General features: G+C 33.1%; 1 protein-coding gene across 1 annotated transcript; it reads left to right on the top strand.

Annotated features, from left to right (window-relative positions):
- Nucleotides 1-13,640: 13,640 nt before the first annotated feature.
- LOC142338061 (uncharacterized) lies at nt 13,641-52,074 on the top strand. Its single transcript, XM_075387694.1, has 5 exons — nt 13,641-13,692; nt 17,037-17,124; nt 44,338-44,521; nt 49,845-49,991; nt 51,848-52,074. The coding sequence occupies exons 1-5, from the start codon at nt 13,641-13,643 to the stop codon at nt 52,019-52,021; spliced, it is 645 nt and encodes a 214-aa protein (XP_075243809.1). The 3' UTR covers nt 52,022-52,074.
- The last annotated feature ends 20,015 nt before the right edge of the window (nt 52,075-72,089 follow it).

Here is a 72,089-nt window from a genome sequence, read left to right as displayed (position 1 = left end):
GTGAGAGGAGTTTGAGATAAGGGGTCAAAAAAATCCCCAGTGGGCCAATTGGCCCACTGGGGATTTTTTTATGTTTTTTTGCAAATAATTTTTTCCAAAAAAATCGGCAATTTAACAAGTGAAACTGAGTTTTGTTGCAAAAATTTGCAATTTGGAAGTAACTAGAGGTTAGCAGGTCTTCTATCACGGCCATCTGCATTCCAGGAACATCAAAGTGTTTGACATAAAAGAGCGATATAGAGCAAACAGTTCTTCAAAAAAGGACTGCATTGCAAAATTTTTCAAAAATTTTTTTGAAAAGAGTAACTTTATAAATCGCCAAAAACTTGAAAGGCTAACGTAACAAGAAAGTTGAAACTCACAAAAACAGACTGTTGCATTTTTAGCCACAACTTTGAAAACAACACAAAAAACGTTGTGTTTTTTCAGTAGGAACAATCCACGGCAAAACCAATTACAGAACTTCTAAATTTGGTCCACGGAAGCCGCGGATTTAGCATACCCCGCAAACAACGAAAACGTGTTTCAAGTTCAAAACAAAAGCCATAAAGTGATAGATCAACGTAATTGTAGCTCAAAAATCAAAAAAGCCCCGAAAAAAAACAATTCATAGGACCATTTTCAAATTGATCGAAAATATTTCAAATTTTTTGTTGCAAATTTTGGTTTTTTAAAACTTTTTCTCACAATTTGCAATCGGCATAACTGAAACTGGCTTCTGGCTTAATTTTGGTTCTAAAAATTCATATGCACAGTATTGGATTATATTATCTAATCGGTTTTGAGAAAAAAGCGTTCCGAATTTCGGCCCGGGAAGTTTCTTTTAGTTTGGCCACTTCAGTGTTTCTTCGGAACCAATGAGAATTTCCATTTAAAACAACTCAATTGCAAGTTGAGTTGTTGGCCACATGTCACAGACAAATGCGGCTATTACAAAAATACCAGTAACAGTTTTTTCTTAAGAAGTTGTGTTGATGTCGATTTCGAAGTCAGACCGTGCGCCAGAAAAATTGCGGTCATTTCGAAGCCTTAGTTATTTAACTTTTTTAGAAAACGTCTTTCGATTGCTGTTGTCACACAGTGGAGTGCATTTTAAAAGAAACAGACACACTAGTTCTAGAAAGGGGAAAATTGAATCAATTTTTCTGCTAGGAAGTCCTGAAGAATGTCATTTTTGAATGGTCACGGACACTGACTTAATTCGTTCTAAGCCTAGTCTCTTGCAACGGTCAGGTATTTATTTATACAGGGATGAGGCTAGAGTATAACAAAACTTAAAAAAACGTTTTTGGTAATATTTACAGCTTTTGATTGCATCAGAGCAGTTTTTCTGAATTAGGGTATAGAAAATCATTCCAATATCGCTCCGCTTTCTAAGACCCTAAACTTAACTAAATGGTCCATGAGTGCCATTCTTATAATCGCAGCACATGCGTCTATAATTTTCGTTGAAAAAAAATAGGAGCCATTGGTGCCACTTTTAGATAATTTTTCGGATTTACTACAAATTTGTGAATCAAAAATATGTCGTTTTGCTCTTGTGTAATCAATCCTAAAATTTGATGATTCATCAAGGCCGAATTTGGTTAAAACAATTATATCCGCGCAAACTACAACGTAGGGGATTTGCAACGATATGTGTTTCTTTTCGTGAGTTATTCATTATACATCCAAAATCTTTACTTTTTACAAAAGTTTTTAGACTTCAGCACGAGAAATGACAATTTTGATAAAAACTGATATTTACCGCCCTCTTTAGATCCCAATTAGGTATTGGTTCAAGAAAGCGATTCTTCTCTTCAAAATGAACTATATATCAATTCATTCGAGCGATAGTTCGTAGAAAAACTTTACATCATATACAAATCGAACTTTCAACTAGGTGACAACTGTTTCCAGGAGGCATAAACGCACCTAAACGGTCAAAATGTAACCGTTTTTTATCCTTGCGCAATTGTCTACATAAGAAGCCTTCGAAACGTTATATAAAGCTATTGTACCATTCTTAAAAGTGGGCAGACACAGCCACTATTTACCAAGCCATAATTGACTCGATTTTTCTTTTATGATTGATGCCATTTCAGGTACCCTTGAAGCCATCAGTTAATTTGAGTAATATATATGACTGCAAAGTTTTTTAAATAACAAAAAAATTATTTATGTATAAAGCAATATATGAGCCAATGATTGTTACTTTTTGTGCGAAACAAGTACTAGAGGCATCTTGTCATTTTTGGACCTAGGCGTTCAAAGAGTCTTTTCATGATCAAAGCGGCCAAAAACTGCCTTTTATGTTATCTTCGCCCAATTTTATATAAAATAACAATTAAACTTTTACACACACCTAATATGTCTGTCTTAAAATGGGTCAGATTTACCCCTCAGGGTGACAGAATAGATAGAAAACTTGAAAATATTTCGCTTCTTCAGGTATTTTTGCTTCCTAGATCAAACGTTTAGAAGAAAAAAGCACAAAAAAGCGCACGTCTTACGTAACCTCCTTTGTTAGGGGAGTTCAAAAATATTATTTTAATACACATTGGGTGTCTATTTATACCCAACAACTAGACAGAATACATAGAATACTTGAAAATAATTCGTTTCTCCAGGGATTTTTGCTTCACAGAGCAAAAGTTTAGAAGAAGAAAGTAAAAATTTATTGTCTTTATAAAATCTCCTATTTTGGGCGAGTTCAAAAATATAAATTTTATATTCATTGGACGCCTATTTATACCCCACATGATGACAGAATACATAGAATCCTTGAAATTCGTGTCTCCAGGTATTTTTTCTTCCTAGAGCAATGTTTTTCCGTAATATGCCTGGATTTTTTTATTAGCGCAAAAAGTCGTACGTGAGAGGGGTTTGGGATAAGGGGTCAAAAAAATCCCCAGTGGGCAAATTGGCGCACTGGGGATTTTTTTAATGTTTTTGTGCAAATGATTTTTGCCAAAAAAAATAGGAAATTTAACAAGTGAAACTGAAATTCACGTGGAAGTCATTTCCTTGCTTCACAATTGCTGTCGAATGCCTCGATTTAAATGGAGGAAAGACATGTTTGTTAGAGCTGTTTGTCAAAGTTATGCCAGTTATGTTTACCAATTGACCTGCACTGCAACCCTAATTTGGGCAATTTTTTTTCGCGTTTGTTAAATTTCTGTTCGAATTATTGCATTTTTATCATTTAATTTTTGAAAGGCTTGAAAATGAGAAGTGTTTTTTTTGTCGTAGTTTCACAACACTTTTGAGCCCATTTTTTTATTCGGCCACCATCCCCAGAACACTTACCCAAATTCCAAGGAGTAGTAGGAGTGGAGTAGGAAAATGGGCACCGGGCCAATTCCGAAATTGGTCAAAAAATCCATTTCCGAATTTGGGCAACCCTCTTCTGAATTTGGGAGGCGGAAGTTTTTCCTAAAATGGTCTTCTTAATTTGGGAGGCGGTTTTTCAGGGCCGTTCTGAAAATGGGCGAAGAAATTGCCCAAATTCAGAAATGGCTACTACTACTACTACTACGGCATTTCTGAATTTGGACCACCAAATCCACGGATTTAGCATACCCCCGCGAACAATGAAAACGCGTTCCGGGTCCAAAACACATGCCATAACGTGATAGGTCAACGTATTTGTAGCTCAAAAATCGAAAAAAGCCCCGAAAAAACAGTTCATAGGACCATTTTTAAGTTGATCGAAAATTTTTCAAAATTTCTTTTTTTTTGCAAATTTTGGTATTTTTTAGACTTTTTCTCACAATTTTTCCAAAAAAATTGCATTCTGAATAAAGTACGGCTCACGCACAATCCGTAGCAAATTGATTGATGGTTTTAAATTGAATATTCGAGGATTTATGAACCGAGCGGAGTAGGGTACCAAAAGCGGCCAAACACCACAAAAACTGCGAAATCCAGAAAATGCATTTTCTCCGCAAATACACGTTCTTTTGCAAAAATTTTTTGATATGTGTCCTGTCGGAGTACTTTAAAGCATATTTGGTATTTGCAAGATAGTGCGTAGTCTTTTTAGAAACGACCGTTTTTTCAGCTTCTGATTCAGGTTTGTACTAGTAGACCTCACCTGCAAAACCCAAGGATCCAAAAATAAGTGATTTGGCAAAAATCATCATAGAAACCTGAAATTTTGCATGTGCCTTCCCTTTAGTACAACAAACTCATATGCAAAGTTTTGAAACAAATGATCTTATTGATTTTGAGAAAAAAGGGTTGAAAAAAAAGCGTTCTTAATTTGGGAGGCGGAAGTTTCCCTTAGTCTGGCCACTTCAGCATTTCTCCTGAACTCATGAGAATTTGCCACTAAAACAACTCATTTGAAAGTCGAGATTTTAGGCACATGCCGGAGCCATAAAAAAAATGCCAGTGACAGTTTTTTTTTTTAAGAAGTTGTGTTGATGTCAATTTCGAAATCAGACCGTTCATCAGAAAACTTGAGGCCATTTCAAAGCAATAGTTATTTAACTTTTAAAAAAAGCTGCCTTTGATTGCTGCTGTAATGCAGTGATGGTCTCCTTAAAAAAACAGACCTACAAGTTCTAGAAGGGGGCAAATTGAAACAATTTTTCTGCAAGGAAGTCCTAGAATTTTTCATTTTTGAATGATCACTGACACTGACTTAATTCGTTCTACGCCTCGTTTTTTTGCAGCGATCAGGTATTTATTTTTACCGGGATGAGGCTAAAGTAAAAAAAATCTGTAAAAAACGTTTTTGGTGATATTTAGAGCTTTTGATTGCATCAGCGAAATTTTTCTGAATTTGGGTATGGAAAATTATTCCAATTCCAATCCGCTTATATAAAAATACTCTAGGTACTCTAAACGTACCTAAATGGTCCAAAAGCGCAATTTTTATAATCTTAGAAGATTTGTCTGCAAATGGCATTGAAAAAAAAACATGAACCAATGGTTCTGCTTTTATATAAGTATTCGCATTTACTGCACATCTATAAATCAAAAATATTTCAATTTGCTTTTCTCTAATCAATCCTGTACTTGAGATCTTCTACGCAAAAATTGGACACAAACAAATATGTCCACGTCAACTACAATGTAGGAGCTTTGCAACGATATGTGTTTCATTTGGTTAGTTATTCAATTAACATCCAATATCTTTACTTTTTACAAAAATTTTTAGAAATCAGCACGAAAAATGACAGTTTTGAAAGAAAGTGATACTTACAGCCCTCTTACGATCCCAATTAGCTAATGGCTGCAACAAAGGGATTCTTGTCTTCAAAGTGGACTATATATCAATTCACTTGAGTGATTATTCGTTGAGAAATTTTACATCATATACAAATCGAAATTTCAACTCGCTGACCAGTGCTTCTAGGAGACATAAACGCACCTAAACGGTCAAAAAGTGCCCGTTTCTTTTTCCTTGCGCAATTGTCTACACAAGAGCTTTTCAAAACTTTATATAGGGTCATTGTACCAGTCTTAAAAGTGGGCGGACTCAGCCACTATTTACCAAGTCATAAAAGCTTCGATTTTTCTTTTATCTTTGAAGCCACTTTAGGTACCCTTGAAGCAATCGTTTACAAAAAAACATACGACTGCAAAGCCTATCTAAAATGCATTAAAATGAGCTATAAAGAACGCAAATTGAGCTAATATTTGTTACGTTCTGAGTAAAACAAACAAACATCGAATCTTGCCTATTTTGGGCCTAAGCCTTCAAAGGGTCGTTTCATGGTCAAAGCGGTCAAAAAACGCATGTTATATTATCATCGCGCAATTTTGTAAACAAGATCTTTTCGAAACGTTATATAGAGCTATTGTACTATTTAAAAAAATGGGTAGACTTAACCAATATTTACCAAGTCATAAACGACTCGATTTTTCTTTTATGTTTGATGCCAATTTAGGTACCCTTGAGGCTTTTATTCATAAAAGTAAAAAAAATGGCTGCAAGTCCTATTTAATGAGCTTTAATATGAGCTATATATGAAGCAATGTAAAACAATATTCGTTACCTTTTCAAAAAAAAACCATCACTAGTTCTATCTTGCCTTTTTTGGACCTAAGCGTTCAAAGAGGCGTTTCATGTTCAAAGCGGCCAAAAAATGCCTGTTTTATTATCTTCGCCCAATTTTCAATACAAAAAATTTCAAAAATTTATATACTGCAATAATGTCGATCTTAAAATTGGTCAAAAATACCCTCAGGATGACAGAATAGATAGAAAACTTGAAAATATTTCGTTTCTCCAGGTATTTTTGCTTCCTAGAGCAAAAGTTTAGAGAAAGAAAGTGCAAATTTATTGTTTTAATATAATCTCCCACATTGAAGAAGTTCAAAAATACAATTTTTAACTCATTGGACGCCTATTTATACACCACAGGATGACAGAATACATAGAATCCTTGAAATTCGTTTCTCCAGGTATTTTTCTCCCTAAAGCAATGTTTTTCCGCAAAAAGCCTGGAATTTTTTATTAGCGCAAAATGACGCACGCAAAAGAGGTTTGTGATGAGGGGTCAAAAAAAATCCCCAGTGGGCCAAATGGCCCACTGGGGATTTTTTTTATGTTTTTTGCAAATAATTTTTTTCTAAAAATAGGCAATTTATCAATTGAAACTGAGTTTCGGTGCAAAAATTTGACACTTGAAGGAAATTGGTGGTTAGCAAATATTTTTGCAAGGCAATTTGTTTTCCTGGAAAGCCAAAATGTTTGAGATAAAACAGTGATATCGTGCAAACAGTTCTTCAAAAAAGGAACTCATTGAAAAATTTTTCGAAAACTTTTGTGAAAAGAGTGTTTTTACAAATCGCCAAATGCATGAAACGCTAATGTAACAAAACACTTGAAACTCACAAATAACAGACTAATCCAATTGCAGCCGGAACTTCCAAAAAAACGCAAAAAATGTTGTTTTTTAGTTGTTTTTTTAATAGGAACAATATTTTTTTTCACGGCTCTCCACGTCAAAACGAAATACGGCTGTCTTTCCGTAATACGCCTGGAATTTTTTATTAGCGCAAAATGACGCACGCAAAAGAGGTTTGGGATGAGGGGTCAAAAAAAAATCCCCAGTGGGCCAAATGGCCCACTGGGGATTTTTTTTATGTTTTTTGCAAATAATTTTTTTCTAAAAATAGGCAATTTATCAATTGAAACTGAGTTTCGGTGCAAAAATTTGACACTTGAAGGAAATTGGTGGTTAGCAAATATTTTTGCAAGGCAATTTGTTTTCCTGGAAAGCCAAAATGTTTGAGATAAAACAGTGATATCGTGCAAACAGTTCTTCAAAAAAGGATCTCATTGAAAAATTTTTCGAAAACTTTTGTGAAAAGAGTGTTTTTACAAATCTCCAAATGCATGAAACGCTATTGTAACAAAACACTTGAAACTCACAAATAACAGACTAAACCAATTGCAGCCGGAACTTCCAAAAAAACGCAAAAAATGTTGTTTTTTAGTTGTTTTTTTAATAGGAACAATATTTTTTTTCACGGCTCTCCACGTCAAAACGAAATACGGCTGTCTTTCCGTAATACGCCTGGAATTTTTTATTAGCGCAAAATGACGCACGCAAAAGAGGTTTGGGATGAGGGGTCAAAAAAAAATCCCCAGTGGGCCAAATGGCCCACTGGGGATTTTTTTTATGTTTTTTGCAAATAATTTTTTTTCTAAAAGTAGGCAATTTATCAAGTGAAACTGAGTTTCGGTGCAAAAATTTGACATTTGGAGGAAACTGGCGGTTAGCACATCTTCTCTCAAGGCCATTTCTTTTCCTGGAAAGCCAAAATGTTTGAGATAAAACAGTGATATCGTGCAAACAGTTCTTCAAAAAAGGATCTCATTGAAAAATTTTTCGAAAACTTTTGTGAAAAGAGTAAGTTTACAAATCGCCAAATGCATGAAACGCTAATGTAACAAAACACTTGAAACTCACAAATAACAGACTAGTCCAATTGCAGCCAGAACTTCCAAAACAACGCAAAAAACATTGTTTTTTTTTAATAGGAACAATATTTTTTTTCACGGCTCTCCACGTCAGAACGAAATACGGCTGTCTTTCCGTAATACGCCTGGAATTTTTTATTAGCGCAAAATGACGCACGCAAAAGAGGTTTGGGATGAGGGGTCAACAAAAAATCCCCAGTGGGCCAAATGGCCCACTGGGGATTTTTTTAATGTTTTTTGCAAATCATTTTTTTCTAAAAGTAGGCAATTTATCAAGTGAAACTGAGTTTCGGTGCAAAAATTTGACACTTGAAGGAAACTGGCGTTAGGACATCTTCTCTCGAGGCCATTTCTTTTCCTGGAAAGCCAAAATGTTTGAGATAAAACAGTGATATCGTGCAAACAGTTCTTCAAAAAAGGATCTCATTGAAAAATTTTTCGAAAACTTTTGTGAAAAGAGTGTTTTTACAAATCGCCAAATGCATGAAACGCTAATGTAACAAAACACTTGAAACTCACAAATAACAGACTAATCCAATTTTAGCCGGAACTTCCAAAAAAACGCAAAAAACGTTGTTTTTTAGTTGTTTTTTTAATAGGAACAATATTTTTTTTCACGGCTCTCCACGTCAAAACGAAATACGGCTGTCTTTCCGTAATACGCCTGGAATTTTTTATTAGCGCAAAATGACGCACGCAAAAGAGGTTTGGGATGAGGGGTCAAAAAAAATCCCCAGTGGGCCAAATGGCCCACTGGGGATTTTTTTTAATGTTTTTTGCAAATCATTTTTTTCTAAAAGTAGGCAATTTATCAAGTGAAACTGAGTTTCGGTGCAAAAATTTGACACTTGAAGGAAATTGGTGGTTAGCAAATATTTTTGCAAGGCAATTTGTTTTCCTGGAAAGCCAAAATGTTTGAGATAAAACAGTGATATCGTGCAAACAGTTCTTCAAAAAAGGATCTCATTGAAAAATTTTTCGAAAACTTTTGTGAAAAGAGTGTTTTTACAAATCTCCAAATGCATGAAACGCTATTGTAACAAAACACTTGAAATTCACAAATAACAGACTAATCCAATTGCAGCCGGAACTTCCAAAACAACGCAAAAAACGTTGTTTTATTTGAATAGGAACAATGTTTTTTCACGGCTCTCCACGTCAAAACGAAATACGGCTGTCTTTCCGTAATACGCCTGGAATTTTTTATTAGCGCAAAATGACGCACGCAAAAGAGGTTTGGGATGAGGGGTCAAAAAAAAATCCCCAGTGGGCCAAATGGCCCACTGGGGATTTTTTTTATGTTTTTTGCAAATAATTTTTTTTCTAAAAGTAGGCAATTTATCAAGTGAAACTGAGTTTCGGTGCAAAAATTTGACATTTGGAGGAAACTGGCGGTTAGCAAATATTTTCGCAAGTCTGTTTGTTTTCCTGGAAAGCCAAAATGTTTGAGATAAAACAGTGACATAGTGCAAACAGTTCTTCAAAAAAGGATCTCAAGGAAAAGTTTTTCGAAAACTTTTGTGAAAAGAGTAACTTTACAAATCGCCAAATGCATGAAACGCTAATATAACGAAACACCTCATACTCACAAATACCAGACAAATCCAATTGCAGCCGGAACTTCCAAAACAACGCAAAAAACGTTGTTTTATTTGAATAGGAACAACGTTTTTTTCACGGCTCTCCACATCAAAACGAAATACGGCTGTCTTTCCGTAATACGCCTGGAATTTTTTATTAGCGCAAAATGACGCACGCAAAAGAGGTTTGGGATGAGGGGTCAAAAAAAAATCCCCAGTGGGCCAAATGGCCCACTGGGGATTTTTTTAATGTTTTTTGCAAATCATTTTTTTCTAAAAGTAGGCAATTTATCAAGTGAAACTGAGTTTCGGTGCAAAAATTTGACATTTGGAGGAAACTGGCGGTTAGGACATCTTCTCTCGAGGCCATTTCTTTTCCTGGAAAGCCAAAATGTTTGAGATAAAACAGTGATATCGTGCAAACAGTTCTTCAAAAAAGGATCTCATTGAAAAATTTTTCGAAAACTTTTGTGAAAAGAGTAACTTTACAAATCGCCAAATGCATGAAACGCTAATGTAACAAAACACTTGAAACTCACAAATACCAGACAAATCCAATTGCAGCCGGAACTTCCAAAACAACGCAAAAAACGTTGTTTTATTTGAATAGGAACAATGTTTTTTCACGGCTCTCCACGTCAAAACGAAATACGGCTGTCTTTCCGTAATACGCCTGGAATTTTTTATTAGCGCAAAATGACGCACGCAAAAGAGGTTTGTGATGAGGGGTCAAAAAAAATCCCCAGTGGGCCAAATGGCCCACTGGGGATTTTTTTTATGTTTTTTGCAAATAATTTTTTTCTAAAAATAGGCAATTTATCAAGTGAAACTGAGTTTCGGTGCAAAAATTTGACATTTGGAGGAAACTGGCGGTTAGCACATCTTCTCTCAAGGCCATTTCTTTTCCTGGAAAGCCAAAATGTTTGAGATAAAACAGTGATATAGTGCAAACAGTTCTTCAAAAAAGGATCTCATCGAAAAATTTTTCGAAAACTTTTGTGAAAAGAGTAACTTTACAAATCGCCAAATGCATGAAACGCTAATGTAATAAAACACTTGAAACTCACAAATACCAGACAAATCCAATTGCAGCCGGAACTTCCAAAACAACGCAAAAAACGTTGTTTTATTTGAATAGGAACAACGTTTTTTTCACGGCTCTCCACGTCAAAACGAAATACGGCTGTCTTTCCGTAATACGCCTGGAATTTTTTATTAGCGCAAAATGACGCACGCAAAAGAGGTTTGGGATGAGGGGTCAAAAAAAAATCCCCAGTGGGCCAAATGGCCCACTGGGGATTTTTTTAATGTTTTTTGCAAATCATTTTTTTCTAAAAGTAGGCAATTTATCAAGTGAAACTGAGTTTCGGTGCAAAAATTTGACATTTGGAGGAAACTGGCGGTTAGGACATCTTCTCTCGAGGCCATTTCTTTTCCTGGAAAGCCAAAATGTTTGAGATAAAACAGTGATATCGTGCAAACAGTTCTTCAAAAAAGGATCTCATTGAAAAATTTTTCGAAAACTTTTGTGAAAAGAGTAACTTTACAAATCGCCAAATGCATGAAACGCTAATGTAACAAAACACTTGAAACTCACAAATACCAGACAAATCCAATTGCAGCCGGAACTTCCAAAACAACGCAAAAAACGTTGTTTTATTTGAATAGGAACAATGTTTTTTCACGGCTCTCCACGTCAAAACGAAATACGGCTGTCTTTCCGTAATACGCCTGGAATTTTTTATTAGCGCAAAATGACGCACGCAAAAGAAGTTTGTGATGAGGGGTCAAAAAAAATCCCCAGTGGGCCAAATGGCCCACTGGGGATTTTTTTTATGTTTTTTGCAAATAATTTTTTTCTAAAAATAGGCAATTTATCAAGTGAAACTGAGTTTCGGTGCAAAAATTTGACATTTGGAGGAAACTGGCGGTTAGCACATCTTCTCTCGAGGCCATTTCTTTTCCTGGAAAGCCAAAATGTTTGAGATAAAACAGTGATATAGTGCAAACAGTTCTTCAAAACAGGATCTCATCGAAAAATTTTTCGAAAACTTTTGTGAAAAGAGTAACTTTACAAATCGCCAAATGCATGAAACGCTAATGTAATAAAACACTTGAAACTCACAAATACCAGACAAATCCAATTGCAGCCGGAACTTCCAAAACAACGCAAAAAACGTTGTTTTATTTGAATAGGAACAATGTTTTTTCACGGCTCTCCACGTCAAAACGAAATACGGCTGTCTTTCCGTAATACGCCTGGAATTTTTTATTAGCGCAAAATGACGCACGCAAAAGAGGTTTGTGATGAGGGGTCAAAAAAAATCCCCAGTGGGCCATTTGGCCCACTGGGGATTTTTTTTATGTTTTTTGCAAATAATTTTTTTCTAAAAATAGGCAATTTATCAATTGAAACTGAGTTTCGGTGCAAAAATTTGACATTTGGAGGAAACTGGCGGTTAGCAAATATTTTCGCAAGTCTGTTTGTTTTCCTGGAAAGCCAAAATGTTTGAGATAAAACAGTGACATAGTGCAAACAGTTCTTCAAAAAAGGATCTCAAGGAAAAGTTTTTCGAAAACTTTTGTGAAAAGAGTAACTTTACAAATCGCCAAATGCATGAAACGCTAATATAACGAAACACCTCATACTCACAAATACCAGACAAATCCAATTGCAGCCGGAACTTCCAAAACAACGCAAAAAACGTTGTTTTATTTGAATAGGAACAACGTTTTTTTCACGGCTCTCCACGTCAAAACGAAATACGGCTGTCTTTCCGTAATACGCCTGGAATTTTTTATTAGCGCAAAATGACGCACGCAAAAGAGGTTTGGGATGAGGGGTCAAAAAAAAATCCCCAGTGGGCCAAATGGCCCACTGGGGATTTTTTTAATGTTTTTTGCAAATCATTTTTTTCTAAAAGTAGGCAATTTATCAAGTGAAACTGAGTTTCGGTGCAAAAATTTGACATTTGGAGGAAACTGGCGGTTAGCAAATATTTTCGCTTCGATTTAAATAGAGGAAAGACATGTTTGTTATAGCTGTTTGTCAAAGTTATGCCTGTTATGTTTAACAATTGACCTGCACTGCCACATAAACTTGGGCGAATTTTTTTTCGTGTTTGGTGTTTGTTAAATTTCTGGTCGAATTTTTGCATTTTAATCATTAAACTTTTGAAAGTCTTGATAATGAGAAGTGTCTTTCTTTTGTCGTAGTTTCACAACCCTTTTTAGCCCAATTTCTGATTCGGCCATCATCCCCATAACACTTACCCAAATTCCAAGGAGTAGTAGGAGTGGAGTAGGAGAATGGGCACCGGGCCAATTCCGAAATTGTTCAAAAAATCCATTTCTGAATTTGGGCAACCCTCTTCTGAATTTGGGAGGCGGAAGTTTTTCGTAAGATGGTCTTCTTAATTTGGGTAAAATGTTTTTCACGGCTATTCTGAAAATGGTCGAAGAAATTGCCCAAATTCAGAAAAGGCTACTACTACTACTACTACTACTACTACTACTACTACTACTACTACTACTACTACTACTACTACTACTACTACTACTACTACTACTACTACTACTACTACTACTACTACTACTACTACTACTACTACTACTACTACTACTACTACTACTACTACTACTACTACTACTACTACTACTACTACTACTACTACTACTACTACTACTACTACTACTACTACTACTACTACTACTAATACACAACTAATTCTGACTCGCACATCAAACTCCGCCTCCGCCTCCAGCTCCGAACTCCGCTTCCACCTCCGAACTCCGCTTCCACCTCTGCCTCTGACCCCCGCCTCCACCTCCTACTCCCGCCTCCACCTCCGAACTCCACTTCCACCGCACAGATGCGCCAATATATGGTATAGTTGGAGCTAGAATAGCTTTTGAGGGTATCGCCATTTTAAAAGTTTCAAGCATGATATCAGCTATTCGAAATTTTCAAAACTTGCTATGTTCGATGTATGTACAGTCTGATGATGTGAAACGTTCTGTGCAGTGTACACCAATGATGTAAATTAGGCTGCGAAGAAAAGGGACAGAGTGGGATCCTTCTTAATAGACTCTGGGCAGACTGGCAGAAGCATTTACACTTGTATCTTGCTGGTTCAGTAATGGTTACTATTGAAAGTCAATGGTTCAGCAATGAAACGCACTGCGAGCAAGGTCCGGGCAGCACATTTAAAAGAAAGCAACCAAAAACTTGGGAGGTGACCGTTTTCACATAGAAATTATTAGCAAAAAATAAGCTGCAAAATTTATTTAATCTATACTCCAAACTTTGACTTCTATCAAAAGCACAACAAAAATGAACTGACCATGATTGTCGCAACTCACCAAAGAGAAATAAAACCAGAAAAAAAATTAAACAAAGAATAAATTTTTAATTTGTGGTCACTTATTTTCCAAAAATTTTCCGATGAAATATTTGGTTTATAAAAAAGAGGCATTTATTTCTACCGAGGGCAAACAATAAATCAAATGAAATGTATAACAATGAAATACGTTAACCGTCTTAGTATAGAATTAGTATTAGTATAGTGAGCATAAAACTATTGAAGCTAAGTATTGAAGCTTCAAAATTTATCCCCAAACCTTGGTATATCTCAAAAATACAACCCCAATGCACTGATTACCACTGCGGTAGCTTACAAAAGCGACATACAACTAAAACATTGTGAATTAAAAATTAAAGTTTGTGAATTTTTGTCGCTTCTTTTTCATAGATTTTTTGCTTTTCTTCCATCGAATTATTCGATATTTAAAAATTTTTTATATTTGTTTTTCCGAATATTAACTGGGGAAAACATTTTTTTTCTGTTTGGGTCTCCTCATTTGAAATGCGTAATCTGCTCCCTGTTCAAAACTTGGTTCAAAAACTGTTTTCGAGTTTAAAAAACAGGAAGAAACTTTAATTTTTGAAAATTTTATCAACAATGAGCGTTTTTTATTGTTCCCCGCATCATATAGTAAAACTGTTTCATCTCCCTTTTTTGTTTCTCGTTGCCGAGTTTCTGTGGCAGTTCATTGACAAGATCATGTTGGTAACACTTGTGAAACCTTTTCGACAGTTTGCAAGAGAGTAACTTTTTAGTAAATTAGCTACACGTTTCATTCTTTAGAGAGCCGTCTAATTGAGACTTCTGTGGAACTCGTCGACAAATAGAATACATATTTTTTCCAGAACTGTAATTACTGAGGTGAAATTCAACATGCAAGCACTAAATAGGGATTGAGTATTATGTTTGGCGTAATTTGTGGTCCAAAATGCTAAGCTTGGTAAGGTGCAAACCATAAATGTTAAACCAGCAGAAAACTAGTGCTAGATATTGATATGGGTGGCAACTTTATAACTTGAGTTGCTCAAAATAAGGAGCTCGGAAGCCACAAATATGTGGACTGCCTTCTTAGACTCTTGCAACTTCACCAGGAAGCTCATTAAAACCCAGCCTTAGGCCGCGGATAAAAGCCAGTCGGAGGCCGCGTTTATATTGGTCCTGACCAATATAAACAAACACACAAGGGGCCCAAGTATAGACCTCGACTTAAGAAAAAACCATGCTCGACCAAAAAGTGGTACAAAAAGACCATGTTCGATTCAAATAGTCCGTGAAAAGAATTTGGCTCGACTTTAGATCTAATCTCGACTTTAGCTTGACCTAAATTTTTGCTGTTAAAGTCAAACTCCACCCAAATTTGATGCTGGATTTTAACTCGACGCGAATTTGATGTTGGATTTTAGCTTCACCCACATTCGATGGTGGTTACTAAGAGTAAAAATTTTCGAGTAAAAATTTCAAATTCCAGAAAAATTTGTAACGTGCAACGATTTTCGAATTTATTTTGGGCCACTTTCCCGACGTGCTATCATTTGTCCAGCAGACCGATTGAAAACGGTCAACATAATGTGGAAAATCAGCGCTTTTGATCGGCTTTGAGCATTTTTGACCGGTAATTGTAGGAAATGATCATTTTTGATCGTTTTGGATCGTTATTGATCGGCCAATTTAGGAAATGCCTTTTTTGATCGTTCCTTTAGGATGCTACCCGTTTTTGAATTTTCTTAGGAGATTGTCGTTTTTGATGGTTGGTTTAGGAAACTACCTTCTTTGCACTTCTTTGCGCCTCAGCAAGCTCCGCGTTCAAAATCACCAATGTGGAGTATATATACGGCTGTAAAATTTTGCAAAAACAAGAAGAAAAAATAGCCGTGAATAATTCGAGGTCTGTGAAAAAAACTCACCGCTATGAATCACAAATCTTACAAAAAATCAACAGTAAATTTACCAAATGTTTTTGTACAAGAAAATTATGTATAGAATTATGAAAAAATATCGGTACAGGATATTTTTTATCGTATCAAGGAGTTGTTCACATCCGGTGTCCAGAAATAGTGACAAAACCGACCCAAGAAGCGCCGTTTTTTGTTGATTTCGACGGTTTTTATGTAAGAACTGTCAATTGTCGTCATTTTGTCGGTATCGCGCCGACAGTTTATGTAAGAAGCACTCATTATCGTTTTTTGTTGATATTTTATTTAAGAAGTGTCGCATATTGTATCAACCCTTTGCAATGTAAATATTATCAAATTCCTGTGGAATAAAAAAAATGCTATAAAAGTTATCGGTAAAAAAAGTTTTCTCTTGGAATTCTTCTCTTTTGGGCGAGATGCTATTGAAATGAGATATTTTATCTGTACTTCTTGCGTTTACCTTGGTTTTACCAACTTTATGCAGTTTGATTCATCTGAAAAATCCGCTGGAATGAAAAATGAAATTAAAGTTGCGATTATGTAAAACAAAGTCTCCTCTGGGAATTCTTTAAATGAGATTTCTTTTGGCACTTTTTGCACTTTCCTAGATTGTGCCATCTCTCTCTCTCTCTCTCTCTCTCTCTCTCTCTCTCTCTCTTTCTCTGGCTTTGATGTATGTATCTGCGTTTTTGTTTTTCTTTATTTAGAGATAGATTTTGGGCCTGATTTATGCCTAATGCTCTGCTCAAATCTCCTATAATTGTTTGTTTTCAACTCAAACGTAGCCGATTCCCAGCCCGATTGAGAAAAGGAGGAGGCAAACACACCCAGAACTTACTGGAAGATGTCAAAAAGTTGGTTTTCCAAATTGAATTGAGAAAATTTTTCGACAGTACATTATAGCTATTTCACCAGTTTTCTTGCTCAAATCGTAAAAAGACAGATATGGACTTGATTCGACCTATGAACAGACCCTGGGTTGACCCAAGAAAAGACCGTGCTCGACTTCAACTGGCTATGAAATGACTTAGCTGGATCCATGAAAAACTTTACCTGAACTTTAACAAAGTGCTGGACTGTGTATTTAAAGTAACTAAAGACCACCCCCCACCTTCACTAGACTCATAAAGTCTTTTCATAAGTCGAGGCCTAAACCGGGGGGTATCTTGCTTTCAGAAGTCTGTCCTGTGAAGGACATACTTATCATTTCAGAAAACATGTTGAGATGCTGAGTTGCTCATATTTTTTTTCTTTTCAGCATCGCTGTTGTTTGCTGAGACAGCAGGAATACCCTCACATAGACAGAGACGCTACTTTAAAGTCAAGAACATCTTCTTCCTTAATGGGTAAAAAATAGTTTTGTTTCAACAGTGTATACTTAAGCCTCGAAATCCCGGGTCGAGGTTGTCGCCGAAAATTATGTAAGAAATTCGCTGACAGCGGCGGAAAAAATTTTTTTCAAATGATAAATCTTAAATAATTATCCGCTTAATGGGTTAAAATTTAAACGCATTTTTACAAAAATTTTGAACTTGTCAACACATTAAGCAAATAATTATGTAATTCAGAAGGTAAAAATTTTTTCAGCGACTGTCAACGTATTTCTTGGATAATGCTCAATATTTTCAGCCCATATCTTACACAATTTCAACAGTTATCTTACGCGTTTTCAAAGTTTGGCTTGCACAATTTGGAAAACTGCAAATTTGGACTTTTTCTATTTTCTGCTCCTGTACATACACAAGCAGCAAGGGGGCAAGACTAAAGAGCATTGTACTACAGCAGTTCAAATTAAAAAAACAGCTGGAAAACTGCCAAAAGACTCAAGTGTTTATTCAGCTCATAAGATAAAGCAGTAACCGCAACAGGAGTATATTGCCACAAAACTTGATTGAACGAAACCAAGTAGCTTAAGAATAATAGTCTTCTTTCCGTTAGCCCTGATGAAAAATGTTACGCATTTCAGTTGTTCTCTTTCAAAAATGTGAATTATCGTTTGAAAAAACGACGCTGATAATTTATTTATTAGTGGCCCTTCAGAATTGCAAAAGATGAAAGAGCGTACTTGCTGACTATGTTATAAGCAATAATGAGCAATAAACTTGCACGTGAAACGTTTATATAAAGACTGTTCTGCAAGTGCTGAAAATTTCACTTCTCTTCAATTGCTAAAATTATGTAACATTTGTGCTGAAATTTTGAAGTAATGACTTTGTGTGAGGATTTTGTCGAGAGATGTGCTGCCTTTTTTTAAAATATGTATTGAATTTATGTAAGGAATGTGCTGAAAGCGCTAAAATTTTCTGTTTTTCCGAAGTTCTGAATTTGTGTCAGAATTTTGCTGAAATTCTGAGGTGTTGAAATTATGTGAGAAATAAGCTGAAGAATGTGCTGGAATTTTGTAAGATATGTGTTGACAAGTGCTGAAAACATTTTTATCTAGCACATTCAGCGCCTAAAACTAAACTATCAACATTTCCAGCATATTCATTACATAATTTCAGAACATTCATTGCATTTCGTACAAAAGTTTTCTGCTTAAACGCGCTCACATATGGACCCGGGTCCTGGAAAAATGGAAAAATGGAAAACAGGCGAGGCGGTGTTACAAATCTTCCAAACGTTCAGAAAGTTAACTGGAAACGTTCTCATTCTTAAAATGATATCCAGAAAAATCACCTCCCGAAACTAGAGCTACTAGATTAGTAGTATTAGCTTTCCATCTAGACGGAGGATTCGGCGACACAGGGGTGCACACTCAATTTGATAGAAAAATGCAAGCCATATTTCAAGCCGCCGAAGAAACTAGGAATGAGCAATTAAAGCTACCGTTCTTGAAGTCAATGCCGGACCTGTTTAGATCAAATTTAACAGATCAACGAGCAGCAACACTTGTGAATAGCTTTGTACCACAGCTAATAAGCAGATGACAATCTGACATATAAGCAGAAGAATGAGCAGCCTGAGAATTGAGTTATTTGGAAATAAATAAGGTAGAAGTTTAGATTAGAGATGAAGTCAGTGACACAATGTCCGAGAGTTTCCCTAATGCACTACCTAACATGAACTAGACTCATGACTGATTGGATAGAACCCAGCAAACATTTATAGAACCCATCACAGCAGCTTATATGGATACAAAGCCTCAAACCACAGCATTTAAAGTTATTGCTTATGCTCCCAAACCAAAATTTTAACAGATAGCAGCAGTTCCAACATTTTTAGCCCCGAATTTTCGACAAGAGTAACAGCATTCAAAAATTTTTTACCTGACTGAAGAAGTAACCTTACGGGACGCGTCAGTCAGTTGAACCAGTCTCAAATCTGAATGGCAAACAACCGATATTTAGCCGAAAGTTTTGCTAAAAATGTGTATACCAAAACGACCGTTCGTTACAATCATCATAACAATGAAGAAATTATGATAAGGTAACCTCATTTTTCTTCCAATCCCTAATCCAAGCCCAAGGTCAAGTTTGCAAAAATTGATTTACGAACTTGGTAAAATAATGTATTACATTTGGCTTGCAATTTTGACATTAATTGCAAATTCTCACATTATTTTGCAAACAATTTTATAATTTCGGCATTATTTGCAACTTTTTTACAAAATTGACCTCGGTTTTTCATTTGAAATTTGGCCCAAAAAATCTTTAAAAAACGTCCTAAATTTAAGCTTAAGGCCTCTTCACTCTTCAAAAAAATGAAAGCGTCGCAAATATCAATGTACACATATTTTGTGCATAGACATAATTTCAGAGAAAACAATAATAATAATAATAGTAATAATAATAGTAATAATAATAATAATAATAATAATAATAATAATAATAATAATAATAATAATATTAATAATAATAATATTAATAATAATAATATTATTAATAATAATAATAATAATAATAATAATAACAATAATAATAATAATAATAATAATAATAATAATAACAATAATAATAATAATAATAATAATAATAATAATAATAAAAATAATAATATTAATATTAATAATAATAATAATAATAATAATAATAATAATAATATTAATAATAATAATAATAATAATAATAATAATAATAATAATAATAATAATAATAATAATAATAATAATAATAATAATAATAATAATAATAATAATAATAATAATAATAATAATAATAATAATAATAATAATAATAATAATAATAATAATAATAATAATAATAGTAATAGCAAGCATCACCAAAAGCAGTCCGCTTCTTCCTTTCTATCTTCAATTTTTTTTGAAACTTTTCATAAATTAGATACTTTTTCTTGAAATTCTTGTCAAAGCCGAGGCCCTTGTCGAAAGTTAGAACCTCGCTGCTGACATCTGAAAGTGTCCTCGTCGAACAGGCATCTAGTCGAATTGGCTGTAACGGCATGCACGACAAATTTTTAAACTGCCAATCACTGATACCAAAACAAATGACTAAAGGAAACATTAAAAGGAACACTGAACTAAACAAATCAAGTGATTTGTTCGAATTCGACCAAAATATGATGGACGCACTTGTCTGTTATGCCAAAGTAAATTCGACAGAAGAACAATTCACAAAGCTGTATTTAACATGAGTAGTGGATAAAACAGGGCTTCCAGCCACCAGCAAAATTTGACCTTTTCTCCAAGCGCTAATCACGCATGTCGAATCAGGCCAAATTTTACTGATTTCTTGAAGCCCTGTTTTATCCACTACTATATATTAGCTCTAAATTTGATAAAAATTAAAATTATTATTCTATGAATTAGTAAAGAATTATTTTCTTCCCTTATTTATTCTAGATCTAGCATCTATTAAGAAAAAAAAAGGAATCAATATACTTCAGTATAAATTAAAAGAAGAAGAATTAGTTTATTTGAATATTATATTTATAAACATGCTCTCTGAATTGATTTCTAGTGTGACCATATCTATATCTATGAAGATAAAAACACAGTCTACATTTCCTTTTTCTAAATCTATATAATGATATATGTTTATAAACATTACACATACTACACGTTAGATATTGATCAGGATCAGAATAATGATATCCCAAATGTTCTTTATAACCTTTAACCTTAACCATATTTTTACACACAAAACAAGAATATTCTAATTCTTTACAATTATTACAACATTCTTTCCAACGTTTATTTATACACTTATCTCATTTCATTTTCATTTTTCGAAAAATTATTTTTTGATTATTTCCCTAAATAAATACATCATGTCTCAACTAATACTAATGTCATAAACTTCTGCGATGTCTGTAATCTATCCTTTGAATCAAAGAAGGCTTTATACAGGCATCAATCATACGATCTCAAACATAAGGAACTATTGGAGAAAATGTTTGAGTCTGAAGAAGAGGAAATCTCGGAGAGGGTGTATAATTTGGATGAAGATGATTATTTTATTAAAACTAAACCAGCCACCAAACCTAAAACTAAAACTGAAGAGGATATCTACACCAGAATTAAGTATGAATGTAAAGAATGTCATGAAGAATATAGAAGTAAAGTAGCTCTAACTACTCATTCATATAGTCACAATCGCATGTATCTAGAAAATACAGAAGACTTCGATATAAACTCAAGTCAGAACATGAGAGAATTTTATATTACAGATAAAGGTGGGAAATACATTGAAGATATAGATGAAGCAACTAATTACTCTTTAGAAGAAATTAAAAACTGTTACCAGTTTCGTAAAATTAAGAGTTTTTACTTATAAGATCACGGCTGAATGTGATTATAAGAAGAGAGCCAAAGAAGAAGTTAAAACTACTAAAATATTTTTCAATACTGATTATATTAATAATAATGCAATATATGAATATGGTTACTTCAATCGGTGGCTAGATTTCGAAAAGGAAATATATGAAGGTTATGGTTATGATTTTGAGTTTCTTGGAATAAGAAATATTCAGTTAAACATTGAACCAACTAAAGCGTCTATTGGTAGTTATATAGATTTACCTCCTGATCTCAAAAACTCCAAATCGATATTAAATATACGTAGTTATAAATACAATTGCTTACAACTAACTATAACTGCTTGGCTACATCCCGCCCCACACCATGCAACTCGAGAAAGTAAATATGTAGATAAACTAATTGAACCAAGACAACAACATGAAGATGATTTTGCTTATATAATAAGAATACAGAAATTGTATAATATTAATATTTGGGTATACACACCTTGTGGTAATGGTAAAATAGAATTGTTTAAACCAGTGGATGATTTTAATAAAGATAGAAAAGATGTAAGAATACTAGTTTGGAGTAATGGTCAAATAGAACACTGTGCTCTAATTAAAAACATAGAAACCTTGTTAGATCGACCAACTAGAATGAATCACAAATTCTATTATTGCGATAGGTGTACATATTGGTTTAACTCACAATTTAAAAATGATAATTACGAATGCAGCACCTCATTCAAACCAGAGATTGTTTGTCCTAAGAAAAAACATATTACTTTTGTAAATGAACACAAACGTCAGAAAATAAAAAATATTATAACTGCCAATATAGAATGTTGCATTGTTGAAGTCTCAACTAATGATTTAAAATATGTAAAAGCTGAACATATTCCAATAGCTGTGGGTTACACCTGGCAAGGTAACTTCAAACACTACCTTGGTCTAGGCTGCATCAAAAGATTTGCTACATATCTGTTAGAAATAGAAACTGAGAATAATTTCAAACACAATGAAAAGAAGATATTCACAGAAGAAGATAAATTATATCATGAAACTAATAACACTTGTCATATCTGCAGTAAAACATGTATTAATAAAGTAAGAGATCATTGTCATGAAACTGGTAAATATAGAGGACCAGCATGTAAAATATGTAATCTAAGATACAAACAACAAAACTTCATTCCAGTAATATTCCATAATGGCTCTGGCTATGACTTCAACCTACTATACAGTGAACTCTTTAAACAGAATATTGATAAAAGAAAAGTAGATAACATGCCACTAGCTGCTGGTAAATCTAAGATGTTTAGCATTGGTTGTCTCAAATTCTTAGACAGTTATGACTTCTTAGCTATGCCTCTAGATCAAATGGCAAAGATATACGGATGTAAAACTAAAACATTATATCCATATGAATACTTTGGTTTAGAGTTGTATAGTAGCAAAGCTACCTACCAAGAAGCTATAGGTAATCTAAAAATAGAAGACTTCAAATCCTCACTACATAATAAATTACCAACACAAGAAGAAGTAGATTACTTTAATAATGAAAACAGTCATAAATCTGGAAAAGATCTAACTATAGAGTATTTACAGAATGATGTGGAAATATTAGACTATTGCATGAATGAATATGTTAAACTATGCATGAAAGAATTCAAGCTCAATCCCCTACACTATGTAAGTCTACAAAGTTATAGTTTTGATTGTTGGTTAATGTCAAGTGGTGTAACATTAGATACATTACAAGATAAACAAATGCTAGATGATTTTGTTGGAGCAAAGAGAGGTGGTATATGTGGAATAATGGGAGATAGATATATAAATAATAGTAATACTAATACTAATGCTAATATTAATGATAATACTAATACTAATACTAATACTAGTACTAATACTAATACTAATACTAATGATGAAGTTATTAATAGAAATATATGGTACATAGACGCAAACAACCTATATGCTTATGCAATGATGCAAAAGTTACCTTATAAGGACTTCCAGTTTACTACTACTACTCTTGATACTATATTGAATACTCCGGATGATAGTGATCATGGTTACTATATAGTTTGTGATATTGATTATACTAATGAATGTAAAGAGAGAACAGAACAGTTAGAACTAATGCCTAATAAGAGAAAGATAAATGATAATGAATTGGGATACCGACAAAGAGAGAAAAGTAAAGCAAGATCCGAGAAATTAAACTTAGACCAAAACAACAAAACAGAATATATGGTTCATTATAGGTGTTAAAGTTCTATGTTAAGATGGGAGTAAAAGCAACAAAAATACATAGAGTAATTAAATTAAAACAAGATTATATATGTAGAGATTATATACAAAACAATACAAATAAAAGAGCAACAGCTAAAACTGAAGCAGAAAAGGATGCAAGGAAATTAATGAATAACTCATTATATGGAAGAATGTGCATGAATCCTCTACACTTCTTTCAAAGCAATTTCTTGCATGACGAAGAAAAGATAATGAAAAGTGTAAGTAAAACAACATTTAGGAATATAACTAGATATAGAGATTATAGCCAAACAGAATATATAAAGAAAAAAATAGAATATGATTCTCCAGTATATGTAGGTGTTACTATCTTAGAATTAAGTAAATTACACATGTATGATGTATACTATAATATTCTACAACCATCCCTCAAAGATCTAACACTTCACTATATGGATACGGACAGTTTCGTGTTAAGCTATAGTGAAGGTAAAGTTAGTGATGAGCATATGGACTTAAGTAATCTAGACATACCTATAAAAACTAATAATAAAGTCCCCGGCAAGTTTAAGCACGAGCTGGGAAGTAGGATTATTGAGGAATTTATAGCATTGTCCCCCAAAACATATAGCTTCAAAAATTATCCTAAAAACACCAAAGAAAAAGGAATAAAGAAGCATAATAATGCTAGGCACATAGAATATTATGATGAATTAATGAATAATACACAGAGAACAGTAGATGAATGTAGAATACAAAAAGTTGGCGATAACAAGACAACAACAAAAACAAGTAAGATTAGTTTAAATATATTTGATGATAAAAGATTTTATGTAAATAATATTAAAAGCTATCCTCATGATGAGAATCTATATCTATTCAAAAGAGATTTAATAAAAATGATCCACCAAGCATCATTAGATGGAGACAAAGACCTACTGGTTAATAATATTCTAGAACTAACCATTAATAATGATAGAAAGTTAATTGAAGTTGCTATTATATTATATAAGGAGCTTTGCTAATTTTTATAACAAATAATTTTAGACCTAATTCATTCATTACATCCATAGGGTTGGTAGTTAGTATATTATAAATCATTATCTGAGCCATATATTTTTCCATAATGTCTCCCATGATTTTATTCTTATGTAGTGTAGCTCCAGCTATTATATTTTTAATAAATTCAAGAAATTTTATTATCTTCCTAGCCCCATCTACATATTTAGAATAAGTTGAAATTAGTAAATCATCATGGTTTGGTTCCTTAATATGATCAATAAACTCATCTATAGTATTACAACGTATTTTACAGGCTAAACATCTTCTTAGATTAAGAGAGAAGCTGTTTTCATTATCCATTTTTTACTTTTATTATAATTTTTCAATACATATAAAATGACTAAACTAGATAAACTTATAGAATTAAACAATCTAGAAAAACAAAACAGAAGAAATAGATTAGAAGATAAATTAGAACAACAAGAAAATTATGGTGAAATAGAAGAGTTATTTGATCCTTTAACTAAAACTATCAGTGAAACTGCTTCGCAGATAAACGCAAACAATGAACAGAATCTAGCATTAAGTGAACAAACATTAAGAGCAATAGATTGACAAAATCAATAGTTAGATAAACAAAACTAAGATGATCGAGCAAGCTGGTTCCCAGTTTAATGAAACTGCTTCAAAGAGGGGTGAAACTGCTTCCAAGATTGGTGAAACGTCAAAGGGGACCATAAAGCAAACTCAAGATATAGCACCAGTTGATGTTGATACAAAAACAGCCAAACTTCTTCATGACATGGGGGCTCAAACTAATCCTCAATTAAAATAAGAACTCGTAGATTTACCTAGTAGGAGACATAAATTGAATGGTGTTGATATAACTTTAGAGCAGGGTGCATTTTAGTTAGGGATAATGTATATGAGTTTTCAGAAGGATTTACTGATTTTCTTACTAAAACAAATGTAACTTATGATGATAAGGTTGAGGAAGATGTAAACAAAATTAAAAGGTTTTTAAAGGATTTTAGATATGATTTAGGAAAAGGGGATAAGAAAAGCGCTAGATATAGAACAATAAAACGTATAATGGAGGTAAGAGATGATATATTTGGCAGGGGATTAAATGGTAACCCAAATAATCAACGAAGTTGCCATTCAAATAACTTAATAGAAAGACTAGAATTATTAATACTAGAAACAAAAGCTGGTCATGATGGGTTATATGATGAAATGCTAGATATATCTAAGCAACTATTATCTATGAATATTATTAATCAAAACCAACTCGATCATTTTGTTTTTAATTATGGTAAATAGGTGAAACCATGACTACGTCCATGAGCGAAGCTATCAGGGAACCTGCTTGGCTTGCCACGTGCGGAGCTCATTTGCAGATTGACCTGCAGTCCTAAATCTAATTATAATTCTAAGTCTAAGTCTAATTGTAAGACTAATTATAAGTCTAATCACAAGACTAATTATTATTTTAATTATGTGTAAACAAATACAAAGATTACAAGAAATAGATTCAATCAAGCTAAACATAAATCAACATCAACAAACAACTTAACACTAAGTAAGGCTCGTGGGTTATTCCTAGAAGATAATGATTATATTGATATGAAGGATACCTATAAAATTACAAATGTTCATCCTCCTACAGATGAAAAAGATATTGTTAATAAAGAGTATTGTGACAATAACTTAATATCCTCTTCTAATAAAATCGGCATTTTACATAGAAACATAACTGAACTAAGAAAGGAAGACTTTGATAAAGTTACAACTAAAACATTACAACTAAATGAAACACAAGTTAATGAAGAACTAATTAATGAGTTTATTGAATCAACAAATGAAGTCAGAAATACTGTTAGGTTTTGTAATAAAGTTGCTGCAGATACTATCTCTAAATATAATCAATTAAAGCAAGAACTTGATGATAATAAGTTTAATCAGAATATAACTAACATACACTTAGATGAAATGTTTACTAACGGTCTGAGAGAAATGAAAGAATACAATAAATCTCTTAGAGTTGTTATAGTACAATATGTAATTGCTTTACTTTTACAAAGTAAGTTACTTGATAATAAAGAGAAAGACAGACTTGAGATGCATAATAGTTTTAATCAAGAAGATATAATGAAAGAAATAGAACGAATTTTTACTAATGAAAATAAGCAAAGCAATGATCAATCCAACAGCTCCGAGTGAGAGATTACTATATCCAGATTTGTCATCAGTATCAGAAAAATTGATAAACGAAAAGATTCAAGCTAATAATAAAATTAACAACAATATTAACAATATAAAAGATATTAGAAATTATTATGAAACTGAAACTAATAACTATAATAAGAAGTTAAGTAGATATAAGAATTATATTTACATAGCTGAGATAACAGAAATAGTGTTATCATCAATAACAACAACTGCAACAACAACATCAGTTTCATTAACAGGTATAGGATTACCTTATTCTATACCAACAGCTTTTGCTACAGCAACTCTTTGTGGTTCATTATCAAAAACAATTAATACTGAAATTAGAAATAAAATTATAAAGTATTCACAAATGTATATTTTAAGTAAACAGTTTAGTGATAAGTTTAATAAACTATATACTAAATCAATGAATGATAATAAAATAGATAATGATGAGTATAATGAATTTGTTAAGTTATATGAAGAATATAAGAAGAACAAGAAGAATAAGTTGAGTATTTTTTTTAGACTAAAGATATTAGTGCTTAGTAATAACAATGTTTTTAGTAATAATAATATTAGTATTAATATTGATCCGCGAAGCGGTTACACCGATCGATAAATATATAATCATAATCATAGCTATAATCATAAACATAATATAATTATAATCATAATCAAATAATTATCTTTTTTTTTGTACCTAAGTATAACCCTCTACCTTTTTGTACTTCCTTTATACCTTCACCAGTAGTTGCAAATTTAATTAAATCAGGTGTAGCCGCTAGAGCTGCTTTAGGGTTTCTAGATGCAGCTGCACTTCCTATTTTACTTGCTATTTCTAATGCTCTTACTGGATTATTAGCAACTTTCTTTCCAAAATTAACCGTAGCTTTACCAACACTTTTAAAGAAATCTTTAAGTCCTTTTGCTTCTATTGTTGCATCAGATACTGTCATTGATTTATTCCTTCTACATAAAACACAATTACCTTTTAACATCTTAGTTCCTTTTGAAGTAATAGCTCCTCTTATATTAACAGTACCACTATAATGTCTACCTCCAACACAATATGAATTAGTTTTGAACTTATTTAAAAGACTCATTTCTATATATAAAAAATAATGGAAGCTAAAAAGTATAATCCCTTTGTTATTATTAAGCCTAAGCCCAAGGTTAAGCTTGAAGCTAGGGGCTTGGCTCTAGAGAAAAAAAAGAAATTACACATAATTTATGCTAAAGGTTTTGTTAATACTAATAAGAAATAGTTTGGTATTAACAAGAGTAACAAGAGTAACAATTAGAGCTGACTAGCTATAAATATAATTATAAATATATGGCTATATATAAGTATAAGTATATAATTATAACAATAACTATATTATACTATAATTATAAATTATCGCTAGAGCTATTTCTAAAATTATAATTATCGCTAGAGTTATATCTAAAATTATAATTATCGCTAGAGTTACATCTTTGACTTAAATTATATCTATGATATAAAATCAACCATCTTATTACCTTCACTATTAATCACACTAATAACCTTTCGAGTTAATACTAATGCATGACATATAACATCTGCAATTGCAGCACTAAATTTAAAATTAAGTTGTATTGGTTGTGGACCTATATGATCCCTTTGATATCTAGTATCGAATACATATATTCTATAATTACTTTTGAATGTTCTATGATTTATATATGGTTTTATATTATGTGGTAGCCCATTATAATCTTTATTAAAGCTAACAATCTCTTTAAAAGCCTCATTATAATTATTGGTTCCATAATTAATATTCATTCTATCCTCGGGTTAAAACTCACTACCAATCTTACAATAACATTCAGTAACATTCATTACATCAAATGTACTTGCATCATGAGTTTGTTCATTAACATTATTATTTTCAAAACCAACTATTACATATTGCGGTCTTTCCATACCACTTTCCATACCTAGATCAAACAAGAAGTTAGTAGCTTTGGGTACATTCTTATAAAATGTCTTTCTTTCATAATAACTAAAGTCTACATTATTCTTTTTACTTAAACCCGTTTGTACAATAATTCTATTATCATTACTAGGATCAATACTAGGCACACACCATGATATATCTCTAATTTCTATATTACCATCATTGGCAACTGCACCAGGATTAGCATTAATTCTATATAGTTCTCTATCATTATTATTCTTTTTAATATTAGTTTATATCCTAAACCATATATAATCTTTTCTAAATCATTTACGAAACCAAATAGATCACTCATCTTAATCATCATATACATATGTCCTCGTTGTGCAGCAATATGGTCACCTTTAAGTTGACTATCTCTATTGCCCTGATTTCTAACAAAACCACTCTCATATTCATCATCAGCACTAGTTAATAACTTATACATCAATAGATTGGGATGACAATGATCTATATATTCAATAGTCCTACCACCACTAGTTTCAAGCTTAATTGAACTAAACAAAGCCATCATAGCATAATTAACTAATCTAATATTAGCATCATTAGCAAATACACCACCAGCATCATCTGATACAACAAACTCTATCTCTAGATATGCATCACGTAAATTTAAATGATTCTCTTCTCTATTGAGAATGATATTAATATTAGTATTAGCCGTATTCACTGTTGCTAGATTATTTGGCTTATATTTCATAATCTTACTTTTATGTATATCATTATTATAACCAAAAGTTGTATCCAAATTAAAATCCATTTTTATTAGATAAAAAAGTGACAGACAATTTAATCTTATATGAACTACAAAAGATACATGAAGCTTTAACTAAAACAAAAGAAGAGCATACACTTAACTTTAGAATGATAAAATCAACAGAAAAGTTTAACTTTAGTGAACCTATACTTAATAAAACAAAATTAGGTTTAATTAGATTATCTGTTTATAATTCGGTGTTTAATGTGAATAGGAGAAATAATCAATTCTTATATGCTAGTACTGTTATAGAAGATGATGAAGCTTTACCTCGGGCTCTTAGCTCTGACCCTAACCTTAACCCTATCTCTACCTCAAGCCCAAACATTACATCTATACTTAATTATAATTATAAAGGAATCCCGTTGCTATATTCAACTATTACACCGGGAGCATATGAGTTAACTGATATAGCAGAATTAATAAAAAGAAGAAACTGATGGTAATGCTATAATAGAACCTGATAAGAATACGATGAAATGTTCAATGGAAATAAAACAAGGAGCACTCAGCTTTGATATAGAAAACTCACTAGCCTCATTACTAGGATTTAGAAAAATAAATTATAAAAAAGCTAGATATAAATCTCAGAAAATTATTGATATTATGGGTTTTAGTACTATTAACATTCATTGTTATGTGATATCTGGAGCTAAAGATAATGGTAAAGATACAGACATACTATGTACTTTTAATTTAACTGAACCACCAGGTTACTTGATAAATATTATACCAACTAATATCTTGTATCAAAATGTAACTAAAGATAGAATAGAATATATAGAGTTTCATATTAAAGATGAGCATGGAAGACCTATAGACTTTAATGGTGATGTATTAAGTTTTACTTTACATTTGATTTAGACTTAGACTTACACTTAGACTTGGGTTTAGACTTTACTTACACTTATACTTAGACTTAGACTTATACCCATACTTATACTTAATTATAAAACTCTCCGATCCCAATTGATTATAAAACTCTCCGATCCCAATTAATTCTTAGTTTACCATTAATATTTTTATTTTTAGTTGTATCAATGACAATATAATTATAATGCTCTTTCCATACCTTATTACATATATTAGCAAAATCATTATAACTAAGTTCAACATTATTAAAGAAATCTTGATATATAGATATGAGGACTTTACCTCTCTGTTCAAATAAAATAAATATATTACAGTTCTCTCTAACACTCTGCCTACACAGAGAGAACAGGTTTTGATTAAGATATATCATATTACAATTATTATGTCTACCCCTACAAAAGTATTCATTAATAACTGGTTCTTTGGCTCTAACATCATCGAATATCATTTTTTTCTTTAAGTCTTTGAGTAGTTTATCAGGAGATGGTAAATTTTTTATATCTTTAATAAATTCAACATCTGCTTTGGGGTTTATTCTTTCTATACCATGGTACTGATCACCAGTAGGTCCGATGATGTATAGCTTATCAAAGTATATACTAGCTAGAATTAGTTTTTTCAATAAGAATGTCTTACCACATTCACTAGGACCAGATATTATACATCTAAAGTTATCTGGGAACGCGGCTTCAGTAGTTATATCATCATCATTTAACCATGAATATAGATCATCATTTATGTTTACAGAGATATTGTTACTAAGACATTCTTTGTTGTTAGGTTTACCCCTTTGATGTTTTTCATCAAATAGATATATAAATTTATCATTAATATTATCATAATCATTATCATTAACATTATCATTATCATTAACATCATCATTATCATTAACATTGTCATTATCATTATCATTAACATTATCATTATCATTATCATTATCATTATCAATGACATTATCTTTATCATTAACATTATCATTATCATTATCACTAACATTAACATTATCATTATCATTAAATTTATCATTATCATTATCATTAACATTATCCTTATCTTTATCACCACCCCTACTACAATTCAAACAAAAACACTTATTATATATTCCTGGATATTTACATTGATTAACTAGAATATTCAAAGCACTTTTAATTCTAAATCCTCTATCAATAAAATAGATCATTTATAAACAATAAGCCCCACAATAAGATTCATCATACTGTTGTATTCTCTCATTAGAGCCTAGATCGACATATTCTTCTAAAAATAATGGTGGGGTTTCTACACCAAAACTACCAAAGAAATATGTTGGACCACCTTCTCTTCTTATAACTAAAACCCAATGTGTACCTTCAGTTGGATGTAGATTTACAATAATGTTAGAGTTAGGTTCACTTACCATTTCTGGTTTATCATCTCTCATTACAATCTCAATTGGTGTTAGACTTATATCTTTACCTATATCTTTTATTCTGATATCACTCATAGCATTATTATCAATATTAAATTTATTATTGAATTCCTCAAAAGTTAGGATGAGCATTTTTATACAATAAATTTATTAAATCTAAGTCTAAGTCTAAGTCTAAATCTAAATCTAAATCTATATTTATTATATAAAAATGGAAACAGGTAGTGCAGTTTTTATTTTTATTATTATTATTATTGGAATTTGTTATATAATATATGATTCAAGACCAAGTAAATATACAAAACTAGAAGAAAGTTTAGGCGGATTTATGAATAGGAGTTTAGTTAGATTTGAATATGAAAAGTCACCACTACATACTATTGTTTATGGTGGAACTGGAACGGGTAAAACATATTTTATAAGACAATACTTAAAGTTATACTTAGACCACGGTCAAGTTCAAGATCAAAACCAAAACCAAAACCAAGACCAAAACCAAAACCAAAACCAAGACCAAAACCAAGACCAAAACAAAAACCCAAACCAAAACCAAGACCAAAACCAAAACCAAAACCAAGACCAAGCTAAAAATATAGTTATAGTGTGTAAAGATGACAGAGACTGGATAGATCCTGAGTCTAATAAGTTTTATACTGGGTTTAAAAAATGTGATATAAATATGATCACAAAAAATAATATGCATAAATTTCAAAATTGTGTAATAGTACTTGATAATATGGGTGATAGGTTAAATAAGCATATAGGTTATTATTTTACTGAAGGTAGACATTATAATATTCAAATGATTGTAATATGTCATAAACCAGCTCAAATAATTAATACAGCAAGAATGAGTTGTGATACTATTTATTTAACAACTTATAATGGACCTGACCTATTTATAAACTTTAACGAGATATATACATGTGAAAATAATTAGTGAATTAAATAGTAACTGTTATAATTGTACAGATGGAATGTCAGATGAACTTCGTTATGGTATAATTAAATATAATAAAAAGGAAAATACTTTTATTATTTTTAGTAGTAATAGAACAATGATATATGATTCCAGAGTTGGTTTCCTTGATTTAAAAGGATATAGAATTGACTAGAGGATTTAGTAGAAATCTGCAAAGCAGGTTCCCTGATATAACAGAAAGATTGGTAAAACCACTTTATGGATAAGCGGAGCTGGTTCCCAGATCAGTGGAACTGTTTCACAGATCTGATATTACCCAAAAAGAGGATAGTTGTTCATGTAAATACTATAATTTTGTATCATTTCTTATTAATAATGGAATAAATATAGAAAAAATAAAATAAAATATAGATTTATTGTATAAAGTATAGATAGTTTGAAATAAAAAGTATTAAAAAAAAATAAAAATATCAAAAAACAGGGTTTCACTCTTTAAGAGCGAAAAAGAGCGATCTTTTCTACTGGGGATCACTCCGAATAAGAGTGAATCACTCTTTAAGAGTGAAATGTAAATTTTGCTTTGTTTTTTTGATTTTTTGTTTTATTTTTAATTTTAATTTTAATTTTTATCAAATTTAGAGCTAACATATAGTAGTGGATAAAACAGGGCTTCCAGAAATCAGTAAAATTTGGCCAGATTCGACATGCGTGAATAGCGCTTGGAGAAAGGGTCAAATTTTGCTGGTGGCTGGAAGCCCTGTTTTATCCACTACTAACAGGAGTCTGCTGAGAGTTAGGAAGCCAAAGAGTGCTTCAAGCAATCCCTTAGAAAGAAAAGCACGAAAAAACAAAGACACCGGATCCCACTACAGTCAAAGTGCCCGGAGAGCAGCTGTAAGCAATGATAAACAAACATAAAAAACTACACAGAGAGATTTTGGAAAAGCTTCAAGTTTTGTATAACAGTCATCCGTGGCTGCTATTTCTTGAACAAGCGCGTCCGAAATTGAGGCCAATTGTAATTTGTTTCAATTGCGAGATTTCAAGATTTAAAGATTTGAAATTTCAAGATTTGAAGATGTCAATAAAATGGACAAACTCAATAAAAGCGGTTTAGTTAAAATTGCAACCATTAAAATGCAACTCATATTTCCCTCTCTCTCCTTTAAAAAACAATCTCGCGTTCGAACTAATTTTTCCTACGACTCGCATTCTCTTTCGAAAATGCGTTTGGTGATGGATATTTACTGTAACCCTAATTACCTCCAACAAATAACACTTAGTTTTATGATATTTTGGGATGGAACAATTTCCCTCAAACCGGTAGTTACAGTCGCGAATGAAGAATTTGCGGAAATAATCTTTTGAACTTAAGATGAAACAATTAATGCCTATCTTTAGAGGATCAAATCTCGAACACGATGTGAGAACCTGATTATTGAGAACTCAAGACTGGACTCAACTTCTCAAAAATTGAGTTCGCAGCTCCCAACATACCAAACAAAACAAAATATTAATAGTTGAGTTATCAGCAACAAATTAACAAACTTATCCACCCGTCAAACATTTTCAACCAGCAGTCTCTACATGCTTAAACCTAGCAAATTTAAATGATTCTCTTCTCTATTGAGAATGATATTAATATTATTATTAGCCGTATTCACTGTTGCTAGATTATTTGGCTTATATTTCATAATCTTACTTTTATGTATATCATTATTATAACCATAAGTTGTATCCAAATTAAAATCCATTTTTATTAGATAAAAAAGTGACAGACAATTTAATCTTAAATGAACTACAAAAGATACATGAAGCTTTAACTAAAACAAAAGAAGAGCATACACTTAACTTTAGAATGATAAAACCAACAGAAAAGTTTAACTTTAGTGAACCTATACTTAATAAAACAAAATTAGGTTTAATTAGATTATCTGTTTATAATTCGGTGTTTAATGTGAATAGGAGAAATAATCAATTCTTATATGCTAGTACTGTTATAGAAGATGATGAAGCTTTACCTCGGGCTCTTAGCTCTGACCCTAGCCTTAACCCTATCTCTACCTCAAGACCAAACATTACATCTATACTTAATTATAATTAGAAAGGAATCCCGTTGCTATATTCAACTATTACACCGGGAGCATATGGGTTAACTGATATAGCAGAATTAATAAAAGAAGAAACTGATGGTAATGCTATAATAAAACCTGATAAGAATACGATGAAATGTTCAATGGAAATAAAACAAGGAGCACTCAGCTTTGATATAGAAAACTCACTAGCCTCATTACTAGGATTTAGAAAAATAAATTATAAAAAAGGTAGATATAAATCTCAGAAAATTATTGATATTATGGGTTTTAGTACTATTAACATTCATTGTAATGTGATATCTAGAGCTAAAGATAATGGTAAAGATACAGACATACTATGTACTTTTAATCTAACTGAACCACCAGGTTACTTGATAAATATTATACCAACTAATATCTTGTATCAAAATGTAACTAAAGATAGAATAGAATATATAGAGTTTCATATTAAAGATGAGCATGGAAGACCTATAGACTTTAATAGTGATGTATTAAGTTTTACTTTACATTTGATTTAGACTTAGACTTAGACTTAGACTTGGGTTTAGACTTTACTTACACTTATACTTAGACATAGACTTACACCCATACTTATACTTAATTATAAAACTCTGCGATCCCAATTGATTATAAAACTCTCCGATCCCAATTAATTCTTAGTTTACCATTATTATTTTTATTTTTAGTTGTATCAATGACAATATAATTATAAGGCTCTTTCCATACCTTATTACATATATTAGCAAAATCATTATAACTAAGTTCAACATTATTAAAGAAATCTTGATATATAGATATGAGGACTTTACCTCTCTGTTCAAATAAAATAAATAGATTACAGTTCTCTCTAACACTCTGCCTAACCAGAGAGAACAGGTTTTGATTAAGATATATCATATTACAATTATTATGTCTACCCCTACAAAAGTATTCATTAGAACTGGTTCTTTGGCTCTAACATCATCGAATATCATTTGTTTCTTTAAGTCTTTGGGTAGTTTATCAGGAGATGGTAAATTTTTTATATCTTTAATAAATTCAACATCTGCTTTGGGGTTTATTCTTTCTATACCATGGTACTGATCACCAGTAGGTCCGATGATGTATAGCTTATCAAAGTATATACTAGCTAGAATTAGTTTTTTCAATAAGAATGTCTTACCACATTCACTAGGACCAGATATTATACATCTAAAGTTATCTGGGAATGCGGCTTCAGTAGTTATATCATCATCATTTAACCATGAATATAGATCATCATTTATGTTTACAGAGATATTGTTACTAAGACATTCTTTGTTGTTAGGTTTACCCCTTTGATGTTTTTCATCAAATAGATATATAAATTTATCATTAATATTATCATAATCATTATCATTAACATTATCATTATCATTAACATCATCATTATCATTAACATTGTCATTATCATTATCATTAACATTATCATTATCATTATCATTATCATTATCATTATCAATGACATTATCTTTATCATTAACATTATCATTATCATTATCACTAACATTAACATTATCATTATCATTAAATTTATCATTATCATTATCATTAACATTATCCTTATCTTTATCACCACCCCTACTACAATTCAAACAAAAACACTCATTAAATATTCCTGGATATTTACATTGATTAACTAGAATATTCAAAGCACTTTTAATTCTAAATCCTCTATCAATAAAATAGATCATATATAAACAATAAGCCCCACAATAAGATTCATCATACTGTTGTATTCTCTCATTAGAGCCTAGATCGACATATTCTTCTAAAAATAATGGTGGGATTTCTACACCAAAACTACCAAAGTAATATGTTGGACCACCTTCTCTTCTTATAACTAAAACCCAATGTGTACCTTCAGTTGGATGTAGATTTACAATAATGTTAGAGTTAGGTTCACTTACCAATTCTGGTTTATCATCTCTCATTACAATCTCAATTGGTGTTAGACTTATATCTTTACCTATATCTTTTATTCTGATATCACTCATAGCATTATTATCAATATTAAATTTATTATTGGATTCCTCAAAAGTTAGGATGAGCATTTTTATACAATAAATTTATTAAATCTAAGTCTAAGTCTAAGTCTAAATCTGAATCTAAATCTATATTTATTATATAAAAATGGAAACAGGTAGTGCAGTTTTTATTTTTATTATTATTATTATTGGAATTTGTTATATAATATATGATTCAAGACCAAGTAAATATACAAAACTAGAAGAAAGTTTAGGCGGATTTATGAATAGGAGTTTAGTTAGATTTGAATATGAAAAGTCACCACTACATACTATTGTTTATGGTGGAACTGGAACGGGTAAAACATATTTTATAAGACAATACTTAAAGTTATACTTAGACCACGGTCAAGTTCAAGATCAAAACCAAAACCAAAACCAAGACCAAAACCAAAAGCAAAACCAAGACCAAAACCAAGACCAAAACAAAAACCCAAACCAAAACCAAGACCAAAACCAAAACCAAGACCAAGCTAAAAATATAGTTATAGTGTGTAAAGATGACAGAGACTGGATAGATCCTGAGTCTAATAAGTTTTATACTGGGTTTAATAAATGTGATATAAATATGATCACAAAAAATAATATGCATAAATTTCAAAATTGTGTAATAGTACTTGATGATATGGGTGATAGGTTAAATAAGCATATAGGTTATTATTTTACTGAAGGTAGACATTATAATATTCAAATGATTGTAATATGTCATAAACCAGCTCAAATAATTAATACAGCAAGAATGAGTTGTGATACTATTTATTTAACAACTTATAATGGACCTGACCTATTTATAAACTTTAACGAGATATATACATGTGAAAATAATTAGTGAATTAAATAGTAACTGTTATAATTGTACAGATGGAATGTCAGATGAACTTCGTTATGGTATAATTAAATATAATAAAAAGGAAAATACTTTTATTATTTTTAGTAGTAATAAAACAATGATATATGATTCCAGAGTTGGTTTCCTTGATTTAAAAGGATATAGAATTGACTAGAGGATTTAGTAGAAATCTGCAAAGCAGGTTCCCTGATATAACAGAAAGATTGGTAAAACCACTTCATGGATAAGCGGAGCTGGTTCCCAGATCAGTGGAACTGTTTCACAGATCTGATATTACCCAAAAAGAGGATAGTTGTTCATGTAAATACTATAATTTTGTATCATTTCTTATTAATAATGGAATAAATATAGAAAAAATAAAATAAAATATAGATTTATTGAAAAGTATAGATAGTTTGAAATAAAAAGTATAAAAAAAAATAAAAATATCAAAAAAGAGGGATTCACTCTTTAAGAGCGAAAAAGAGCGATCTTTTCTACTGGGGATCACTCCGAATAAGAGTGAATCACTCTTTAAGAGTGAAATTTAAATTTTGCTTTGTTTTTTTGATTTTTTGTTTTATTTTTAATTTTAATTTTAATTTTTATCAAATTTAGAGCTAACATATAGTAGTGGATAAAATAGGGCTTCCAGAAATCAGTAAAATTTGGCCAGATTCGACATGCGTGATTAGCGCTTGGAGAAAGGGTCAGATTTTGCTGGTGGCTGGAAGCCCTGTTTTATCCACTACTAACAGGAGTCTGCTGAGAGTTAGGAAGCCAAAAAGTGCTTCAAGCAATCCCTTAGAAAGAAAAGCACGAAAAAAACAAAGACACCGGATCCCACTACAGTCAAAGTGCCCGGAGAGCAGCTGTAAGCAATGATAAACAAACAAAAAAAACTACACAGAGAGATTTTGGAAAAGCTTCAAGTTTTGTATAACAGTCATCCGTGGCTGCTATTTCTTGAACAAGCGCGTCCGAAATTGAGGCCAATTGTAATTTGTTTCAATTGCGAGATTTCAAGATTTGAAGATTTGAAATTTCAAGATTTGAAGATGTCAATAAAATGGACAAACTCAATAAAAGCGGTTTAGTTAAAATTGCAACCATCAAAATGCAACTCATATTTCCCTCTCTCTCCTTTAAAAAACAACCTCGCGTTCGAACTAATTTTTCCTACGACTCGCATTCTCTTTCGAAAATGCGTTTGGTGATGGATATTTACTGTAACCCTAATTACCTCCAACAAATAACACTTAGTTTTATGATATTTTGGGATGGAACAATTTCCCTCAAACCGGTAGTTACAGTCGCGAATGAAGAATTTGCGGAAATAATCTTTTGAACTTAAGATGAAACAATTAATGCCTATCTTTAGAGGATCAAATCTCGAACACGATGTGAGAACCTGATTATTGAGAACTCAAGACTGGACTCAACTTCTCAAAAATTGAGTTCGCAGCTCCCAACATACCAAACAAAACAAAATATTAATAGTTGAGTTATCAGCAACAAATTAACAAACTTATCCGCCCGTCAAACATTTTCAACCAGCAGTCTCTACATGCTTAAACCTAGCAAACCACTATTTTTTCAAATCAATACAGAATTTCTAAAGACATGAACAATCACTGTATCGAAATTGGAAAAAGCGCGACTCAATTTTCAGAGAGTTAGGAAGCCAAAAAGTGCTTCAAGCAATCCCTTAGAAAGAAAAGCACGAAAAAAAAACAAAGACACCGGATCCCACTACAGTCAAAGTGCCCGGAGAGCAGCTGTAAGCAATGATAAACAAACATAAAAAACTACACAGAGAGATTTTGGAAAAGCTTCAAGTTTTGTATAACAGTCATCCGTGGCTGCTCTTTCTTGAACAAGCATGATAAATTCTTTAGCCTAAAATAAGTTCATGTCCTTTTCCCACATTCATCAGCCCAAATTATACAAAACAAATAAAAAACGCCGTGAGATAGCTAAATAACGATTCAAATGTTCAAACAAACAATACAGAATAAAAACCATTCTTCTTAAAAAGCAAGCTCATCTATAATATCATCAGTTCACGAACAAAAATTAAGTTATTTCTCTGTAAGAAACATTTGAAAAAGACAGCAAACGTCGCTCTTACTTCGTCGGTGAGCAAGATAGGTAAAAAATGATTTTTATGCTTTGGAGCATCCAAATACAATTGCTGTAATATCAGAGAAAGAGTTTTCTTACGTTCTCTTAGCGAAACAAACGAGCCAATTTATGCAGATTAAACCAGTCACTAACTTTAGCAAAATTAAAAGAAAGCGACAACATTCTTACTGGCCTTAATCAGGTGATTATAGATTTCACGCAACACGATTTCACGAAACAGTAATGCAAAAATCCTAGGTTACTAAATGTTTAATTATGAGTGCAAAAAATACATGGAGAAAGCATAATCTACAGGATGTCTGAGAGCTTGTTGGGTATGAAAAAAGAAAGCAGCTTTAGAAATGTAATTCTGCAATAGTTAAGACCTATGCTCAGCAAAAATTTTAAAATCAGGCAAGATCTTTTGAGTCGCTAAATGATTCCGGTAACTGGAATTCGTCAAATAAGCCAACCCTATCAATCATTTGATCATATTAATGCATAAAAGGAGGTTCTTCCCAATTTTGCGTCCGAAATTGAGGCCAATTGTAAGTTGTTTCAATTGCGAGATTTCAAGATTTGAAGATTTGAAGATTTGAAATTTCAAGATTTGAAGATGTCAATACAATGGACAAACTCAATAAAAGCGGTTTAGTTAAAATTGCAACCCTCAAAATGCAACTCACATTTCCCTCTCTCTCCTTTAAAAAAAATCTCGCGTTCGAACTAATTTTTCCTACGACTCGCATTCTCTTTCGAAAATGCGTTTGGTGATGGATATTTATTGTAACAGTAATTACCTCCAACAAATGACACTTAGTTTTATGATATTTTGGGATGGAACATTTTCCCTCAAACCGGTAGTTACAGTCGCGAATGAAGAATTTGCGGAAATAATCTTTTGAACTTAAGATGAAACAATTAATGCCTATCTTTAGAGGATCAAATCTCGAACACGATGTGAGAACCTGATTATTGAAAACTCAAGACTGGACTCAACTTCTCAAAAATTGAGTTCGCAGCTCCCAACATACCAAACAAAACAAAAGATTAATAGTTGAGTTATCAGCAACAAATTAACAGACTTATCCACCCGTCAAACATTTTCAACCAGCAGTCTCTACATGCTTAAACCTAGCAAACCACACCACAATTTCTTCAAATCAATACAGAATTTCTAAAGACATGAACAATCACTGTATCGAAATTGGAAAAAGCGCGACTCAATTTTCAGATGATTCCCTGTTGCCTGTTGATGTTTCGTCGTGCTCAAAATTTTTAGCTTTATGGTTTTAGATTTATCTTCATTCTACTCAGTGGTCTTTTAAAGGTCCCAGCTCCCAAAGGAAAGTTAAACCACTCAGTCCGTTTTTATTACAAAACTTGAAAAAAACTTAATTGATATGACGAAATGGTATAAAAACCAATGTTTTACTTTAACAGTGCGAAAATCACGCCAATTGAACCATAGCATTTACTTATCAAGCCCCAAAGATACATAACACTTAAAAAGAGGTTTTTGCAATTTCTTGAAATACGGTATTCACACTGATAAATATGCTTTATTCCACTCCTTTTTTACAAAGCTCACTCCTTTTTGTATTCAGTCCAGGCAAGTGAAGAAATGAACAGAGTTCATAAACTTGAGAGATCAAATTTAATTTAATGGACTATACCATTCACTAGCCAACAGAGAAAACAGCAGAATTTTTCAAATACAATTGCAATTAACATCACACAAAACAAAAACCAATTGTTTATAAAGCCTAGATATGGCCTAATCTGGAATTCAATACGTTTGAATAACGCTTTGTATTTGAAATTTTTAAACTTTGAGCCTTAACAAAACCGTTGATTAGAAATTTTCTTGACCTAACTCATTCACTTCAGGTGTTTTCTTTCAAATTAGTTCTCGGTAGACTTCTTCGGAAGGTCACAACTTTCCGTTGATTAATGACTTTTTTGCAGATGAGTAATATATACGGTAGTAAATCTCCTGTTCCAAGAAGTGGTTGTTGGGTGTTAGAGCTTCTAAATATTTATTGTCTGTCTTTACTGGAAAGAGAGAACTCTCGTTCAAATTTTTGTCAGCTAGCGTGTCCTCCTTATGAACCGAAATGGCGCCAAGAATTGCTTACTTGGCTTTCTGTCCGCTGGTTTCTACCCAAGTTAGGACCAGGATTTATAAAAAGACTATGATTCAACAAAAAGAGGTATGAAAAGACTGCTTACGACACAAGACACATATGAAATGACCTAAGCTTAACCTTAGTGAACAACAGGACTCTTACGACATTTTCACACTCTCTTTTTCTTCAACTCAAATTTTCATGATCAACTTTTGTAAGAATCAAGCTCCTGATGCTGGGTTTTTGCTCTACCATATTTGTCAAGCGTGACTTTTCTTAACTGAAATTTCTCACCATGGACTTCAGCTCGAACCAAAATATTTTCTTCAACTTTTAATCTAGTCATAAACAATATGAAAAAATGATGGTAGATCATTTGTCAAATCATGAGCCGAGGAATAGTCTTTTGATGGAGTCGTATTTTCCCTCACAAAACTTACGTGCGAATATTTTGCTCTCTAATTCTTTTAATTTAGCCAGCAAGTACGATGCTTGATCTGTTGAAACTCAGAAGAAACACTAATCAATCAATCAAAAAAATGTTGCTTAGAAAATGAATTCTCAAAATGTCCGAATGAAAAAATACTTTTTCTTAAAAGCGGTTTTTCATAATCGCTAACGAGCACGAAGGCCATTACAATTAAACTAACTTAACTAGCTGTATTAATTGCCTTATCTGTTCAGTTATTTATCAATTTTTCAAATGTCTGCACTGGACTAATTTGGCGCAATTAGTCTCTCTCCGTTCATCGCTGTTTCATTATATTCAGAAGACAAAACATAATGGAAAATTTAAAAACATTGGTTTTTGTAAAAAAAAAGAAAAGAAGCAGAGCTATAAAAAAACTTTTTGAGCGAAACGCGAAGTGTCCTTAGCTCAATTAAAAAATATTCCGTTTCTCAGGTCATGAAATTATCACGTTGGACCCAAAATGCCTATGAAAATACCATGCTTTACTCAAAAACCTCATGACAAGACTTTGTCTAAACCCATAGAGCTATGTTGACAATTTTGATTGGGAATTTCGGTTTAGTCATTATTGGGCCTCCACACTTGAATTTATGAGTTTTTTCTCATAAATTCGGGGCCTAATTTGGGTATTAAAAAAGAAATAATTTCCCATAAACTCTACCTCTAACTTAATTTTATCGGAACAGAACTGGAATTTTAAACATAGTGTGGAATCTATTAATTCAAAAGTTGTTAAAAAATTGTTTTTTGTCCATACAGCGATAGTTTTGCTTTACCTTGACCTTGAAATTTGAATAATATTATTGCATGGTCCACAGAAATTGATAGTTTGTGACGAATTTCTAGAATTTCACCAAAAATGTTTAAAAGCTTGATAGCATTAAAAATTAGAGCACTCTTTACCAGATAAATAAATTTGTGGAGAGAATCACAAATAAACATTTTTTCCTTATTGTGGCTTATTATTCCCTCAATTTGCCTTAGAGTTCCCAACCTAACAATAAATATGATTCATGATATCCTAGAGATGTTATACTATTTTCACTGCAAAAAGTTATTTATTCGAAAAAATTCGCTCATGATGGAATTTTAATATATCATTACATCGATTTCCCATGCATTACGTGGCCATTGTCCGAAAAACCGAATTTACAAACTCGATTTTTTTAAGTGGTTTTAACCACCAATGTTTTAAGATTATGTTGTCGGTGTGTGTAAGTGTGTGTGGGGAGGGGATGGGGGTGTGAAAACGAATTACACAAAGCAAATTTAGTTCAAATTTGCTTAAATTTACCCTTTTCCCACATATGCGTTTTCTAAATACCAATTTGAAAGAAAGCAGAAAGCCTGATTGGTGATTCATTTCGGAAATTTCCCTCTCGAGACTAATTGTCGGTTACGAAAAAAATTTAAGGTTGAAATTACTCATAGCTCTGTTCACAAGAATTGAGTCTTTGAATTTGATTTCAAGTAATTACTAACAAAATTCAGGCAATAAAATTTTAGTCTAATTACCTGTTCAAATGGTTTTGTTTCACAAGACGCAAAATTTGATGAAATATTTGCGCCACGTAATTATTTTTTTCAATTTTCCTCGTTTAAGCCAAAATCAAAACTCGTTGCATGTTGAATTCTGGAAATAAATGCTCTGTATAACCAAGCTAGGGTAATCATAACCCCCCTTCACGATAATTATTATAAGTTTTTTCGCAATTACTTCCTGTGGTCTTTTAAAACCTCGGAATTTCAGTTACAAACGCTGGAGGAGTTCGGGCGGAGACCTCGCTTTGCTTCAACTTGAACAGGGGGTGCCGGAAGAAAAAGCAGATCCAATTGAATTGTGTAAAGAGGAGCCAGAATTGGGACTGGTCCTGGGTGCTTGTGGAATGGGATCCATCTCAAACTCATCATTCATGATTCCGTCAAGTCTTCATGTAACACGCATTCTCTTTTATACATCATATAGTTTTCCCTGGTCCAGACCTCGACTTTTAAATCTCTAGTGGAGGGGCAGTATTGACTTTAACGGATCCAGCACACTAATTAAAGTCGAGCTAAATTCTTCATAGTCAATTAAGGTCAATCAATGAGCACGGTTTTTCCATAGGTCGAGCTAGAATCCATTCATAAACAGACTTGATGCAAGCACCGTCTTTTCTTAATTTTTTTGCTGACAATTCAAGCTATCTGAGGTTCGATAATGAACCAAACTTTGGGAGGTTAAGTCTGCTATATTACAAAGTTTTAATACGAACATATGGAGAAGCAAAAAACAAGCCAAATTATCTCCGGAACGAAACGCTTAGGTGATGCTAACGCGTTAGCCAAACGCAAGAAATACCTGGTTCGAAGTTCCAACTCTAAAATAGCAAACAAGACCCGATTGGTAAACAAAAGTTAATCTTGCAAGAACTTTTGGTCTCATCTAGGGGAGAGTAAGATTTGCGATGAATGCGATGAAAAAAGTATAAGAAATGCGGTTTTAAGCGTTCAATGACGTGACTGCTGTGAAAAAAAAAGATCGCCGCTGAATACCGCTATTCTTAGAAAAATTCACCGCTAGAATCACCAAACAACATTGCTGCAAAAAATACGACAAAAAGATGTACGAATAGCAGCGAATGCCTCGAGAGAGTTGAAGAAAAAATCGCCGATAAAAAGTAAAACAGTTAATTGTTTCACCGCTAAATAAGCTCAATTTTCTATCAATTCATCTAATTAATGAAACTATGAAAGAATTGAGATAAATCCGGTGATAAAAACCGTTTTGACCGCCAAGTTCACAAATTTTTGCCGATGAAATCAGTAGTAATTTTTTGCTCTTTTTGAATAATTTTGTATTTATTATTTCCATTTGATATACATTAATTATCTTTACCATTCAATATTTTCGTGGAAACCAGCAATAAATTGAAAACTCTTAACTGTTTAAAAAGATTTTAAGAAAATTTTTATAAAAGCTTTCAAAAAAGCACCCTGGGTGCTGGATCAAGTAAGGAATGTAGAAAAAAAAAGAAATAAAAATGTTCAAATAAAATCAGAAAGAAAAAACGATGCAGACCAAAAAATGATGAAATCACGATAATGCAGACCAAGCCAACCGTGTTGACCAACATAAATCTTTCTTGGCAACTATATGCAAGCCATATGTAGAGTTTATTGTAACTTGGCAGCAATATCGTAACTTAATTGTAACTTGACCATGAAAAAAATCAACATCGCACAAAAAGCTCTTAAAACACTCATGCCATGAACTCTGATTGGAAAAAAAACGAATCAAAACCCAAAAAATTGAAGTTCACGGTGTTTTGGAAGCATATCCAAGACCATACATATTCATGATGCCATGTAAGGTCATAAAAGTCAAAATCAAAAACATACAAAAACAATACAGAGAACAGATAAATTAAGTATTAATAATTACAATAATAATTTATATTTGTGGGCAATCTGAAAGAGATCAAATTATTGTTCAGTTAGCGGAAAATCTGGGTATGCAAAATTTTTGCGTCAATTGCTGGGGAAGAAAATTTGCATGACGTTGAGCTCGAATGTTTTTAGCTTTGAGCGCGTTGAAAGCATTGAAAACGTTGAATTTATTTTGATTTTTGAAATGAGTTATTGAAAAATTTGCAATTTTTAGCAGTGATTTTTCTTTCACCGCAATGTTCTACTAGTTGCTATATTTTTTAGCCACTAACTGAAAAATGTTGTGAAAAAATCACCGCTTAAAACTGCAAAAGTCTTACGAAATTTTACCGCTATGTTCACTCCAACTCTTACAAAACTTCACAGCTTACAACTCAGTCAGCGCTACAAAATGCGCACGCTTTACCGTTAAAAAAGTTTTCTTTCGCTACTTTTCCTACATTATTTTTTTGATAAAACTTTGACACGAATATTGTAAAATTTAGTTGGCACCTTTACGTATTTTGGCTGGTTTTTCAATGTGTTTTGTCAAAACAACACTGGATTACCCAAGCAGAAATTTCAAAAGTGCAATTGCGACCCAGGTTTAACTCAGATGATAAGTAAAAGTCAGGATAGAATAAGTGGTCTGGATAACATTCTGGGGTATGATCTAGTAATAGGTAGAATAAATGGTATGGTGTGATAATAGGGCAAAATCTGCATGATTTGAAGGCATATCAAGGCTGCTTGGTTCTGATCTTATATCTGTTAACCCGTTTGGAGCAGAAATTGAACAACGGTCTGGTTGTCAATATTCGAAAAAAAATCTGACTTTACCGAATACGGGCAGTACAAAAAAGAACAAATTTCACAATCAAACTTTGAGTGAATCTTTTATTGTGAACTAAAAGCATTTGTTACTACATAAATCTGGATCGAAAAACAAAAAATTTTCAGTTATTATGTCCTCAATTTAAAATGTTCTGAAAACTATAAACCAGAACTCTGCGTTTCGTAAAAACTTTAGAAGACCCAATTTTCCTTTAAATATTTTTAAAAATTAAATAAACAGTCTGGTAGAACAAAGCTTGTGAGATGGCCCGATAGAGGGCATACTGATAGCAGAGCTCGGGTTGGTCTGATAATAGGCGACGTTTATGAGATATAGTCTGATACAGAGCGTTAGTTTCCTTTCTGTACGGTCATCTTGTGCTCCACTCGAACACATTGCAAATCAGCATTATTCTAACTGCACACTAACTGCTTGAAATAACTTCAAGTTTGGATGTGAATGTAATTTTTTTAGGTGACTGTAAAACCTTTTGATAAAATGAATTGTGATTTCTGGCAGGTGAAGGTAATATGCAATATGCATCAGACCAAGTCCAACGCACACGGTATGTTCCCAGACCAACATTACAGGTGTGGGATTTAGTTCGAGAGCACAATAGTATGATCAGAGGTCACTGCGGTCTGGGGATGGTAAGATCAGAGGTCACTTCGGTCTGGGGATGGTATGATCAGAGGTGACTTCGGCCTGGGGATGGTATGATCAGTGATCAGTTCCGTCTGGGTATGGTATGATCAGAGGTCACTTCGGTCTGGGGATGGTATGATCAGTGATCAGTTCGGTCTGGGGATAGTATGATCAGAGGTCACTTCGGTCTGAGGATTGTATGATCGGAGGTCACTTCGGTCTGAGAATTGTATGATCGGAGGTCACTTCAGGACGGGAATGGCCTGCTCAGAGGTGGACTCTAGCGCACATTCGTCTGATCAGAGAAGATTTTGAGCGCAATTGGATCTGATCAGAGACCATTTCGAGCGGAAATTTCTTCTTTTCATTTTTTTGTTTAATTACTGAGAGATGTTGGCTCTGCCAAGAGGCAACAAAAAGCAGCATTCTGATCACAGACAAATCTAGAGTCTGATGGCTTTGATCAGAACCAAAGGGGTCTGATAGAAAATTCCGGTGCCCTTAAAAGGAAAATTTGATTAACTGTAAATAACACGACGTTTTTTATGGAAAGCTGACTAAAGTCATCCATTGGGTTCAAAATATGCACTGATGGTATACTAAAAAACTTGTTTCTCAACAGCTGGGTTTTTTTTCTTTAGCATTACTTTTCGAATGGCTTTTTTTAGATGAATTTAATAATGCAAACATCGATTTTTATGAAATGAATATATTATTTAAAAAATCGTACATAGTGAAAACCATTCACTAATCAGACTATTTCGAGCGCAATTGGGTCTGATTAGAGGTGATTTCGAGCGCACAATAGTTTGGTCAGAAGTGATTTTGAGCGCACAATCGTCTGGCCGATGGTCTGGGTTTGGTCTGGGCCATGGTCGCGCAATCTTCTGGACAATGGTCTAATTATTGTCTCATCAGAGGTCATTTCTGTCTGGAAGGTCTGATCAGAGACAGTTTCGAGCGCACTTCGAGCGCACATGGTGTTTTGAGTGCACTTTAGTTTGATCAGAGGATACTTTGGTCTGGGATGGTCTGATCAGAGGATACTTTCGTCTGACACTGTCTGATCAGAGGTCACTTCCGGATGGCACCCCAATCTTATATGTCTAAGGCTGGTTAGAGTTCCACTGAAACTCTTTGGGGGTGGCCCCGAAAGAAGGATGAGCTGACAAACTTGCCGTGTAATTCTATGTTATAACCTGGGTCGAGGTGTCACCGCTAAAAATCACTAAAAGATGTAAGATTTGCAGTGAATTTGAGTAAGAGTGTAGGATTTGCACTCAATACTATGAAAGCGGTGAAAAAAAATTTCACCGCTAAAAACCGCAAATCTTACAAAAATTCACCGCTTTCACCGCATTCAATTATATTATTTTTTGACAAAACCTCGACCCGGGTAATTTCTCCAAACTCAAGTTTAATTTTGTACTAGTAAGTAAAAAGATCACACTTCAATGTAGGCCAGGAGCTGAACTCCGCACAAACGTAAGAAGCTCTTTCTTGTTTAAAAAGGGCATTCCACAAAATAAGAACGTGAAACACTATTACGCATATTTGCGCGAATAACGCTTAATTATAAAATGAGGATATTAATGAAAGCAAGAAGAGTTAGAAGAAGTTTTGTGTTGCCTTTTGCTTTCATCTGAGCTGTTATATTTGTTGAAGAAATATTCTTGTTTTTGGTTGAGTATGTAGCTCATAATGAACTTAAAAGCTACCCGGGTCAAGGTTTGGTCAAAAAAATATTCTAAGATTAGCGGTGAATAGCCGTAGAAAAATTTCACCGCAGAGCGCCCGCATCTTTTAGCGTTGAATGCGGTGAAACCTGTGAATTTTTGTAATATTTGCGGTTTTTAGCGGTGGATAATTTTTTTCACCGTATTTCTTACAAAACAGAAACTTCCGTACACGGGTTCGAACCTCTCACCTCCTGCATGTCAACATCTGCTTATTCCACAGCTCCATCTGTCACTTACTCCAATTATATTTCCTGTGAATTAAAAGATAAGCGTTGAAATTAGCGTTAAAGATTTGTAAGATTTCCAATCTTAGCCATGTGAAATTTTTTTCAAGGCATTATGCTGGTAGCGTTGAAATTTTTTTTCACCGCATTCTGCTGGTAGCGGTGAAAAATTATCTTTCAACACTTAAGTGGTGAAAAAAAATTTCATCGCTTAAAAGTTTTTTTTCATCGCATTCATCGCATTGAGTGCAAATCTTACACTTTCTACACAAATTCACCAGAAATCTTACATCTTTTAACGAGTTTTAGCGGTGACACCTAGACCCGGGTAAATTTAAACTGAAATTGAATGTAAACTGAAAAGTTTTCTGGTTTCTAAACCAATGAAAGTTCTCATGTTTAACAGGAGACGTTTTTCTATGAGTCAGTGTTCAAGAGTTCACACCCTGAGAACCACGAGTCGTGTCCCTATGGTGACATATGCACTGAGACTGTAAACCCCCAAGCATCTCTATGTGCCATGGACATCGGAGGACCACTCTACGCGTTCAAGGCTCGCTTATTTCCCAAAATCACTAAAATTAATATAGACAATTCCGGAATCCATTTCTCAACATAACCACTTCTTAAGCTTCTTTTTTTATTTTGAACGCAATTGTTAGTGCGTCAATTGGTTTTGAGTAAAAGGTTAGCTTTAGTCTTATTTTTTTGAGCAGGCCTTTTGTTGATTTTTTCTCAGAAAAAATGTATATTCTCAAATCACGATTTAATAAAGGTGTTTTATTGATAAGTTTACCCCAACCCGATAAACGGGTTTATTGATAACACTCACGATTTTCCCTATAAATTATAGAAGTTCAATTAAATTTATTGAATTTTCTTGCTATTTTGCTATATTGTTCTTTGCAGATAACTTATCTCCCAAAGTTTAAGAAAAAAATATACAACAAGTCAATGCTTGATCCAGCAACGGCCATTTTAACTTAGCCAATATGTTGTTCAAAGAATTTTGCGTTGAACGCGAAAAACATGACAAAGACCCCGTATTTTATTTTTTGGTTATCCTTGTATTATATCAGTTCTCAAAGGTTCTGAATTTTCGCTCATTCGCCAAACTTTCAAGTTGCTGCCTAATAGTTCGATCACATCTGCACTCTCTTATTCACTCAATTTTTTCAAAAGTACTCCAACTTTGTTTGGTAAAAATTCAAAAAGGAGACAAAAAAATGTGCGCCGATTACTTGATGCCTTTACCACTACTACTCTTAATTGTAAGCGCGATATATTTTTTCTTCATTTTGATCACAGCCCTATAAATGGTTTTCAGAACTATCATCCAAATTAATGTTATCAGGCTGTCATTTCCAACCGACATAAACATTTGAATAGAAAATTGGAGATTTGGGATTTGAAATGTTTATTTAAAAAAAAACAACGAAGTGGCGCTGGCTTCAAATTGATCCCATCTCTCGAGTTTGAAAAACCAGAAGAAAACTATAAGAAGGAAACAATAACTAATTCATCGGATCTGCAGCAATTAGATAGATTTGTTAACTAAAGATGAAAGTGAGTTTTTATTGTCAATCAAATAATATCAGGTATCCGCCAATGAACCCTCCTCCAATTTCGCCTGAAGTCTGGATTCAAAAGGAAGCAACTCAATTGCTTTGTACTATTATCCGCTAGCCTGGAAATCTATCATAGTGTTTTTGAGGTGGCGCCCTTCTTACATTCTCCTGAAGTTACTCTGAAGCCTCATCTAGTGATTTGTTAGGGATTTTTATCAGATGTTTTAACCTTATGATGGGATCTTTAATAGGGAACAAACAACAATCATAAATAAAACATGCACTGCATAGCTGCTAGCAAGGATATCAATTTAGACTTCAATGTATTTTCTGTTAAGACAAAAGTTAAATTTTTTTGTGATTTATGCTTGCTCTGAATGTTGTTTCTAAAATCATAATAGATGGTTTAATTTTAAAAGGTACCAGTTTGTCTATTTTCAACTGTGAGGCACACTTTCAACTCTCCCATTTCAAATCAAAGTGCAACGCTTAGAAGCGGTCAGAATTGTCAAGTGTGTTTTTTCAAACAAACACAAAATGTTTAATGCTGCTCTCTTGGAGCTCAGTATTTTGGGTTTTTCGAGTCTTTTGAACTATAGATTTGCTCATTGTTCGTTCGGACGCCCAAATAGATAATAAATTTTGATGTGAAACAGATTGAATGAGGTGAATAAATTGCCGGGGTTTAGTGACTGAGGGCAAACATATTTGGTTTTAAATTGTAGAGTTAAAAATTTGGGTAGAAAAGAGGTAGAACCAATGGCAATATGTATATAGCAACGGACAGTAATGAATTTCAATACATGAGTTTTTGAAAATAAACGAACCTTCACATCTCAAGTGTGGTTCGCTTGAGGCATCATGTCTGTACGGTGTAGCAAGTTACTACGATCCCCCAACTTTGTTCAAAACGGGGTCCTCTATTTCGTGCAATGGAGGCAGCGCTTTCACAAACGTCGTCATTCACCGAAAGTGGATCGAAGCTGTCATGATGGCCGAAACACATGAGAGCTGAGAAGTAGCTGATTAACAATCAATAGTCCCTTAATTTGTTGTTGATTTAGAATAAATAGCATACTTTAAATTTAGTTTTTATCTGAACTTGGTTTCTTGAACGGCATAATATATTGCAGCTCTAGTCTATGCACGCTGAAGTCTCTGACCAAAAATCGATATGTTCAGACCGAAATCGAAATGTGCAGAAAGGGGCCTAGTGATTCCAAAATTAGGGTTTAGGAATCACAGATTAATGAAAAAAAATATGGACACAGTATAGGGACCACTCACCCCACAACAGAATTCTTGAATTGTAAATATGTTTAAATTTGTAGCGGTTGCAGCACTCTCCAGGTTGAGGTCCCAGAAGGAAAGTCGGTATGTCCAGACCGTCCCAGACGGAAAGTCGATATGTCCAGGCCGTCCCAGACGGAAAGTGCCTATGTCCAGACCGTCCCAGACGGAAAGTGCCTATGTCCAGACTTTCTTGCGTTTATGTCCAGACTTTCGTGCGTTCATATCCAGACTTCCGTGCGTTCACCAAACTTTCGTGCGTTCACCAGACTTTCGTGCGTTCATGTCCAGACTTTCGTGCGTTCATCAGACTTTCGTGCGTTAACCGGACTTTCGTGCGTTCATGTCCAGACTTTCGTGCGTTCAACAGATTTTTGAGCGTTAATGTCCAGACTTTCGTGCGTTCATCAGATTTTCGTGCGTTCATGTCCAGACTTCCGTGCGTTCATCAGATTTTTGTGCGTTCACCAAATTTTTGTGCGTTCATGTCCAGACTTTCGTGTGCTTTCATCAGATTTTAGTGCGTTCATGTCATCAGTTGGATGCAAGTGGAACTGAAAAATGTTGAAATGACACAAAAGTAAGCAAATAATTGAAATTTTTATTTCAAATCAATTTTTCTATATGATGGACCAAAAATTCCAACCCCCAAACTAGGTTTTTGAGTTCTTGCTGTAATTTGTTTCAAATTATTTGTCCAGTTTTTCATTTAAAAAATCAGTTGGGTGCAAGTAAAACTGGAAAGTGTTGAAAGGAGACAAATGTAGCGCAAATATCAAAAATTTTTATCAGTATGATCAGTACGGTCAACATAAAGATGTTCATGTACCACACGTAAAAAAAGACTTTACATGTGACTCATGGAACCCTCTGGCGTTTTCATCTTCAATGGGCATCTACAAGCACAAAAGTTTAGTTTTCTGTTTTTTAGTCTGGACATGGACGCACTAAAGGTCTGATGAGCGCACAATTTTTCGTGCGTTCATTGGACTTAAGCGCGTTCATGTCCAAACTTTCGTGCGTTCATGATCAGACTTTTGTGCGTTCACCAGACTATTCGTGCGTTCATGATCAGACTTTCGTGCGTTCATCAGACCTTTCGTGCATTCATGATCAGACTTTCGTGCGTTCACCAGACTATTCGCGCGTCCATCAGACCTTTTGTGCGTTCATGATCAGACTTTTGTGCGTTGCCCAGACTATTCGTGCGTTCATCAGACCTTTCATGCGTTCATGTCCGGACTTTCGTGCGTTTTTCCTTGTTTCCGGGCCATGCACATTTGAACGCACCACGCACCACACCCCCGTCGTGCGTTCATCTGGGTCTGGACATATCGACTTTCCGTCTGGTACCTCAACCTGGGTCTCGCTAGAGAGCCACTCAGATTAAAGTTCTCAAACTATGAATTGTCAACCCACCCTGTTAAAAAAAATTGTCAACACATTGAGCACAGAACGATTTCCATATCACACTTCAACTTTATTCTAATAGACAACTTTACTACTGGATTAATGAAACAATGAATTCATAAGTCATGAAATATTTGAATGGATTACAATATTTTCAGCCGGAATGTTCACAGGTCGCATGCTTTTTAATATAACAAGGGTACCAAAAAACTACATACAACTGAAGAAGTTTCAACACACACAACAAATATCAATAAAAAGAGCATTTTGAAATCAAACCAGCTCTCTAATAGCGAGTCAATTTTAACATGTAGTAGACGGTTTGTAGTTTTCATACAAGTTACTAATGACATAAGTCTCAATTTTATTCCAAACTGCCAGCATCTCTTCTTCACAAAAAATTGTCTGCTTTTTGTAATCTCTGCTTCAAAACTGACCATAAAGTGTCAATTGAATTCAGATTTCAACTATCTGCACGCCATTCCAGTGACTTCCACATAATTTCTCTGAAAAATTGCTCGCCACTCTTTGATTTATGTCCTGAAAATGCATATTGTCCTTTGTAATTTTTCAATATTTCCTAATAACCAACAGCATTTTTAAATAATAATCAATTTTTTTGTATTGTCCCCAAAAATATAAGTGATCGCTTGTCCCAAACAAAAATTTTCTACTTCCTTTCAAGATATTTTGTTTTGTTTTCGAAAAATTTGAAAAACCATCAACGGACATGCGCGCTCTAGTTTCAGCGATAAAAACGACAATCTACCAGAAAAGAAAATTCTATTGAATATGCTGATAAAAAATTGATCAGAAACACTTGCTTTTCTCTTCAAAAAGGACAAGTAAGCCGAAAATTTTTGGGATACCGGTATTTTAAGCTGCCCCTGGCGGGCCGTTGGGCGCGCGCGAACCGGCCCGCGGTTTCCGGATTACATCCCACAGCAGATGAGAGGCATGGCCATGGTCAACGGTCTGCTGAGGCCCGTACCCACTAGATGTCTAAAAATTGACGTATTGTTGTTTCTTTGGTGCATTGGAATGCATTATGCACTATAATACTACGCGCAGTATTGATTGTAACGGCTAACAATGTATTCTTTCTGATAGATTACATAACTGTTACATAACTTTCGGCTTGTTTTTCTGTCGGCTTACTTTTACTTCGGCTTCCTTTGCGTTCGCCTGACAAAACAGCCTATAGCTAAACATAGCCAGTGTCAATTGTTGAGACCTCAAACTTAGAATAAGCTACCATTCACACAGTATACTAATAGATTAACTATAGTTATAAATAAATGGAAGAAATAATTTTCAATTAGTTAATGTATCCCTAATTCCAATAATGACTCTTGGCCACTGGTAGTTCAAGCAGTTAAACGTTACATAATTGTTTCACCTCATTTCGACTCTCATCTGGTCTGCAAAAGCAAAGCTGATTCAAGGTTCAAGCAATTTTTTCTAACGAGTCCAACTGATATATTGTTTGAAATTGTCTATTTTTTTATCAATTTTGTAGCTTCATTTTGTAGGAATCAGAAAATGAGAAAAACGGGTTAAATGTGCCGAAAAAAGTTTTGAGGTTAAACTGCAAACACTTGAGGGCTGAGGTAACCCTTAAGATACTATTATTAAGTATTGAAGTAGCGTTGTCTTTTTTATCATGTAGTTCAGCACTCGAAAAATATAGCAGATGATCAAAGATAGTGTTTAATTAAACTCCAGGTAAATACCCCCCCCCGGGCCGAGAAATTTGGCCAACATTTTGTAAGATCAGCGGCAACTAGCGTTGACAAATCGGAAAAATTACCGCAATTTTCTTACATAATTTTGCGTTGAATGCGTTGAATTTAAAGACAAAAATTCAACGCATTCAACGCAAAATTATGTAAGAAAATTGCGGTAAATTTTCCGACTTGTCAACGCTAGTTGCCACTGATCTTACATATTTAGGGTTGAATTTAGCGTAGATCTTACATATTTAGCGTTGAATTTAGCGTAGATATTACATAATTAGCGTTGAATTTAGCGTAGATCTTACAAAAAATCAAAGCGTCCACTTGAACTATTAACCTCCAGTTGCGTATGGGACTCGAACTGCTGATCTCCTGTTTGCTTGTCGCCTCTTCTACCATTGTGCCACAGTACCTTGGTTTCCTTAAAAGCCGCAATTCTTATAAAGCGTAGATCTTACACATTTTGCGTTGAATTTAGCGTAGATCTTACATATTTTGCGTTGTTTTGCGTAGTATTTAACTTAGCATATTCAACGCATTAACCATGTGAGGCGTACTGGGAAAAATTGAAATTTTTTTAAAGTTTTGAAAAAAATTTGAATTCCTAAAATGGTCTGAAATGGTTTTTGCACCATAAGAGAGCACTCAAAGGTTATTTTTTGCTGACTTCATTTTTCTCACTTAAGCAGTATAGGGGTCGAAACAGTAAAAAAATTAGTTTTTTGAAAAAAACTTGAAAAATTTGAAATCGTAACATGGTCTGAATTGGATTTTGCACTATAAAAGAGCACTAAAAACAATTTTTTTCTGACCTCATGACCTCATGTTTCTCAGCTTTGCAATATAGGGTTCGAAACAATCAAAAAAATTGATTTTTTGAAAAAAAAATTGAAAAATTGCTGAAATCGTAAAACGGTCTGAAATCGATTTTGCTTTATAAAAGAGCACTAAAAAGTGATTTTTTGCTGACTTCATTTTTCTCACCTGTGCAGTATAGGGGACTGAAACAGTAAAAAAATTGATTTTTTTGAATAGTTTTGCACTAGGAAAGGGCACTATAAAATGATTTTTTTCTGACCTCATGTTTCTCACCTGTGAATTATAAAGGTCGAAAGAGTGAAAAAATTGACTTTTTGAAAAAAACTTGAAAAACTTTTGAAATCGTAAAGTTGTCTGAAATGTAATGGAAAGATTAGCGTTGAATGCGTTGAATTTATGTAAGATCAACGCTAAATTCAACGCTAAATATGTAAGATCTACGCCAAAATTCAACGCAAAATTATTTAAGATTAGCGTTGAATGCGTTGAGTTTAAGTGAGGTCTACGCTAATTTTCAACGCTAAATATGTAAGATCTACGCCAAAATTCATCGCAAAATTATGCAAGATTAGCGTTGAATGCGTTGAATTTATGTAAGATCAACGCTAAAATTCAACGCTAAATATGTAAGATCTACGCCAAAATTCAACGCAAAATTATGCAAGACTAGCGTTGAATGCGTTCAATTTATGTAAGATCAACGCTAAATTCAACGCTAATTATGTAAGATCTACGCCAAATTTGAACGCAAAATTATGTAAGATTAGCGTTGAATGCGTTGAATTTATATAAGATCAGCGCTAAAATTCAACGCTAAATTTGTAAGATCTACGCCAGAATTCAACGCAAAATTATGGAAAATGAGAGTTGAATGCGTTGAATTTATGTAAGACCAATGCTAAATTCAACGCTAAATATGTAAGATGTACGCCAAAATTCAACGCAAAATTATGTAAGATTAGAGTTGAATGCGTTGAATTTATGTAAGATCAACGCTAAAATTCAACGCTAAATATGTAAGATCTACGCCAAATTTCAACGCAAAGTTATGTAAGATTAGCGTTGAATTCGTTGAATTTATGTAATATCAACGCATATTTCAACGTTAACTATGTAAGATCTACGCTTTGCGTAGATCTTACATATTTAGCGTTGAATTTAGCGTTGATCTTACATAAATTCAACGCATTCAACTCTAATCTGACATAATTTTGCGTTGAATTTTGGCATTGATCTTACATATTTAGCGTTGAATTTTAGCGTTGATCTTACATAAATTCAAAGCATTCAACTCTAATCTTACATAAATTTGCGTTGAATTTTGGCGTAGATCTTATATTTTTAGCGTTGAATTTTAGCGTTGATCTAACAAAAATTCAACGCATTCAACTCTAATCTTACATAATTTTGCGTTGAATTTTGGCTTTGATCTTACATATTTAGCGTTGAATTTTAGCGTTGATCTAACAAAAATTCAACGCATTCAACTCTAATCTTACATAATTTTGCGTTGAATTTTGGCGTAGGTTTTACATATTTAGAGTTAAACTTTAGCATTGATCTTACATAAATTCAACGCATTCAACTCTAATCCTAAATAATTTTGCGTTCAATTTTGGCGTAGATCTTACAAATTTAGCGTTGAATTTTAGCGTGGATCTTACATAAATTGAACGCATTGAGCTCTAATATTACATAAATTTCCGTTGAATTTTGGCGTAGATCGTACACATTTAGCGTTGATTTTTAGCGTTGATCTTACATAATTTTATCGCATTCAACGGCAATCTTACATAATTTTGCGTTTTATAGCGTTGACACCTCGGCCCGGGTAATAAAACTGCTAATTCTTAAATTGAATCTACTGCTGGATTCTTGCAAGGTTTTTGATGATCTTCTCTTTATAGCACCAAAAAACCGTTTAAGTAAAAATAGTATACTGTTTTTGATCAAATAAAAAAATCACACAGCTGAAGTAAAAATGTATTCAAAGTTTGTATAAACTTAGACTAAAACATTAAAGCAGAAAACAAACACAAAAGATAAAAAGTTTTCTTTCGACATTATTCAAATAATCTCGTCCTTTTCTGTAGACAGAATGTTTCAGGCTTCAGTAGAATGTCGTAACAACAAAGATTAAAAACACAATCATTTAGTTATTTGTGTCGACTAAAGACGCAATATGGGCAGCAATTTCAAAAACTTTTTTACCTTGGCAAAAAAAATTGTTAATTCAACAGATAATAGTTTGGAAAAATTCGGAAATCTTTTTTTCCAACAATTTTAAGAACCTCAAAAAGTAATCAATCTGGTACCTTTCTCACAAACGATTTTCTATCAAATTAAAGAAAAACAAACGACAATATTGATTTTGCTAATTCTGCTCCACTGTTGCATGCAAATAACTACTGATCTATCAGGTGCACCAGGTGCGAGTTTAGAATTAATTTGAAATTTTTCAAAAATATTTAATTATAAATTTTTCTCTCAAATTAAAAAGAGTAGAAAGGACTGTATTATGAGACGGTTACTTTATTGTCTAATAGTCCATTACAAGTTTTAATAGCTTAAAATATGAAGTTAAACAAAGCGTGGGTAAAATTTAAATGGATATATGCTCAACAAATATCAATGAAAGCAAAATCAAATCACATTTATAAACCATACATAATTTTCAGATTTTTTATGGTTAGAACCTACGGAATCCTCTTTTAAGTTGATTGCATTTAGGTTTTCTGAATCAAATACAACCCTATTACGGGAAGCTTTCTTACTTGAATAAATTTAAAAATTGAAGTATATGAAGAAGATCTATGTAAATATTACCAACAATCTTTTAAACAGATCATATAGAACTATGCTAGCTAAAATATGATTACACAATCAATAAAGAAACAATTAAGGTAACATGAACCTAACAACAATTTTTCACTTTTTTTTCAGCTATGTCCAAATTGGGACTAAAATATACGGTTTTTTGACAGTAGTTCAAAAACTAATAAATGTATCAAAATCAAAATTTGTGAATCAGTAGACATATGTAAGATATACATTGTGAAAGAGAAAATTTTTCTAGCTCAAGAAAGTAAAGTAGGGCTACCTCTTAAGTTCTATAATCAGTCTTAATAAATGAAAAAATTCGAATGTAAATAGCTCTCATACTAATGATTCAAATTTGAGCACCCTTGGCAGTGAATAGCAATAGGCTATAATGGAACGTAAAAATAAAACGAACTAAATCGCTCTGTAAGTTTTGAGAGGGAGAGAGTTAAATTTCCGATCGCAACATAGCCAGCTCTATTTTCAGGTATTTAGGCAGTGAATAGCAATAGGCTATAATGGAACGTAAAAATAGAACGAACTAAATTGCTTTGTAAATTTTGAGAGGGAGAGAGTTAAATTTTCGATCGCAACATAGCCAGCTCTATTTTGATTCTAGCCAAATACTTTCAAATTCGGTCAACATCTAATGAAAGAAGTTTCACTAATGATCTAAAATGAGTTCTTTTTGGGAGATTTGATTGTTGCCATTTTAGGTATTTTATCATCTCCTTCACGAAGCTTCTGAATTCTGGCTAAAGGGTAGTTGAAGTCTCTTCCTCATCATCTATGTAGACTTATTCTCGTATTTAGATGTCCGCACTTGATTCAGTTCTCCACTTTGCTCTGCGTTGAGGTGATGGTAGATACTCGCTCATCCATCGCTTCCCAAGGGCTTTCAATTACTCGCTGATGCATTGGATCAATTTATGTTATGAAGCTTTGTTCTTGCTAAAAATAGAAATGGGCCATGGCACGTCTGCTCCTCTATTAATGAATTGATTCAATTTTATTGTATTAAAATCTTCAACATCGCTACTAACTGCTGTTAAAAGTCGATTTTTGAGCAGTTATTCCGGTACGCAAAATTTTGTTGAGAGATTTTCCTCCTTCAAAGATTCTTTGCCCAAAACATTGAAAATCGCTCTTTTGCTGAGTTTCATTAATGACTCCCATGCGCCAACAAAGTGAAAATACACATCCACGTTTTAACTGTTCTTCCCGAAAAATTTAATCAAAAAGGGTCCAAAGTACTTTACTCCACTGTTTGTAAACGGCGTTACGTTATCTTCAATTCTGACTACTGGTGAATCTGTCATCCTCGTCATTGATGTTTTGCCTTGCTCCAACTTACAGTGTAGATTGGTGTATAACCGATCTCAGTGCGTTTCTTAGACCAGTTGTCTAAAGCTGAATTCTTTAAATTTCAGCTCTAATAAGCTCAACACCTTGGTGATGATTGTGCTTATGCAGAAACTTGACATATATTTCAACAGCATTATGAAAATGTGGTAAAGTATTAGAAAGCATTTCTTTAAAACTGAGGTTTCCAATTCTCAGTCATTTTTTGCTCCTATATTCAATTATCCACTTGGTCACACAAATCAGGAGTTATTTGTGTGATCCATATTTTTGTAATTGAATATTCTCGCAATTATATTTCTCAGTCCTCTGATATTACTGAATCGTTTCCAGTAAAATAGAACTGATTTCTTGTTCAAATTACTTGCAACGTTTTTTTTCGGTTGCTCACTACTTTCTCTTGCTCCCAATCTTCTCTTTTTTAACTTCGGTCTTCAGCCAGTCGAATGCGTTTATCCAGACACTCTGCGTCCTTTCTCATTCCCAGATCAACTGGGTTGTCAGCTCCAGATATATGATTTAACTGATCAACTGTTGGACTGCCTGCTACCCGGTAAGCAATAAAATTAGGCTGTGTTTTGTCAATACAACGCAGCCATTGGGAAACAGTAGTCGAACCGCTCCACAAGCAGATTGACGCAAACAAAAATCTATGATCTTTCAAAGTAGATCTTCATTTCTGTTAGCTGTAACTGCTGCCATTAACTCTTTGTTTTTCCAAATATGAACTTGAATAGTCTATCATTGGTTGATTTGGTAATTACAACGTAACTTGCTGCACAATATGCATTTTTTGACGCGTCTCCGAAGACGTGCAATTCGACTCTGTCACAAAATTTCTTATTGTACCATCTTGGAACCAGGAATCCCAGAGGATCGAACATTTGCGACACTGTTGAAAACACTTGTTTTTGCGTCCATTTCGTTTTCTGTTGGAACTCTTGGTCTTTCCAAACAGTTAAGAGATCATCGCCTGCTATCCAGTTACGTCCCAGGACCTAAAGGTTATCTTCGATTTCTATTGGTTTAATTTCAATATTTGCAAATAGTTTTTTGAAATTAGAAAGACATTTTGTGAGGTAGAAGCATCCTTCTGCTAGCAATTGCTTCAGATCATTGATTACTTCAGATGCTTGTTTTTTTTGTGTGAAAGAAGCGAATCATCCACATAAAAATTATCCATTGCTACTTGCGATGCAATAGGACGTTCCTTTCCAAACAGTTCTGCACATTGTCGCTGGGCAAAATTTGTTCATGTTGGAGATGACTTAGCTCCCAAACTAGGCCGATTTTATTGATACGGCATAAATTTACCGTCTTTATTTCTCCACAAAAAACTGAGGTAGCGTCTTTGTTTTTCAGTCACTTGAATTTGCAAACACATTTCATTATTTCTGCAGGCAGTATAAGACAATTTTCTTGAAATCTCAACAAGATTCCAATTCAAATTTTCAAAAGATGGGGACCTTTCGTCAAAACGTCGTTCAGGCGGTATCCTCGAAACTTTTTCGCAGCCATGCAAACTCTTATCACTTTTTCCCGATTTCAGGGGTTTACCACTGGATGATTAGGCAGATACCGAACATCCTGACAATCAAGTTCACCTTTTTAACAGCAAGCAGATATAACTTTATCTTTTTTGCTATATCTTTATTATTGAATCACTGTACTTCATTTCCAAAGACTCGTTTTTGCTAATCTTGTTTTGAGCAATCGTAGTTGTTCGAAGCCTGAAGAAGTAATACAACCAAGTTTTTTTCCAGTAAAGAACACTTGATCTTGAAAACATTCTTGTAGCTTTGATGTTGTCTTCTTTAGTTTATAAAGAGACTTTTTATCTTCAAGTGATCTGCTGTTCACATGAAATGTGACGTAGGATTCGAATTTCCACATTTTTCTCGCACTTTTTCTTGTTAGCTCTTGATTTTCTTGGCTATCACGGCTTAGGAAACGGTTCTCTGCATTTTCATTATATGGCAGTGGGCCCTTTAGCTTCCTAATTAATGGAACTATTACTCTCTATGGAGATTTTTTTCCACAAAATTTGTATTCTAAATAACTTATTAGAGAATGAGTGTCTTTAGGAGAATCACTTTAACATCTTTTAAATCTTTGTTCTTTATCCTTATGTACGATAAATAAAGATAACCTTTACATTGCACAATTACATTGTAAACCGAGGTATCAACTAGAAGATCTGTATAACTACTGGCTAAAATTTTTACCGCGTTGCTGATTTCATCGGCGAGCCCAATCTTGACCGGTAATTTCCAACAATCGCGTGAATTCGTGCAGTGAATCCCAGTCACCGACATCGAATTATTTCTTTCCTCAAGGCCTAGAGATTGCATCAAATCCTCTTCTATGCAAGTTTGAGAAGAAGCGGTGTTGCAAACGGCTCAAGAGTAGACAAGATGTCCATCTTCAGCGTAGATGCGCAAGATTACAATTTGTAGGAGGCCTTTGGTTGATAAAGTTGTCTCACTTTCCATGTTGGTTTCCCTTGTTTGACCTGGAGGCTGCCTTAGCTCGTTTGTCACAGTTTGTCTGTTGTGTAACAAGCGGTTGGGATTTTTTTCACAGCCGTCTATTCCGCATTTCAGCTTCAATTTGCAGTTTCTGGCGCCATGGTATCCAATCAAGCATTTGAAACAAAATTAGCTTGTTTCACCACTTCTGACCCTTCTTTGATTGAGAGTTTTTTTTAATTTATCACTTTTTCAATGCGGATGATATCCGTCATCGAGAGGGCATCTCTGGAGTCAGATGTTTCTATCGCTAGTAAAAGTGGATTTTTTGGTTGATCTGTACTTGATATGAGGCTCTTTTGTTTTCTTTTAAACGAACTCTTTGAAAATTGCTTTGTCGCTGCAATTTTTATGAGCACTTGAGCCAAAATTTCCCCTTATAGCCAGTCGTTCAAATCAATGAAATTTGACAGCTTCACCCAATACGGCAGTTTCAATGTGCGCAAAACCATCTACGTTTTGTGTCCGCCAGTAGTTTATTAACTGTCATGTCTACATTACTTGATGAGAACATTCGTTGCTGTAATGGAAACGTCGCAGGACGTCTACAAAAGTTACGACTTTTTCAACCAAAATAACAAAACTCCCACTATCGTATGGCACTAATTGTGGGTAATTTTGAATTTGAGTCAATTGCAATCCTAGTATCAAGTGCGGTTGACTGAATTTGCGCACGAATGTTTTCCAGGCCGTGTCGTACATAACGCCCAAGAAACCAGTACCAGCCAGTGCTATTTTTGCCGGCCCTGTTAACAGCGTTTTTAAATGCGTCATTTTCCGTCGTCTGATATGGTACTACAATCGGCTGTTAACCGAACATGCCACTACATTTTGGCCACACAAGCGGATCGCCGTGATATTCCCTTACCTTGAGTTTTGGTAAAGAGCGGTTAACTGCTGAACTTACTCTGTACATGTCATAATAATTAAAGTTGTGTTACGTACTTGATTGCGAAGTATCAGAGACCTATATTATACTATGTTACCTTTGATTTGAGCTCATTGTTCCTAGAAGATGTCTGACTGAAGCAGAGGCAAAAACACCGTCTCTCCGAGCGTTGCACTGTGACATCAGTGACCCCAACAATCTGTTACTTTTTTCCGCTCGGAGAACGCTGCAACATCCTTTGCAATTTGTTGATTGTCACCTTGTGTTTAAGTTGATTTTCCCTTTTGGCTAAAATAGTCTTCATCGTCGCTGCCGCTAAAATTTTCTAAAAAGTCCCAACTATCTGGTGCAACAGGTCTTTCCGAAATTTCAGGATGAAGTTCAACTTCTTCGTTGATATCAATATCGATTTTCAACCTTTCGAGTGTCTTGGTTTCCTCGAGTTGCCTCATTTGCTCGTCAGCCTCTCCAGCTCGCCTTTCCAGTTCATTATTCAATTCTGTATCTGATATTCAAGCCTCAGTTTCACTTGGCGTTTTCTTTCAGCTCTAGTTTTTTTCTTTTCAAATCTTCTTCGGTTGAATTATAGAGCAGGACATCTTTCAATTTTGGCTGATTGTTTTCTGTCTAAATTGCACTGGTCATCTGAGTTGACTCAATGCTCTGCCCGGTTTCCTCTTTGTCTCCATTTGCCGAAGAAACGAGTGAAACTGTTGCTACTCCGGAAAAGCTTGCAGACTTTGCCTCTCCTTTGACTTCTTCTTCCAGTCCCACAATGCCAGAAGTTCTTTTATTTTCAAAGACAATTTTCTTTGGTTCTCTTGCAGATCTGCTTTGTGCTTTGATGAGACCCATGTTTTGTGATGTTTCATCTCTTGAACTTTTTTTTCGTTCAGGGCAAAATATTTATCAAGATAGGTTTCAATGGTTGTTGTTCTACTTAGTTTAGAGCCACATTGTCTTCTGTGTTCTGCTCTTCTCATTTGAAGGTCATTAAGTTTTTTCTGTATGTCTTCGCCAAGTTGATATTGACATACCACGTATTCCAAAGTTTCGAATTCGGTTGACTGATGAAACATACCATCACTGACTTTTTCGAGTTTGCCCGAGTCGGCGGAGCAAATGTTTTGGCCTATCTTGGATTATTAGTAGAATATTAAATTAATTTTTCAGGCAGCCCTGCCAGCTTTGTAAATTTTTCTCTCAAAAAAGAAAAAATAGAAAGGACTGTATTATGAGATGATTAAATTCTTGTTTAATTGTCCATTACAAGTTTCAAAGGCATAAAATATAATTTTAAACAAAGCGTCGGTAAAATTTAAATGGATATATGGTCACCTAATATCAAAGAAAGCACGACCAAATCATATTTCTAAACCGTACATAAATTTCTAAGCTTATAAAGTAAGAATCAAGAGCATCTTCTTTCAAGTTAACTGCACCTCCGTTTTTTTAATCAAAAACAATCTTTCGTACAGGAAACATTATTACTTGAAAAAATCTGATAACGGCAAAAAAATTAGAGAATAATGGTTAAACTTTGTTGTACTGAAGAGTTGAAATATCCGGAAACCTTGCGGTTGAGACGGAATTTTTACTGAAAGTTTACTAAAATTACAAAGTTAGAATTGTATGAGAGTGAAAAAAATACGGTTTTTTAAAACAAAAGCTCAGAAACTGATAAACATATCAAAGCGAACTTTGTTAATATTAACTTTGTTAATCAATAGACATGTGTGAAAGATTAAATGTGAGTTAAAAATATAGACTTAGCTCAAAAGGGTGAACTTGGGCTCTCATTTAAGTTCTATAAGCAATCTTAATACATGCGAAAATTTGCTAGTGTAAACAGCTCACATAGTAACAATTCAAATTTGACAACACTTGGCAGTAACTAGCACTGGTCTACAATGTAGCATATAAAAAAATTGAACTAGATCGGACTTGCAGTTTCGGAGGTAATTGTAGATTTGAATTTCAGACCGCAAAATATCATGTAATTCAGCACTCCAATAATATAGCAGATGATGACAGATATCGTTTATTTCAACTCCAGATTACTTCTCCCCATAAAAAACTAATTTATACATTGAGTCAGCTGCAAGATTCTTGTAAAATATTTAATGATCTTCTCTGTATAGCGCTAACAAACTGTCAAATATGAATAGTATACGCTTTTTGATCAAAAAAAGACAATATTCACTCAGCTTAACAAAATGTATTCAAAGTTTGTGTAAAATTGAGCATAAAACTTCACAGAAGAAAACGAACACAAAATTTGTTTAGTTTTCTTTCGAAATTATTCATATAATCTCGTTCTTTTCTGTATACAGAATGTTTCACGTTTCCGTAGAATATTTTATCAAAAAATTCAAGCAAAAATAATCAGTTAGATGTTTGTGTGGAATAAAGACGCCATATGGGCAGTGATTTCCAACTGTTTTTAAACTTGCCAGAAAAATCGTTAATTCATCAGATAACAGGTCGGAAAAACTTGGAAACTTTTTCTAAAATGTTGTACTTTTTCTCACAAATGATTTTCTGTCAACTTTAAAAATTACACGAGACAAACAAGATTTTTCAAAATCTACTACCAGTATTGCAAGCAAACAATCACCGATCGATCAGGTGCAATTTTTAAAAAAATATTTTTAAACTTTAATCAAAAATTAGATATCAATGCTAGAATTAACCGTTAACAAAGAAACTGGTCTCCATATTTATGAATAGACATATGTGAAAGATTATACGTGAGTGGAAAATATGGATGTAGCGCAAAAAGTGTGGACTTGGGTTCCCCTTTAGGTTCTATAAGCAATCTTAATACATAAGGAAAATTTGCTAGTGTGAACAGCTCACATAGATGCGATTGAAGTTTGGCGACACTTGGCAGTGACTAACACTAGTCTACAATGTAGCACATAGAAAAAGATTGAACTAGATCGGACTTGTAGTTTCGTAGGTAGTGAGATTTAAATTTCATACCGCAAGATATCATGTAATTCAGCACTCCAAGAATACAGCAGATGATGAAAGATAGAGTTTATTTCAACTCCATTTATTTTCTACCCATAAGAAACTAATTTCAAAAATTCAGTCAGCTGTAAGGTTCGTGCAAGATTTTTTGTAATCCTCTCTGTATAGCACTAACAAACAGTCAGATATAAATAGTATACTCTTATTGATCAAATAAACAATAATCACAAGCTTAACAAAATTTTTTCAAAGTTTGTATAAACTCGAGCGTACAACTTTAAAGCAGAAAAGAAACACAAAATATGTTTAGCTTTCTTTCGACATTATTAATATAATCTCGTTTTTTTTCTGTAGACAGAAAATTTCCCGTTTCCGTAGAAAAATGTAACAACAAATCTAAAAAAAACAATCATTTCGATATTTATTTGGAAGAAAGACGCCATATGGGCAGTGATTTCCAAATGTTTTTAAACTTCCCAGAAAAATCGTTAATTCATCAAAAAATAGGTTGGAAAAACTTGGAAAACTTTTTCTAAAATTTTGTACTTTTTCTCACAAATGATTTTCTTTCAAGTTCAAAAAGTACACGCGACAAAAAAGATTTTGTTAAATCTGCTACCAGTATTGCAAGCAATCAACGACCGATCGATCAGGTGCAATTTTTAAAAAAATATATTTTTAAACTTTAATCAAAATTTAGATATCACCGCTAGAATTAACCGTTAACAAAGAAACTGGTCTGCATTTTTATGAAGAAAACAGTATAATAAATTGTTGTCATTTTTGGGAATTAAACAATGCAAGAATGATGACACCAGGCAAAAAATGGGCAACAAAAAAATTTTTATTTAAAACGGAAAAACGTGATTTCTTCAAAATTGTCGTTTTATTGAAAAAAATTGCCCATTAGCCTTGAGTTCAGCTACAAGCTTAAAAAATTAAACAATTCAGCTGGTTTTGTTTGAATTGATTCCAATTTAAGACGAAGCTTTTTAAAAATCTAAAAATAGAGAAAAATGGTTAAAATTTTGTTGTACTGAAGAGTTTAACAATTCGGAAATCTTGCGTTCCAGAGGGAATTTTTACTGAAAGTTTACTAAAATTACAAATCTAAAATTGTATGAGAGTAAAAAATATACGGTTTTTCTAACAATATTTCAGAAACTAATAAAAAATCCAAGCGAAACTTTGTTAATAAATAGACATGTGTGAAAGATTATACGTGAGTGAAAAATATGGATGTAGCGCAAAAAGTGTGGACTTGGGTTCCCATTTAGGTTCTATAAGCAATCTTAATACATGGGGAAAAATTGTTAGTGTAAACAGCTCACATACGAGCGATTGAAGTTTGGCGACACTTGGCAGTGACTAGCACTAGTCTACAATGTAGCACATAGAAAAAGATTGAACTAGATCGGACTTGTAGTTTCGGAGGTAGTGAGATTTAAATTTCATACCGCAAGATATCATTTAATTGAGCACTCCAAGAATATAGCAGATGTTGAAAGATAGAGTCTATTTCAACTCCACTTTTATTCTCCCCATAGAAAAAACTAATTTAAAAAATTCAGTCAGCTGTAAGGTTCTTGCAAGATTTTTTAAAATCCTCTCTGTATAGCACTAACAAACCGTCAGATACAATTAGTATACTCTTATTGATCAAATAATCAATAATCCCTCAGCTTAACAGTTTTCAAAGCTTGTATAAGCTCGAGCGGAAAACTTTAAAGCAGAAAATAAACGCAAAATATGTTTAGTTTTCTTTCGACATTATTAACATAATCTCGTTTTTTCTGTTGACAGAATTTTTCCCGTTTCCGTGGAATAATGTAACAACATATCTAAAGAAAACAATCATTTAGATATTTATGTGGAAGAAAGACGCCATATGGGCAGTGATTTCCAAATCATTTTAACTTGAACAGAAAAATCGTTAACACATCAGATAATAGGTTGGAAAAACTTGAAAATCTTTTTTTCTAAAATTTTGTTTTTCTCGCAAATGATTTTCTATCAAGTTGAAGAAGTACACGCGACAGAATGAATTTTGTTAAATCATAGAAAAAGATTGAACTAGATGGGACTTGCAATTTAGGAGGTAATGAGTTTTAAATTTCAGACCGCGACATATCAAGTTATTCAGCAAGCCAATAATATAGCAGATGATGAAAGAGTTTATTTCATTTCCAGGTAATTTCTACACATAAAAACTAAATTCATATATTAAGGCAGCTGCAAAATTCCTCCAAGAGTTTTGTTGATGTTCCCTGAATAGCACTAACAAACCGTCAAATATGAATAGTATACTCTTTTTGATCAACAGAACAATAATCACTCAGCTTAACCAAATGTATTCAAAGTTTAAATGTGTAAACTTGAGCTTAAAACCTAAAGCAGATAAAAAACACAAAATTTGTTTTGTGTTCTTTCGACATTATTCATATAGTCTCGTTTTCTTCTGTAGACAGATCGTTTCACGTTTCCGTAGAATATTGTAACTACAAATCTAAACAAAATAATCATTTAGATGTTTGTGTAGATGCAAGATTCCATATGGGCAGCGAAAACTTGGAAATTGGAAAAACTTGGAAATCTTTTTTCTAAAAGTTTGTACATTTCTCGCAAATGATTTTCTATCAAGTCTAAAAAGTACACGCGACAGAAGAGATTTTGTTAAATCTGCTTCCAGCATTGCAAGCAAACGACCACCAATCAATCAGGTGCGATTTTAAAACTAATTTTTTAACTTTTAGCGAAATTTAGATATAAACGCTATAATTTACCGTTAACAAGCAAACTAGTCTTAATATTTATGAAGAAATAGCAGCATAAATTGTTGTCATTTGTGGAACAACACAAAGCAAAATGATGACATCAGGCGATAAAGTTTGCAACAAAATAATCGTAATAAGAAATAGAAAACCGTGAGTGCTTCAAAAGTATCGTTTTATTGAAAAAAAATATTCCAATTAGCCTTGAATCTAGCTATAGGCTTAAAAAATCAAACAGTTCTACTTATTTTGCTTGATTTGATTCTAAATTCAGATGACGCTCTTTAAAATTGAAAATATTCGAGAAAATTGAATAACATTTTATTGTACTGAAGAATTTAAAATCCCCGAAAGCTTGCCGTCCAGAGGGTATTTTTCCTGATTTTTTACTAAAATTACAAATCTAAAATTATATGACAGTAAAAAATGTACTGTTTTTTCAACATTAACTCATAAAATAATAAATATATCAAAGAGAAAGTTTGTTATCATTAGACATAGGAGAAATTTTAATTGTGAGTTACAAATATGGTTGTAGCTCAAAAAGGTGAACTTGGGCTCTCATTTAAGTTCTATAAGCAATCAAAATACATGGGGAAAATTTGCTAGTGTAAAGAGCTCAGATTCTAACAATTCAAATTTGGCTACACTTGGCACTGAATAGCACTGGTCTACAATGTAGCATATAAAAAAAGATTAAACTAGATCGGACTTGTAGTTTCGGAGGTAATGAGATTGAAATGTCAGACCGCAACATACCATGTAATTCAGCACTCGAACAATATAGCAGATGATGAGAGAGTGTTTATTTCAACTCCAGAAAATTTCTCCCCATAAAAATCTAATTTCTTAAATTGAGGCAGCTGCAAGATTCTTGCAAAATATTTGATGATCTTCTCTGTATAGCAATAACAAAACGTAAAATATGAATAGTATACGCTTTTTGATTAAAAAAACAAAAATCACTCAACTTCACAAAATGTATTCAAAGTCTGTGTAAACTCGAGCGTAAAACTTTAAAGCAGAAAATAATACCAAAATTTGTTTAATTTTCTTTCGACATTATTCATATAATCTCGTTCTTTTCTGTAGACAGAATGTTTCACGTCTCTGTAGAATATTGTAACATCAAATCTAACAAAAACAATCATTTGAACATTTGTGTGGAAGAAACACGCCATATGGGCAGCGAGTTCCAAATGTTCTTAACTCGCTAACTAATCAGAAAATAGGTTGCAAAATCGTGGAAACCTTTTTTCCTAAAACTTTGTACTTTTTTCACAATTGATTTTCTATCAAGTTTAAAAAGTATCCGCGACAAAAAAGATTTTTGTTAAATCTGCTACCAGTTTTGCAAGCAAACAACCACCGATCGATCAAGTGCCATTTTAAAAATAATTTTAAAACTCTAATCAAAACTTAGATATAAACGCTAGAATTAACCGTTAAAAAATAAAATGGTCTCCATATTTATGAAGAAAATAGTAGAATAAATTGTTCTCATTTTTAGGAACTACACAAAGCAAGAATGATGACAGCAGGCAAAAAACGTTTGCAACAAAACAATTGTAATGTAAAACGAAAAATCGTGTCGTCTTATTGAAAAAATTTGCCCATTAGCCTTGAGTTTAGCTACAGGCTTAAAAAATTAAACAAATCAGCTAATTTTGTTTGACTTGATCCTAAATTAAGATGACGCTTTTTTAAAATCTAAATATTAGAGAAAAATGGTTGCAAGATTCTTGCAAAATGTTTGATGATCTTCTCTGTATAGCACTAACCAAACGTCAAATATGAATAGTATACGCTTTTTGATAAAAAAAAACAATAATCACTCAACTTCACAAAATGTATTCAAAGTCTGTGTAAACTCGAGCGTAAAACTTTAAAGCAGAAAACAATCCCAAAATTTGTTTCACATTCTTTCGACATTATTCATCTAATTCCGTTCATATAAACGCTATAATTAGTTGTTAACAAATCAACTGGTCTCCATTTTTATGCAGAATATAGTTATATAAATTGTTGTCATCTTTGGGAACTCACAAAGCAAGAATGATGACAGCAGGCCAAAAAGTGTGCAACAAAATAATTGTAATGTAAAACGGAAAATTGTGAGTGCTTCAAAACTGAGACTTTATTCAAAAAATTTTTCCCATTATCCTTGAGTTTAACTACGGGCTTAGAAAATCAAACAATTCAGCTGATTTTGTTTGACTTGATCTCGAATTAAGATGACGCTTTTTAAAAATCTAAAAATTAGAGAAAAATGGTTAAAATTTTGTTGTACTGAAGAGTTTAAAAACTGGGAAATCTTGCTGTCCAGAGGGAGTTTTTACTAATAGTTTACTAAAATTACAAATCCAAAATTGTATGGGGGTGAAAATATACGGTTTTTTAACAATAACTCAGAAACTAAAAAAAATATCGAAGCGATTTTTTGTAAATCAATAGACATATGTTAAATTTTAAATTTGAGTTA

The sequence above is a fragment of the Convolutriloba macropyga genome, chromosome 4 (genome assembly GCF_964194025.1).
Source record: "Convolutriloba macropyga chromosome 4, txConMacr16.3, whole genome shotgun sequence".
Lineage (NCBI taxonomy): Eukaryota > Metazoa > Xenacoelomorpha > Acoela > Convolutidae > Convolutriloba > Convolutriloba macropyga.
This window is presented reverse-complemented; position numbering and strand designations above follow the sequence as displayed.

Bases quoted from the DNA above. Each gene is read 5' to 3' on its own strand.
- LOC142338061 (XM_075387694.1), top strand. From the start codon at position 13,641: ATGGTTACTATTGAAAGTCAATGGTTCAGCAATGAAACGCACTGCGAG. The intron at 17,125-44,337 runs GTAAAAAATAGT...TCGGAATTTCAG, and splicing joins AACATCTTCTTCCTTAATGG to TTACAAACGCTGGAGGAGTT. The intron at 49,992-51,847 runs GCTCGCTTATTT...TCACATCTCAAG, and splicing joins GACCACTCTACGCGTTCAAG to TGTGGTTCGCTTGAGGCATC.